Raw genomic sequence first — 71559 nt, forward strand, 5'->3', positions numbered from 1 at the left:
CAAAAGAATACGGAACATTACAAAATTTCAAAAGCATGTATTCTTTATGAAAAATTTTTGGGTGTCGGATGGATATGTCCCACGTGGTATTCACTTGACACATTTGGACCGTCCAATACATTTTTGGACGGTTCAGATTGAAACCCTCTCTCTTCTCTCACCCCAACACTTTCTCTCTCCAAATTCGAGCCGTCCAAAAACATAATGGACTGTCCAAAAACACAATGAACAGCTCAGATGCGCCAAGCAGGCACCACATGGTATCCACCTGGCATTGAAAAATTATTGCCTCTCTTGATCTCGGATCTTTTTTTTTCACCTTGATATCTAATTCATCTCCACTTTTTGCTTGCTTGTGTTCTTCCCCTCTCTTCCCGATTCGTCCAGGAAAAAGGAGAGGAAAATTTGGAAAACACGACTTTTATTAGGAATGAAAAAGAATATATGCACGACGGGGTGGGTGCTGTACAGGGGATGCACAAAACCATTTGAGCCGCCCGTTCAAAAATTCAATGATTCAGATTTTATCTCGGTAATAAATGGTTCGGATGGTACATGGTGAAAATGATATTTGAACCGTTGACTTGCTAAACGAACGACTCGAATGGTGCACAACACCATCCGCGGTTCCCCTCACTGATGCACCCACCACATCTTTTTCAAGCAATGGGCCGCCATTGATTTGGAGACTTGCATGATATTTATATATGCATACCTCTGATTTGGTTAGAAGTGGGGCATGCTGCCCTTAAGTTTAAAGTGGACAGTTTGGGTTTTAAATTTAGCCCCTTGTGTTGCTCTGCAAAAAAAAATAGAAAATTGTTGGACTTACATATTGGGTACAAAAAATAGTTTTTTTTTTTTTTCACAAAATGATAAAAGCTTCATTGATATAAGAAACACGAATACATAAGATGATCGCTAAAAGGTAGCATTCGTCTTTAATCGAAGGACTAAAAAGCCACAAAGGATGGTAGCCTTCCAGGTACAGATACCCAGACCACTACTACCTCTCATAGCCAAAGAATGGAGACCACCATAATCTTACTCCTACTCCTACACACGATAGAAGTGAGGCCGCCACACCAATCGATGTGATTCATCATTGGACCGCCACCTTCCTTCGTTAGAGAACCATAACCTTTACCACGGTCGAAATCTAAACCGGCACCACAATGATGAAGGGGAAATCGGAAGAAGGAAAAGAAGGAAAATCACAAAAAAAAAAACTCTCAAATCTGAGATCGAGAGAGAGAAAACCCTCACTAAAAAGGAGGAGTTGTTGAAACCGATAGAAGCCATAACTAAGAATGAAGGAAATTAAACAGGCCTTAATTTTTTACACATTTTTAGTTTTTTTATTTGGGATCTAAGACCATGGCCTCTGGGGACGTAGGGCCAGCCTTGGCAATCGATTACATAAAATGAGTAAGTTTAATTATAAGTATATAACATTATGTATTCATTGTTAAGTGCCATTTTAACACTCTGTATGCACGTGCCAAATTGCTAGCTAGGGAGCCACACCAATTTTGATTTCTATTGCAAAAATCCATAATTCCAAAAAATAATGAATCCAACACTTTTTAGATCATCTATTGTAGCAAAAGCTTTCCTTTTAATATTGAACCAACAAGTTTAAGATACAAATTTGCCCAACAAGGGAATATATACGGATCACGAGACTTTTTTTTGTTCTTGAGGTGTAAACAGACGATACAATGAAAATAAAATATTTTTAAAGTAAAAACACAAAACACCCATTAGTTGGCAAGATGCCCAAAACCATAACAGCCCCTTCTCCTAAGGTATCATCAGGTTTGAAACATTTGAAGTGTTATTAACGCCTATAGAATTAGTCCATACGGAGTATTTGCTCCACAGCTTTAAATGATGTACTGTTAGTGAAAGACAATTTTATGGTCCCTCAGAACTAGTCAAAGTGTGCGTAAGCCCCAAACATCTGGTTATCAAAAGCTAGTATAGAAGCCTATTTGTTTGTTGTATGGATTACTTAGCCGCATATATATTTTGCTCGGACTAGTTGAATTGGAGAGACAAAATGCTGGGCCGGTCCTATTTTTGTACGTAATTCACGGCTGGGGAGATCCTTCTCCTATAACTCCAATTGCTGAGAAGGTCCTGTGCATGTATTTTTACAATATTGCCCTGATGATGTTAGACGGCAGTCGCACACAACACACCAACTATTGATTATCCGTTCTCTCTCTTTTCAACACACCAAACTGTAGAGGTGTCAAACGTGCGTGTCGTGTCATGCCGTGCCATTCAATTTCCGTGCCAACCGTGCTTCATGTCGTGTCGTGCCGTGCCCGTTTACTTAAATCGTGTCGTGCCGTGCCGTGCTATTTTCAATCGTGTCGTGCCGTGCCGTGCCTATTTACTTAAATCGTGTCGTGTCGTGCCGTGCTGTTTTTCAATCGTGTCGTGCCGGGCCGAGCCCATTTACTTAATCGTGTCGTGCTGTGCTGACCCATTTTTTAATCGTGTCTTGTCGTGCCATTTTTCAATCATGTCGTGCCGGGCTGGGCCCATTTACATAAATCGTGTTGTGCCGTGCTGGCCCTTTTTTTAATCTTGTAGTGCCATTTTCAATCGTGTCGGCTGGGCCCATTTACTTAAATCGTGTCGTGCCATGTTGGCCCATTTTTTAATCGTGTCGTGCTTCGTGACGTGCCCGTTTTACTTGATTGCCGTTTTTAATCGTGTCGTGCCCATTTAAAGGTGTCAAACGGGCCGTGCTTCAAACCCAGGATCCATAGGACTTGGGTTTGAATCACATGGAGGTTTTTTTTCTTTAAAATTAGTTTTTTCCTTATTTATTTGTAGTTGTTCCAATTTAAAAGCTTATTTTTTATAAATTATGAAACTAAAATGCCTTGTTTTGTAATTAAAATTATTGTCATTTAATCACATTATATTCATGAGTCACAAGTCAAATTAATAACTTTTTTCCCGTGCCTTGCGTTTTGCCCGGCTAGAACCGTGTCATGTCGTGCCCAGTCAAAACCATGTCGTGTCGTGCCCATTCAACTACCGTGTCGGGCCCGTGCCCCGCTAGAACCGTGTCGTGCCGTGCCGTGCCCATTCAACTACCATGTCGTGCCATGCCGTGCCAGGCCAACTTCCGTGCCGTGCCCGTGCCGTGCTTGCCCACTTCCGTGCCCCATGCCAGTTCGCGTGCCCACTAAAACCGTGCTGTGTCATGCCATGCCAGGGCACGACCGTGCCCGTGCCCGTGCCGTGCCACATTTAACCGTGTCGTGCCCGTGTCGTGCCGTGTCGTGCCGACCCGTTTGACACCCCTACCAAACTCTGTACTTTTCTCTCTCTCTCTCTCTCTCTCTCTCTCTCTCTCTCTCTCTCTCTCTCTCTCTCTCTCTCTCTCTCTCTCTCTCTCTCTCTCTCTCTCTCTCTCTCTCTCTCTCTCCAGCTCATGTCACCTCTCTCTATCTCTTCTCGTCACTCTCTCTATCTCTTTCCTTTTTATTTTACTACTTCTTAAAATTTTCATAACTTTAAATTTCTATATTTGATTTTGAAAAAAAAAATTGAAATCTCTTCGAGAAAATCTATCAAACAAGTACTATATTGAATATGATATTATGTATGAACAAAATTTAATTTTTTGATGTAGGCTCCTATTTTTTGGCACTATAACTCTAAAATAGTATAACTGTTATTATACATGTCTATTTTTCATAACAGATATATTTTTAAAAATTTACTAGACGAGATCTATACAGAAGACACATAATGAATATAAAATATGGTGTAGGAAAAAAATAATTTGAAAAAAATTGTTAATTAACACAATTAATTTAAAGTTAGAAAAATAAAGAATGTTAATTAACACTGTTAAACGTAATTTAACACTATTAATTTAAATTCATACAAAATTTAACACTGCTAAATGTGATTTTACATTATTAATTGTAAAAAAACTATTAATTTAAATTTAGAAAAAAATGAAGAATGTTAATTAACATTGTTAAGTTGATTTTATACAAAATTTAACATGAAAGACACATGAACGGTTCAGATTCAGTTCAATTTGAATGTAGACCGTTCACGTATCTTTCGTAGACACTTTCATGCATATCTTTCATGTATCCTAACACTTTTGAAAAACGATCGCTGAGTTTTGGTTCCTCAACTAGCTCGATGAAACTCTAACTTAAGCGAATATTAGTTTATTAATTAGCAATAGGGGAGTGATTTTGTCATTCCTCAAATTATTAATGGCACTACCCTGGAGAGCAACAAAATCAACTCATATTGATTTTGCCACTCCCCAAAAGTTGACAATTTGGAGAGTGGCAAAATCACCTCCCTTAGCAATATTTCAAACATTTAGTGGATATTTTTTTGAGCTATGTATATACAACAACACCCGTCACATGGAATTCATAATTTATTGGGCAACCACATAAAAATCTTAGGCGTTGTCAGACTCTTCTATAAACGGACTAATTAAACACGTACAAATATATTTTGATTTAAGTAGTAATTTATAAGCCATCTAAAAACTTAAGCTGATGAAATTTAGTGGTAAGCTTAATTTATGATTTATATAATCAATATTTGCTGCATGCGAAAGACTTATTCAAAAAGTTGGTGGTGATTGTTGAACAAGAAAGTCAAAAAGCAAAAACACGAGATCGCACAACTAATTAATTTATTAAAATTCCTTAATTGCACGTTTCCTTCAAAAACACTTATTGCGATTTTGAAAGTAGTTTCATTTTCTGAAATCAGTTTGCCCCAAGATCTCACTCAACTTTGACAACAATGGGTCGTATTTTTATTTTATTTTTACATAATTCGATGTTCGGGTCAGCTTGAGCAGCTGGAACGCATCTTGGCTAATTCTGCAATTCTGAAGTTAACGACTGAATAAACCCTCTAGCGATCCCAAGGTCTGGAATGCTTGACTTTCGTAAAATTCGAACATGCGATCTCACATATTTTTTTTATGTCCACGTGGCCAAACCCGTTGATGTAAACAATTGTAATATTTTGTATTTGAAGTCAACAAACACGAATCCACGGCGTATTATTAACTTAAGAATACCAAATCATGATTTAGATTCACCCTTGTTGAAGTACCTAATACTACTTGGACTTCTAAATTCAACAAGGGAGCATCACGGCTATGGGTCAAAGTCAAGGATTGCAAATTATTTGTTGAATCAGTCGTATATTCCAGGTTTATTTTCAACCAAGAAAAAAGGTCATGGGGTTTATTAATTGTAGAGACTTTTATTTTTTTAAAACCAGATTCTTAAGTTGGGAAATGCTAGGTACAAAGAAAATTTACCTCGAAAGTACCCTGAAAACAGCAAACAATGGTTGAGAATCACTTTGATAATTGTGTCACACACATCAAAGTGAATCTCAACCACTAGTTGATCTTTTCGAGATAGTTTCGGGATAATTTTTCTTTGTCTCTAGCATTTCTGTTTTAAGTTTGGTGGAAAGTATTCCAACCGCCAATATGTGCGTAACAACAGCTAAAGCTTGAGTGAGAGCTTGAGAGAGAGAGAGAGAGAGAGAGAGAGAGAGAGAGAGAGAGAGAGCGAGTTGACAAGGTATTAATTAGTCGTGACATGGAAATATTATTTGACGCGCAACAAACTTTAACACCACGCATTATCGTGGAGTGCAGTGCAGACAAAAATGTAAATTTGTTTGACAAATGAAGAGAGAGATGATTTCATAAGGTATATGAACCCACTGTGGTTATAGCGATAAGTAATACAATACCCCCGTAGTACTATATGTCCAAACTTTGCGAGATTATATATTAGAGGTATGGTTATTATGCGTCGAAATATTTTAGTTCGAACTCTCATATATCTAGTCAAATAAGCGGACTATCATTGTATTAGTGTATCCTCTAGATGCCTATTATCTTTGATTCATTAAATTTGCATGCACCCAAAAACTCTCAACATGAAAAGAAAAGGCCAAAAAAAAATCTCGAGATTTTCGGATTGAATCCGTATCAAATCTGATCCATTAACAAGCATATCCTAGAAGAATTTCTGATGTCGAATTCAACAATCTCAGTGATCATTAAGGTGTTAAAGACCAATTCAACAATCTCCCCGACTTATAAAATCAAAGACTCGTCGACGCGTGGAGTTGACCTTTCTTCTATGACGTGTTAGCCGCATTTTGAAAAGAAAATTCTTAAAAAAGTGTATAATCTTTTTTTTTGATAAGTAAAAAAAAAAGAAAAAAAGAAGTAGTGTATAATCTTGTTATATATATACACTACTGTGTCTGTATGAGTGACAAGTATGGAAAAAAGTGTATCACAATTTTCAAAAAAAAGAAAAGGGAGAGTGATTTTGCCACCTTCCTTTTTGTTAATGTCACTTATTTTTGTGTCTTGATTAGATGATTTGTTTTGTGAGAAAAGTGGAGTGGCATTAACAAAAAGGGGAGTGATTTTGCTACTACCCTTTTTGTTAATGTTACTCATTTTTGTGTCTTGATTAGATGATTTATTTTGTAAAAGAAGGAGAGTGACATTAATAAAAAAAAGAGCGGCAAAATCAATTCCCAAATAATCTTGTTATTTATGTTAAGCCAATATATTCACACCTTTTTTTTTTTTTGTCAATCTATTATTATTTACACCTTAACCACATCATATATATTACGCTAATCTATTGACAGACCTATGTGACTTTACTATTTACTGTTAGGCTTGTACAAAAGCCTCATTCAATTTGGATCTGAGACGGTTTGGGCCGGGATTTGACCGCCTCGGTGAAGCGCGCATGACCTAAATTGATGTAAAATGGCAGGTTATAAATAATTGTTATACCGATGTAAGTTACATAGTGGACCTGGTGTGAGTCGTGAATGTCATCAACAAAACTATTGGGTAACTACATAAAAACCTTAGGCATCGTCAAACTCTTCTACAACCAATAAAAAAATTAAGTCATCTGTCTAAACCTTATGATTCGTTTATCATTTTTATTACTGGCATGCAACTTCCAATAGTGGTACGTACGTGTCTTAGTATGGCATTCTCTCATAGTTGTATTATGAGAGAATGATCTGTCTCGTAAAGTGAAAAACAAGTACTTAAAAAATAAGAACTTTAGCGGAACGGCGCCTAAATCTTAAAAAAAATGTTTTGGGGAAAAATGTGTTGGAGCACCATTCTCTATATCTCACAGAGAGAATTTTTATACTCGGTTATAATACAAACTTACATTGCATTTTATGATTATTTTAGTGCAAATTAAAAACAACTACTATCTTGGTGTGTTATAATATCCAAAAATGTCATATTATCATCTCTTTTATCACAGTTTTCTACTTTTCTTCACGAATGCTTTTGCATTGTGGGGATGCAAAACAGTCGCGGTCTATATTATCTTTGATTCTTAATTTATACCTGGATTAGAAAACTTGGCCGTTTTAATTTGCATGCACCCAAAGACTATCGACACGAAAAGAAGAAGGCCAAAAATAAATCTCGATATTTCTTTATATTACATCCATTTATAGAGATATATAGATCAATATAAAGAAAATCGAAGTACACATAAACCTCTCAAGCGCAGTCATCAGTATGAAAAAATAGTTTTTTTTTTTTAAAATCGAGTTTGGATCGGATTATTACCGCATTGGATCTACTATATATATTCGAATCCAACCTAATTAATATTCGGATTATCAAATTGGCCTCATCAAATTTTTGTGAATCGAATTCTGCTCGTTAAAAGGGTACCCCACATAAATTTCAGATGTTGAAAGGTATTAAAGCACCTCAGTGATCATTTGGGTGCAAAGATAAGGCGGAGATCAATTCAACAATCTCCCCAACTTATAAATCAAAGACTCGACGCGTGGAGTTGACCTTTTTTTTCTATGACGTGTTAACCGCATTTTGAAATAATTGGCTCGTCATGTGGACGACAGAGGTGCGGTCAAATGGAAAAATGAATGGCTGAGATTGGACTGCATGGACTCTCTACAGTTAGACTGCAGAGAATCCACCTCCTTTGGAAAAGAAAAATCTTAACCACCACACTGTAGTAGATACTCCGCGGTGAATAATTAATCTAGTTAATATTGTTTGCGGAGAAATTTTTGGGTACCGGGTGGGTACCACGTGATTGTTCCCAAGTTGTGCCCAAGCAGTCCATTCGGATCGTTCAAAAAAGTGTGTTGGACGGCCATGTGGTACCTACCCGGTACCCAAAAATTTATCTAATTTTTCAGTGCTAGGTGGGTACAACGTGGTGTCTACTTGGCGTAACCGGACCGTCCATTTAGATTTTGAACGGTTCGAATTAGGAGAGAGAAAGAGGAGAGAGAGTGGCGAGGTGAGAGGAGAGATAGAGGGTTTCTCCGGTATGAGTGACAAGTATGGGGAAAAAAATGGCCGATCAAAAGAGAAAGTATGGAAATGGAAAAAAGTGTGTGACGATTTTCAAAGTGTGTGACAATTTTCAGTGCCGAGTGGGTACCACGTGGTGCCTGCTCGCGCATCCGAGTTATTCATTGCGTGTTTGAACGACTCATATTTGGAGAGAGAAAAAAGATAGAGAAAGTGTGGGGATGAGAGGAGAGAGAGAGAGAGAGAGAGCTAACTTCAATCCGAGCCGTCCAAAAGTGTATCGGACGGCACGCTCGGCACTGAAAAATCACTCAGCGGTTACAGTGGTTGCCATGTCAACACCCTCGTCGATCTCACATCAAAATGACCTAACCCAGTTGTGCATTAATTTACTTACTTTCAAGTAACTAAAAGATTTTCAAATAATTACCATCTTTTTGTGGATGAAGTCTTCCTTCTTTATTTTCCCACAAGTAGAAACTGAATCAAAACCAACAGAGAGGAACACAAACAAGAAACAACTAGAAACAGTAAGTTTACTGGTACAGAAAATCGGTACAGATTTTCTGTACAGATTTGTTGTGGGGCCCACTACGGATCCCACACAAATGATCCGAGCCGTTCATTAAATATAAAACAGTTTTTCAAGGGCCCCCGCGAGAAATCAGTTCAATCCGATACTTATAGATGCTCGATCCAATCATATAATGTTTTATTATCCGGGAATCTAAATCAAAAGTTAGATGATTGGATCGAGCATCTATAAGTATTGGATTGAACTGATTTTTTGCGGATGCCCTTGAAAAATTGTTTTACATTTAATAAACGGCTCGGATCATTTGTATGGGCCCCGTAGTGGGCCCCACAACAAATCTGTACAGAAAATCTGTACCGATTTTCTGTACCAGTAGACTTAAAAAAAAAAAAAAAGAGCCCATGCACTAGATGGGCGAAGTAATATCCGATGCAACTGCAATTAACTTGAACCGATTGCGGGAGCTGATCGCATAATTAACAAAGTCCCCGAGAAATTCAGCCGAAAAGCCCATTGGGCCATCTCATGAGCCGTACTATTTGAAGATCTACCAGAAAACGAGGCTCGCCATCCAGGATTGGAAGATGTTAAAGTCTAACAAAAGATGTCAAACCGCGCGCTTTGACATCTTTTACCAACTGTGAGATCGACCAATGAGGATTTCATGCGATATAATAGATAAAATTTGCCACCACACTTGCGAGTCTCTCTCAATGATAGCCATGGACACACATAATAAGATGATCCCTCTTTGGAAAGGGCTGGTGGAGTAAATCTTGATAGTTGGGCTGGGCGCGTATCTAGCTATCTGTTATCTTCTTCTTCTTCTTCTTCTTCTTTTCTTTTTGGCATCAAAGAAGAACAATTCATAGATATAATTAACAGAGACGCACATTACAAGAAATTAAAACTGGATTGAAACATATGGTATTTCTATGGTAAACTACACTTGTGATTTTGTTACATGCTGTAGTAGTTTTTTTAAGGGAGGGCTCTTGTTAATTGGGGCATTAGGGGTGCACTTAATTAAGTGTTTGGAGAATAGAGGTTAGGAGTTCAATTCCTCTTGCAAGGTGTCAATTTAACTATCCTAACAATACGTACGGACATTCCTGAGTCCATTTTTCTTAAAAGAAATGTGCTCTAATCCAGCAAAAATGATTTTTTGTTAGGATTGAAGTCCGCGACAAGCTCTACAAGGCAAATAAGAATTTATTACTACTTCCGTCTCAAAATATTTGTTCGGTCTGCAAAATGAGGGCTAAAAAATAATTCACTTATTTCAAGAAAAAATTCAAACTTTTTTCATAAATTAAAAAAACTTATCGATATTTAGTGAATTGTTGAAAAAAATTTAAATTTTTCTTGCAAAAATTGTATTATTTTTACGTCATCGTTTTGTGGACCGAACAAACATTATAAGATAAAGATAGTACTATCAGGCTTTATTACTCTCCATCTCCTTTTTATTACAGTACTATCCTTTTTATTAAATTATATATTGCATGTGTCACTTTCACATTTCGTTTTGGTTCATATATACAGGCTTAACATTTAGTCAATAAAACAAATAAGAATTTATTGAGAAGAGAAAATGGACAAAGAACATGGTTGCAATTGTAAGTACAAAATAAGTCGACAGAGTTGGTGGATGACAGTAAAGCAAACAACTTAGTATTTGAGAGTTGTGGGGTGACATTAGTTAGAAGTTCGAACAACCTAAGATTCTACAAAACATGATTGACATAGATGAGACAACCCCAGCCCTTGCTCCACAGCTAGTTATTTTCACAAACATGTGAGTTAGAGTGGCTTATAAGCAAAGACATAAACATAACCCTACCCAATTGACTAGTGTTCGATTCTTGGGGTTAGGCTGCGGGAATGTAATTTCTTGTGAATTTTTTAGTTTTAGCTAGCGTGAATGGCCTGCCTTCGGCTGAATCAAGGAGGGGATTAGTTAACGTGCGCATAAACTAACTCGGACATCTCTGACTGTCGAAAAAACAAAACGTTGATATAAATGGTGTTCTCATTTTATAAGTTGTGGGCTGGCAAGTTACCAAGAGTTGGTTACACTAGTGACCTAAAAAGGAGGTTGTTAACCTAATGAATGTCTTTGTGACTTTAGGGGGATGATTAGAAGTTCATGTCCAATATCAAGGGTAAAAGTGGAATCCTAGGCTCTTGAACCATCCTTTTGTTTTCTTTGATCCCATTTTAGTGCTAGCCCGTTTGTTAGTGGTCGAAGGGACCCAGCTGCCAGATATGACATAGCTTCGGCTATGACAAGTTGGTCCATTCAATTTAGGATTCCCCTCTGCATACGGCACCTGTTGTACGGAAATACAATCAATTACTACGTCTACGTACTCATACTGTCATACATACGTAACATACCCATGTCTCCCTCATAGAAGACATCAAAAGGGTAGGTTTGGAGAACCATTTCTAGGGGAGTTGGTTGCCCGTCTCCCTCTCCCTCTCCCTCTCCCAATGGTTATCAGGGTTCGAATCTCTTGGGAGGCGGGGGTTTGGAAGCCACTATAGATAGTCTCTGGACCTCTGTGTTAACCCTAGCACCCGTTAATGTATATAATGTTGACCAAAAAAATGGTAGGTTTGAATTAAAAAGTCAAGTGGCTTATTTTTTTGTCTTTATTCAATTTTTTTTAATGTTTATTTGTTTTGCTTCCAAACTTTTGTAACTTATTGATTCATTCGTCGAGAGGAATCGGAGAAATAAAAAAATGTGATAGAAACTCATAATTTTTTGAATAAAGACAAAAATAAGTAAAAATGATAGTATTTTTTTACTTATATTTATCTTTATAAAAAAAATTATGAGTTTTGATAAAAAAAAAAATTTTATTTTTCGGATTCTTCTCGATGATACAAATCAATAAGTCCCAAAAGTTTGACGCAAAATTATCAAATATGAAAAAAAAAATTGAATAAAGACAAAAAAATTTACCATTTGACTTATTAAGCCAAATCCATCCGAAGCCTTGTAAAACTAATTTTCCTAAGAAAACCAAACTAGCAAAGTTGGTTTATCTCATCTCTCCCCGGTGGAGGCCGGAGTTTGAGCCCTATGAGAGGCGGATTTAGAGTTTAAGACTATGGATAGCCTCTGAATTCCCTGTTGACTAATATATTAACACCTTCCTAACCCTCGCTAATCTAAAACGTGTGACAAAAAAAGGGAAAAAAAAAAAACTAATTACCCGGACAAATTCAGCCTTCTCTATTTCAAGTTAAGAAAAGGGGACATTTTCAATTATCAGAGAAAAATGGTTAACTTGTTTGACAGCAATCCACTTCTCTCTCCACCAGCCCTTTGAGGGCAAGTTACCAGGCCTTGCTCTAGCTTTACTCTCCGGCCAGGCCCATAAATTGGTCGAGTAATTTTCAAACTTTGGGTCACCAATAACCCAAGCCCAAATATACCATAAAAAGTAGTAGTAGTACTAGTACATAGGACTGTAAACGAACCGAGCAGCTCGCGAGTTTGGCTCAGCTCGGCTCGTTGAGGCTCGGTTCGGCTCGGCTTGTTTAGTAAATGAGCCGAGCTTGAGCTGGAATTTTGGGCTCATTTACAGCCCTTGAGTAGTACATAGGTTTTTTCCTGAAAAAATGAACCAGGAGGATTAGGCGTTGGAGCTCAAGACAGAGCATTGGGGCTGTCTGTGAGTGTAATATATGGCTCACCTCGAGCCCAGAAAATTCTACTTGAACTGTTAAACTCCAATCAAACCGACTTTCAAAAAAAAAAAAAAAAAACTCCAATCAAACAATGAGCCCATAAAAATCTCATTGAAATGTTCCAGTCTAACTATGAGACCCGGACCGGCTCTTTTTTCACCACACATTGTGGCGATCCCACCATAATGTGCGGTGGAAAAAGAGGCAGGGGTACCAAATAACTTTTTCACTCGTAACAAGGTGTGGTGACAACACCAATGCCTGATCCGTTTAAGAACTATCACATGCTCTCAAAACATTTCGGCGACTAAAAACGGCATTTTGGCGACAAAATTTTTAGTCGCCGAAAGTGATTTTTCTTGTAGCGTAGCTTAAAGATGTCATGCCCTTCAGGAGTGGAAGTTATTGTTGAAAACATTCGAAGGATAGATCAACTGACTAGGTGAAAACTCTCGTTTTTGGCAAGGGTGTGAATGCGTTGAGCGCGGGTGTGCCAAGACTTGTAGCGCCTAACTTTTGATGAAGATTCCCGTGAATCTTGACTTCTAACGTAAGAATGATTGCGTGTGACCCAAAGGTTAAAGATCACAATGAGGTTCGTGGTTGCCACACGGTCGTGGACTTCAAATTTCCTAGTCGTATAGGAAATGGACGTAGAAACGTAAAAAAAAGTGAACTTTATTACTCCGGGATAATAAAGTTGATTACAAGAAAAGGAAAAGATCCAAACTACTTGATGAAGTGAGTTTGAATGAGATTTGAGCACGATGTACTCGATAATCTACTTTGCTAAAAGTAGTAAAGTATGCTTCGCTGGGAAGGCTTTAGTTGTAAGCGTTGAGCTTTGATTGGTGTTGGACCTGTTTTTCATCTTGTGAACTTGTATTTATAGGCACAGCAGTAAGTTGATTCAGGCCTGAATCCGAATTTTGCTTTGCTCCATAAGCTGACATGTGTCCCATGATGCTCCACTTTTCATGCATGTTTGATCATGGGCAGTTTTTCTGGTAGTTAAGGGTTCATGGGTGACATGGCAGTAACTTCCCACTACTCTCTTTGTGTGTTTGCTTGACACATGGCCAATTGACCAAGTCAATTGGCCTTTGATTTTGGAGGGAAATAACCACCTCGGCAGCAGCCAAACCCCTAAAAACGTGGGTCGCACCTCATAGGCCAGATCTGCTCCTTTCTTTATGGGCCCAACCGTGGGCTACCTTCCCGAAAAATCATGGGCCGTGCTCTTCATATGGGCTGCATGCTTCTTGGCCCAAACGTAATAGAAAAACTCATGGCCCAATACACTTAACCAATCGATTGCATAGCTTAGGCCCAATTTAATCAAAGAATTAATTAAATGGCCAATCATGGCTAGCCCGATCCGTGGTGCCAAAAATGGGCATAAACATTGCCCCCCCATGCCTTGATTCTTTACTTTTAGGATTATGGCTTGAATAGAAAGTAAAGCCATTTTTGGCATCCCAAATAGGTCTTACATAGCTTCGGCCCATTTTTGTAGTTGCTGATTCTTCTTTGGCAGCATAATTGAACCTTTGAACGACTAGGGTCCTACCGGGCGTGCCAATGAAAACTCTCGTTTTTGACAAAGGTGTGAATGCGTTGAGCGCGGGCGTGCCAAGACTTGTAGCGCCTAACTTTTGATGAAGATTTTCGTGAATCTTGACTTCTAACGTAAGAACGATTGCGTGTGACCCAAAGGTTAAAGATCACAATGAGGTTCGTGGTTGCCACACGGTCGTGGACTTCAAATTTCCTAGTCGTATAGGAAATGGACGTAGAAACGTAAAAAAACGTGAACTTTATTACTCTGAGATAATAAAGTTGATTACAAGAAAAGGAAAAGATCCAAACTACTTGATGAAGTGAGTTTGAATGAGATTTGAACACGATGTACTCGATAATCTACTTTGCTGAAAGTAGTAAAGTATGCTTCGCTGGGAAGGCTTTGGTTGTAAGCGTTGAGCTTTGATTGGTGTTGGACCTGTTTTTCATCTTGTGAACTTGTATTTATAGGCACAGCAGTAAGTTGATTCAGGCCTGAATCCGAATTTTGCTTTACTCCATAAGCTGACATGTGTCCCATGATGCTCCATTTTTCATTCCTGTTTGATCATGGGCAGTTTTTCTGGTAGTTAAGGGTTCATGGGTGACATGGCAGTAACTCTTCCCACTACTCTCTCTTTGTGTGCTTGCTTGACACATGGCCAATTGACCTACCACTAGTCAATTGGCCTTTGATTTTGGAGGGAAATAACCACCTCGGCAGCTACCAAACTCCTAAAAACGTGGGCCACACCTCATGGGCCAGATCTGCTCCTTTCTTTATGGGCCCAACCGTGGGCTACCTTCCCGAAAAATCATGGGCCGTGCTCTTCATATGGGCTGCGTGCTTCTTGGCCCAAACGTAATAGAAAAACCCATGGCCCAATACACTTAACCAATCGATTACATAGCTTCGGCTCAATTTAATCAAAGAATTAATTAAATGGCCAATCGCAATTAGCCCAATCCGTGGTGCCAAAAATGGGCATAAACACCAAGCAAAGCGAATTTCTTTTTGCTCGACGGTCAGCGAATGCGGTTGCCCATAAGCTTGCTAGCATTGGGTTGCGACTTGCGAGGTTATTATTTTCTTTAGGGAAAGATAAACATCTTTTTTTGATGTATTGCTCTGTTTGGTATCTAAAATTCTCTTACCATTTTGAGCGCCCCCCCCACCCAAAAAAAAGTGACACATGCAGTTTTGAATTTCCCAATTTCCCACAAATTCTTGAAAATTCAAATTCCACAAACGTTCTCTGCTAAGCCCAAGCTAAAACTATTAACTTCTCACATATTTGGTGCACTTGAATCCATGGAAAATCAGAGAAAAGAAAACCGCAATAGAAACCCAACAAAGAACAAGCCAAATTACAAGAGGAGGTGAAAGAAAAACTGGGAAAATCAATGAAAACTTTCCTCAGTCAAAAAAAAAAAAAAAAACTCATTCATTCCTCCTCTGCCAAAACCATTCTACTAAGTGGGCTTGGCCCAAGCCTTCTCCTCCTCATTGCAGCCCTTTTCCTAATGATCTCCATTTGATTCCTCCTCCTCGTTTGCATCATAGCCTCTTCCTCCACGACAAACCTCCTCATCAAAACGTCGTCGGTCAACGATTTCCCCCGGAAGATTTTCCTCCCTTCCACGCTAATCCTCGCGCTCGAAACTCTTTTTGGAACTCTCTCTTGTTGTTGGGTGGGGAACGCCTTTGACCGTGGGTAGCTGTTGCTCCTTCTGGGTGGATCCTCAGACTGGAAAACCTCGGTGTAGGAAGAGATCGGCGCGCATAAGCAAACGCGCGTGAAGGACGTCGCGACCCTCAGCGAGGTGCATTTTCTCAGCTTGTGTTTGGTGGAGTTCGAAGAGGGAACCTCTGTCGACCGGGAAATGTTTTTCCATATGGTTGGAGTTGTCGCGGGAACTTCAGGGGATTTGGACAAGGTTTTCCACAGAGTGGCCGTCGCCATTGCTCTTTGATACCAAGGTTTCCTATTGGAATAATGCATTGAATGTATTAGAGAAAGCACCATAGGAATATACATAGAGAAATTTTACGGAAGTAAATTCGGACCGTCCAAAAGTGTTTTGAATGATCCAGATTAACTCTTTTCCGGAAAAACTTGTTTAAAATTCGGACCGTTCAAAACACTCTTGAATAGTCCAAATTCACCCCGCTGTAAACAACTTATGAATAAGTATATCTTCTCATATGCATATTTGTGTCATGGAAAATTGTACTCATATTTGTATTTGTAGCTCATTCAGTATGACTGTACCAACGAAGGATTGGTTCAGTGGTGAAAACTCAGGAATTTTTTGGACAAAGTCCAGATTCAAGTCCCGGTAGCCCCATATTGAAGTTAAACATACCCCTAACATCACCTACTGATCTACACGGTCACGTGGTGTGACTTTAACAGTGCGAACTATGATAAAAGCTTGGTGCCGCTATGTTAACGGAGAATGGCTCGGGCCTGGGTGTGTAAATGAATCGGTCCTTCACAAAAGTTCTGAGATTTCAAAAGGTGAAAGGCTTAGGAATGGGACGAAAACTTGACACTCAATACGTAGAATTTCGTAAAGATATGCGGCTATATTGTATGCGGCTATATTGAAAACACAAAGATCTGTATCAATTTCCCAAGGACCAAAAAAAACAAAAACAAAGATGGGTATTGTTGAGAATGGGCCGAACCAACAAACACACAATATGCAAAGATAATTAAGAAACAAAAACAAGAACGCGAGATACAGAGATTTTTACGTTGGTTCCCCAATAGCTTGTTGAGTCTCACACCAGTTTTTATTATGCATCCAAATGAACAAATTAAGTGTATAAGTTTCATTGGATTGCTCCGTATCAAGTAATCTAAACTCATGTAGACAAATTTCGTCTCCCCAAACCGTCAACGAAACGCGACCCTGATTGTAATCAGGCTCCACTAGTCCAACAGGCTTCACAAGACCAAGAGGTATCAAGTAATCTAACCTCATGCACACAAATTCAACCTTCTATTCAAGTTAAGAAAAGGGGATCATTGACTTCAGTTATCGGAGGAAAATGGTTGACTTGTTTTACAGCATTCCACACCCCTCTCTCACTCAAAAAATAAAAAATAAAAAAATTTAGGTTTCAATCATAATTTTTTACTTTTTAGATTCATCTCGTCATGACGAAACAATAATGCACAAAAAATTGACGAAAAAATAACAAATGCGAAATTTTTTGAATAATGACGAAAGAATAAGCTATTTGACTTATTAGGCCGAATGGCCGAATGACCCCTAAGATTCCACTTACGACCATCAGCATGTTTAATATACTGTTTAATTCCTTGATGAACGTATTAAAAAAGTATTAATGTTTTTGGGAAAATGTACAAGGAGGATCATGGGTTGGAGCTCAAGACAGAGCATCGGCTCTGTGAGGGTAATATTAATACGGCTCGCCTCGAGCCCAGAAAAATCCGATTAGTTAATTTTTCGATAAAAAACCATGAGACTCGGCGAGCCCCGTTCTCCGCTCATAGGAGTGATTATTCAGTGTCCCTGGGGCTGGAGCACCTTCGCCTGGTGCCTCAGGCCCTCTTTCCACCACAAATTATAGAGGCTTCATACGTACAATGTGTCTAAGACCCACTACACAGTGTGGTAGAAAAGAGCCTCGGGCAGTGAAATTTTCCCATAAAAAGCCATGCGACCTGGTGAGCCCCGTTGTTGTCTACTCACAGGAGTGATCATTCAGTGCCCCCTGGGGTTGGAGTACCTTCACCCAATGCCCCACGCTCTCTTTCCACCACAAGTTATGAAGGCTTCATACGTACACAGTGCCTTTGACCCTACTATACAGTGTGGTAGAAAAGAGCCTCGGACATTGAATTATTTTCACTCATAGCAAGGTGTAGTGACAACACCACCAACTCCTGATCCGCTTAAGAATTGATGAAAATACTTGCATGAGCAAATTAAACGAGAATGTGTATTAGGGTAGTCATAATAATTAGGCCATTATGTTTCATTTGTTCTCATACTTTAACTCAAATATATATATATATATATATATATATATATATATATATATAGTGTCAACGGCATGAGATCCTAAACTTAGATAAATTAGACTACTTTGTGTTCTAGGATCGATATTAGTCATGAAATCCTTTCATTGCTTTCAACAACATATATGCGTGTGAATTTTTAGTTTTGGCGATATGCCCCACAAAATCTAACATGCTCTGGATTCTGAAATCCTGTAGTGCATGCACTACAACCCTGTAGGACAGCCCGCCTCACAAGATCACCGAATCCAACATGCCATAAGTACTTTAATCAGTAATGTTGAGGCACTTAAATCAAGAATTTTGTTACGATTATGAACTATGGCAATTCAAGAAAATTAACAAAAGCAAATTTCTTGAATTGGGTCCCTTCAACACCTCTAAATCAATGTCCATACAGTTCTAGGCTAAAGAAGACATTAGCATTGAAAAATCAAAATTACCAAACTCAAAACAGGAAGTGTAAGGCTGGGGGGCCGGACCGGCCCTTTGCAGGGTTTGACAAGATTGCATGTGTGGTGCTCAGTCATGTTAGCGAAGGATGCATGCCTGCTCTAAGTGGCAATATTGCGTGTCGCTCACAGTGGCGCCTCTGCTAAGGGTCGGCCTGGCCTTGGCTTAGAGCCGGCCCAGCTCTCAGCCTGGTTCGGTTCGAGTCTGGTTCGGTCATAGCTATTATACAAGGATAGACTATATGTTTAAACTATGATGATGATAGCAACAAGAAAATTGTAGAGAGAGAAGTAATGAGGATACCTTGTTTGTGACTTCTTTGGATCTTGCATGAACAAGTGAAGAAAATGCTGCAAGTATTTGGAAGCTGGAGAAAGAGAGAGAGGAGGGGTTTTCTCTTTCATTTGGGTAAGAGAGAGAGAGAGAGAGAGAGAGAGGGAGAAGAGAAGAGAAGAGAAGAGAAGAGAAGAGACTGATGAGCCTTTTGCTTCAGTTCTGTTACTGAAAGATGCGTTGGCAATGGGCTTCCCTTTTCTTTTTCTCCTCCTTTCTTTCTTTATTACATATCCCCACAGCCCACTCTTCCTTTTGCTTTGGCAGAAATAAGACTCGAGAGTGATTCCAACTGATCTTAGAGACAGAGCCATTCAAATCTCCAAGAATAAAGTAAAATTCACCCTTTTTGTGTAATTACCAAAAGGACCTCCACATGACATGGAAAGGCACCATCATAGTGAAATAGTAGTAGATGAAAAGGTGAATTACACCTTGTACCTTTAAAGTAGCACCTATTTTCCAATTTGGCCCTGCGTTTACTATCTTCCAAAAACTAAAAACCATGTGGAACCAACACACTTGTAATTGATCTGTCCTCTTTATTTTACACTAAAATTCTCTTTGTTTTTGGGTTAAATGCCACGATACATTTCCCTTGTTTTTATTTCTCGCTTTGGCCATTGGATCATGCTTTTGTCAGTTTTGTCCTTCAATTACCAATTCTATGTCAACATGGTCAAACTGCTTTTTATCACCTAGTTCACTAAAGCAAAATAAACACATGGGACAAAAAGATATGTAATAATTTCTCGCTTATTAACTATGGTTTTCATTATCAACTAACAACACATTTGAAAAAAATTCAAAAGCTTAATGACCCAATTTACGAAAGAGAAATGTTTCAATTGGAAAATTAACAATTGGGTAGCATTTGTGTGTTTTTCAAAATGAAATTCATCCAAAAGGAATGGAAACTAGCAATGCCCTTGTGACACCTACAAATGCTTGAGAGCATGTAGTAAGATCTGTTGCAACACTTACATGCGTTAGAAGTGTTGATTACATACATGTAACTCGGTCCCTTAAAAGTTATGCTTATTCACTTTGGTTTTCCATCTGGTGCCGCGTGGCCTTTTCCTTTCAAGAAAAAGGAAATACTATCATCAGCTAGGACACATCGAAAAAAGTCCGAAAGTTTAAGGACCCTACTCACAAAAATCAAAAGTTTTGAGTGCCAAACTAAGAATGGGATAGAATTTTATTGGTTAAGGTGTAATTGAACCAAAAGGAATGGAAACTAGCAATGCCCTTGCAATCATATCTCCTTATTTTTATACCCATGAATGATTGTGAGCATAAAAGATCAGTTGCAACACTTATATTTGTGACAAAAGCCTGGCCTCCCTCTGACTGGAGAAATCATAGTGGATCAAAATCTGCTTTATTTGGGGCTATTTCTCAAACTGACATATTTATTATTGTACTGATCAAGGCAACTTGGATCACATGATATTGTTCACTTTTTGCATTTGAAAATTTATAGTATGGAGTATTTTTCTACCCCTTAAAACTTTTGATTGGGGTAGATCAGCAGGCTTTGCAAAAATGAACAATCATTGCATGAACCAAAATCTGTACATATTTTTTGATTTTGCCCTTTTGAGAACAGAGGTGTAGTCCAAGTGGTAAGGTGCTTCCTTCGTCGGAACGAGGTTCTGGGTTTGATTCTCGTAGGGTCTCATCCCCTACCGATTAGATTAGACTAGTGTAGGTTACTAAAAAAAACCATTGTATGACTTTTTCTTTAATGCAATATTTACAAGTAAGAAAAAAAAAATCAAATGTAGAATGTTTTGAATTTACCAACTATACACGATGAATACGTGAGTAAAGACGTGAAGTTGCTAAATGTTAGATTGTGAGCATTATTTTACTCTCAAAAGAAAAAGTCATATTCAAGAAAAATAAAATATTACAACAGATCTGATTGCATGTCATAAAATCTAAATATCTATGATGGTTCAATATATAAATGCATACCTACTTATGATACATTTTTGGAAGATAATTTGTCAAAATTTGGAGAAATCACACTAAATTTTTGATATTTTTTGTTTCGGTATTTTTGTTCGTCTTTTCAAAATTTGAAGAAATCACACTAATTAATCATTATCATGACAAGAGGAGTCTAAAAAGTATAGATTACATGTGATCAAAAGCAAAAATAAAGTCCACTAAAGACAAATTTCCAAAAAGCTGGTATTTTTAGTTTGCATCGTTGTTTTACATTAACTTTTTTCAATTTTGGTCCACAATTTCATACATTTTCAATTCCAGACGAACAAGTAATCTCAAAAATTACGATAAAAAGATTAAAAAAAAATTAGGTAAAGTAAGTTTTAGTCAAAAAAGTGTAGCACGCAGTCTCTTCCCAAACATAAACAAAATAAAAACCATATTTAAGAGAGAATGACAAAATATGTTGGTGTCGAATTGCCACCCAAAAGCCATGGTTCAATCAATGCTCTTTTATGTTCAAAAGGCAAGAAGTGGAGATGAAAAACTAACACAAAAATGGGCTTTTGGTCATCATAATTCTTGTGCTTTGCCTGCCATTATAGACCATGGAAATAATGTTGTCCCCTTTAATTGAGGTCTAAGGAGTTTCCAATAAAGGATGGGGTGATAAAGTGACCAAGCATCTCATCATTTTTTTAGGAATTTTATAGGAGGGGGTCCAACTTACACTTTAAGGATAACATTCAATTTCTGAGATAAAAAGAAAAAGTAAGCAGTTCCTCTCAAAATTAATACTCCTGCTAGATATCAATGAGTTTAACTAATATACGAAAAACGTTTGAATTTTTGCAAACCAAACGCTTTTTCAGACTGACTAAAATAAGTATTTATTTATTTAATTTTGAATTAAAGGTAATGTATTGTAAGAGAATGAATTGTCTCGTAAAACAAAAAATAAGTACTTAAAAAATAAAAACTTTAGTGGAATGGAACCTAAGAGAGTATTAATTAGGTCATTGAGAAGCTTTAAATGAGGAAAATGCCGAGGATTTTCCAAAATTAATGAGCCATCAAAACGATGTTAAAGTGCGAAATTGACTGTGAACCTAGCTCGCAATCTTTAACTTGATGGATTACCTTTTGGTTGGACCTAAATAATAGGGCCAAATAATATATGAGAGAAACTTGTGAAGAAGTTATTCACGGTTCTGCGCGATCTCGGTTGTCCATAGGGAAGAGTGAAACATTTCCCCAAAAAAAATTTATCAACATCCGGACAGTCTAAAACACTTTTGGACGGTTGCGATTGACTCCATAAACAACTTTTCACATCCCAATAAGTCATCCCACGTAAGTATTCATCCCGCTCACTTTTAGCGGTTATGTTTTCATCCTTTCAATGAGTGAATTACCCTTCTTGCCCTTTTTAATGATATATATATATATATGTGTGTGTGTGTGTGTGTGTGTGTGTGTGTGTGGCTATATATTTGCTTCCTATCTTGGTGGGATTTGAATTTTAATGATACTTAATAGGTGATTTAAAAATGGAAGGAATGCACAATATTAGGGAATTCTAAAAAGGAATAATTGGGGAAGGAAAAAAGAGATAAACTTTCAAAAAAAAATATACAAATCGAAAAAAAGAGATAAGCCATGAATACACCATGATATAATCGAAAAAAAAAATCATGATTTCATGAATACACCCTGATTATAAAAATACAAATCTGAGCCATGATTTCATAAATCAAGGAATACACCATGATTTTCAAGATTACATCATGATCAAGCCATGAATACACCATGATTTAATTGGGAAAAATTCATGATTTAATCGGAAAATAAACAATCATGATTTCATGAATTAACCATGATTATAAAAATACAAATCTGAGCCATGATCTCATGAACCAAGAGGAATACACCATGAAAAAACATTTATGAATTCATGAATACACCATCATGATTATAAAAATACCGCTCCTTCGGAGTATTCCGCTCCTCCATCACCGCCACTGCAATCAGCCATGCCGGAATCGTAGAACAAGACGGTAATCCATCACTGACGTGCTTCAATCAGTGCTACTCAAAACCCAAACCCATGGCCACGATAAGAAAAATGGCCCTTGATCCATGCCTAGTGCTACTCCGCCCACGTTGCCGCCATATGGCCCATCCTCACCGTTTTATGATACGTCCCAAAATTCTGTCCCCATCCCTGCTGCCGTCCTCCATCCCCAAGCTATGGCAGCGGAAAATCATGATGCGGCCACCAGCGCTGGAGATGGGGTGATTTTGACGACATGCTGGGTTTGGGGCCTTCTTGGTTTCATGCAGCCATGTGTATTTTCTTTTTTGGAGAATGGTGTGACTGCCTTTCGCTCCTTTTGATCTGGAGCTAGATCAGACCGAGAATTTCGGGATGTGAAATCTATAAATACGGAAATGGTTTTCAAATTGGTCAAAGGATCATTATCTTCTTACTTAGAACTTGCGAAGTTAAAATTTGGTCTTAAAATTCTTTGCTATATATAGAGTAATCAGATTAGTATAAATAGGGGTAAAATTGGGTTTATTTAAATGTCGGGATGAAAATGTAATCGTTCAAAATGACCAAGATGAATACTTACATGGGATGGGATCTAAAGATGAATATTTAAGTATCCCATTTATAGAAACTCCAACCCAGCCAACTCCTATTGGAGTGTAGGGGTGATGCTATCACCTCTGTATCAAAATTTGCATGTACCGGTGTTCCGGTGCATTTTCAACCATTGATCACTTGGGAATCTTGAGAAATGAGAAATTCTCACGTGATCCAATGATCAAAAATGCAGCGAAACACTAGTACATGCACATCTAAAGTACAGAGGATTGGGCCTTTTCAGATTTTCTCATTCACTTCATCAGCACAGCCAAGCAACAATTATGATAAAACCTTTGGAGCTTCTGAATGCTCATTGCAGTTTTTGCCCCATCACACTTCCATTTTCATGTCCATACTTGTTGCAGAATTGGAACGTAATTGCTTCAAATACTCAACTGAAGCTCAGAGCAATGGATAGGGATCATTTGTTCCCAAAATCTATACCTGCTTCTTCTTCACCACAAGACGATGCCAGCTTTTACCCAACACTCGAAAACAAGTCATTGTCTAGAAAAAGTTTTCTGTGGAAAAAGGTTCTATAGGAAACGTATTCTGCCTGAACAAACAGAGCGTAATTTGATAAATCACACTTGCAGTGGAAAAGAGCACGATGATAGGGATTTCGAAGACAGATGATCTCATGCCCAAATCAACGAATTTAGTTAGGCGCATGAAAACAAAAATGGAACAGTGCAACCGGAATCTGTTTAACACGAACTGACCTTCTTTCACAATGGGAAAAAAAGAAAGTTCCATTAAACCAGTGAAAATGTACACAACCTGCTTATCCCCATGAACTGTTAACACAAGCTCTCAGCCTCACAGCTACTTTATCTGGACCCGAAACTACTTGCATCACATTTCACAAGTGTTTTGATACTAAATGTATTGAAGCTAAATTGTGACAAGAAAGGTGATCCAACAGATGGGGTAAATAGCCAACTGCATCTGAAACACCATTTTGTCGCAAGTTATCATTTCTATGATTTTGTCATAGAGGCAATTCTCCGATTAGATTAGCAGATACCTGTTGAATTTCCAAATCACCGGCTCCAATTGCCCGAACCAGCTTTACGCTCCCCTCGCTTTCTTTTAGACTTGGGGAAATGGATTTCTGATCCTAAACATGATGTCAGTCTTGATTGTTCATTAAGTGTGGACGTTATCGGTGGAAGGTCAGGTTCTGAAGCCGGAAATGGAGAAGGATCGCTGCTTTCTTCTTGTCCGCTTCCTTCTGGTTCCCGGTGCTTCTCTGTGGTTTGCTTAATCTCTAGTTCCGCTTGTTGATAATGTATGACATTATCCATAATCTGCTGAGCACCATTATTGGAAAATGAAAAAGAGAACACAGTTCTAACAGATCTCAAATGGTTACAGTTTTCTCAAGAAACAAAGCACCGCCGTCAAGAAGCCAAATCATTAAAAAGTCAATTTACTTTCTTTCGTTTCCAATTACATTCAAGTGAAAGACCATTTGCATTCTGTAATTCTTTGTGGATCATTGCCCTATAGTATATATACTACATACTTTTGTAACATTTTCAGTATAATATGCATGTTGCGAGCTTTATAGCCAGTTTCTGTAAAAAATATGGATTTCTTTGACAGTTATCACTAGATCGAATCTTCTCCAACTCAAAGAAGAATGAAAACTACATTACAAAGAATAACTTACATCTTCACACGAATCTCCAATCTGCGACTGATGGATGGTGACGTCAGCCGAGGATAACACACTAACTGTGCTTTCAATAATATCTGGAACAAAAATACCCTCTCCGTAGCTCGAGAACATGCTTTCAGGCAGCATGAAATCTCCGATGTCGTATTCTGATAAATTTTGATTTGGAATATTCAGAGCTCCCAATGATGTTGTGTCCCCATTGCATGCAGAGAAAGTAGGACTATGAGCAGAGCTATTCTGTCCATCACAGGGCACAAGAAGGCTCAAATTCTCTGAGGAGGACAACTTCATTCCATTTTCACCAATTACCACGACAAGTTGAGACTTAAGCTTGTGAACGCGAGAGTGTACTGTTTCAATCCTATGAAGAATTTCCTCCAAGGATTCATTACCATCTTTAGATTCATAAAATGAACTATCATTGCAGGTGCCACCTTCATCACGACTGGTGTTATTTTTTTCTGCAAACACTATCCCACAACAACAAACGCAAAAAGTTAGCAGCTGAAATCATTGCTTCAAAGTATATCCAAGATTTAAGAACGACACATTTACAATAGCACAAAGAGAGATACATAATAAGGACAAATGGACAATCACTTCTTTTCACTTTTTCCTTTTCCGTTTTGTTGACATATAAGTAGTTAGCTCCTTGGGAGCATTTATAAGCAATTGTGCCATATGGTGGCACCCGCCACCTGCAGTAGGAGGGGCAGTGGTTGGAAGTGACAGCTTGACCATTCTTTGGTGGCGGCATTAATGGTGGTTGCAGTGTAGGCTAGCAGAAGTGTGGTTTAAGTACATATTGTTACAGCAATTACTTGTCTAATTTTTGTAATAATGCCAAAAAATATACAGGACCGAGACATAAAAGAATATCGGTTTGACTTTTAACAACTAGAAACAACAGATTTGCAAAACGAGACAGATAAAGGACTCTTTACTGTTATGAGTATTCTTTAAAGGAGACCAAATGTATTCCTTGCGCCCAAGGGGCATTTTGGTGGATCAAAAAAAAAAATTGTATTCCTTGTAGAAAATTGTAATTGACAGAGGAGACGATATACCCCTCAGATGCTTTCTGTTTTTCTGAGGTAACTAAAGTCAGACAAGACTTCCAATGGGCAACTGAAGAAACTTTTACCTGGATTACTGAATTCTTCAGCCACAAAAGTGCTATCTGGGTCAGACGTATTATTTTCTGTAATATACATGTGCTAGAGTCACAACAAAATAATCCAAGACGAGTGACAAAAACCGCATAATCTTAAGATAGTATTGCATAGAAGAAAATGGTACCATTGTAGGAGAAAAGTTTATGCTGTGACATATATAAAGTGACATCAGTTGTATCTTCAACTCTCTTTCTTTTCCTTCTCTTCATGGTCTTGTTCCCATGGCTTTGAACAGTAAATGGCAATGGCTTTGAAGCGAAATTTTCTGACGTTAAATGATCTAATTCCAACTGTTTCTGATCATATGCTGCAAGCTCTGTGGAATACTTAGATGCCTGAGATTGAAATTGCTTAATTTTCAATTCTGTCCATTTGCAGCGCCACATCAGCGGACGTACAAATCTCCTCCAGTGAGTGGTCAACTTCTTTTTCCTGAAAATTGTGAACCGCAAATATTTGGATGAGCAGGTGCCCTTACTCCAATTGAACTCTTATCTGTTCCGGCTAAAATTAAATAATATGCTCCACTTAACTATTTGGCCTTCCTTGAGTCGGGCTGCGCTGTAGAATGATGTAAATGATGGAGGTTTTCCACTATGTTTGCAAATTTTATGATACATTTCCTTAAGCATCTGCCATACTAGATGAGGCCATACAATCAAATCATTGAAAAAGGTTCTCAGCCACTATACAGAACTGCCAGAGCTATAATGCTTGAGGCTTCAACTGTTCGACAAGGCCAAACTTCCCACTTAATGTGATCAATTTCGTTTTTTCCGGAAAGAATAAATGTGTTCATTTTCTGTTTCACTTCCTACTATTCTGTACTTAATAGGTTGATGATTCATCTAGTCACCATATGAGGAGATGAAATGAACTAGAAGACGTTTTTGTAGTAACATTATGTTAAAATCTAATCTAATGCATTCAATATGTCGTAAAATTGAGATTACTTATGTGAAGATGCAGTAAGCAAGAAGATTTCATGCAGTGCATGTGAATTCACATTCAAAACTCATAAAGAACCTAAAAACATTTTATAGAAGTCCAATATAAACTTATATGATTCTATCAGCTCCTATTTTTGGAAATGCAACTACCAGTGGATGGCATTCTAACCGTAAATGATTCTTAATGTCAAATCCCCCTTTGTAAAAACCTAAAACAAACAAAACTAAACATGTGAAGGAAAAAATAACAGAACAAACCTCATTGGAAACACACTACTAAAACCATCAAATGGGAAACCATTGTCGCCACCAAAGCATGATTCAACTTCCACATCACTCATTTCAGCACAATTCTCTGTCCCAGATACTGTGCCATCAAAAGAGCTTGAATAGTCAGTTGCCTCTGGGTCTTCAGCTATCTTGATGTCACTGGCATCCGCTTGAGCCGTAATTTGTTCATCACATGGATCTTCCACTTTGATGATAGCATCAAGAGAATTACTTATGCCCATTGTATCCTTCCCAGATGATTTGGCCAACAAAATCCTGTTCACAATGTGGGCTGCCACTTTTGGAGAGGAATGCATATTACTATCCCGATCAATATCTGTCAATGGTTTAGCTGGAGTCATGATGCAGTCCTTTCTGAGTTTGGCTCACTTTTTCAACGCATTAGACAGAGTACATGATAACGGAGATGTTTTGAGAAATGAAAATCGGGTTGCTCAGAGATCTTGAAAAAATCAGGTATCAAATAAGGCATGCCCCTTGCCGATCAAAAAACGAAAAAAATAAGGCATGCCCCTTTATAGAATTAACACTGGGAGTAGAATCACTACCTGTCACAAGAAAAAAGCACAAAATTATTCATATCATTTATAGATTCAATTGCTAAGTTCACACATACAGAAAATGAGTATCAATCTTCATTATCCTTTTTGCAAAAGTTTATGCGCTTGGACTTATGGCAGTCATTTTTGGAGAGGAATGCAGATTACTCTCCCAATCAAACTCTGCCAATGGTTGTTCTGGATTCATGCTGCGATTCTTATCGGACTAAGCTTAACTTCTCAATGCCTTGCAATCATGCATGTGATAATGAGATGTTTTCAAATAAAAAATGTGGCTTCTCGAAGGTCTTGAAAAATCGAGTCCTTAATGAGGCATCCCATCCCCTCTTTCAAATTTGCACAAGCAACTAATCAAAAAAAGGATTATCACAAGCAGCAGAACTACAAACTGTTGGATGATCAAAAGCAGGAAGTTAACACTTGGTTTCCAAATTTATTTGCTTAGTTCGCAACTTAAAATCTTCAAGTTTCTATAATACCTTCTGCAAAATTTATGCATTCGACTTTATGGCCGTTATAGATTTGCTAGCAACAAAATTGAAGGAAAAACAAAGCAACAGAGCAATTAAAGTCCCTAGAAGGCATTTTGATTCACTCTTAGATGATAATGATATGGCAACCAAGCTCCATCTATTACAACAAACTCTAATCGAACAAATATTGAGGGAAAAACTTTACCCACATCACGTGTTTGTATCTATTACACATACTAGACATACAGTAGAACTATTTCCCGATGGGCCCAGAGAAGAAAATCCAAACATATACGACAGGAATTACCAACACAATCCATCAGAAATAGTAAGCGTGTGCAATCACATCTAAATGACATGCTTGGAATACCACATTTGATCCGAATGATGTCCAGGATGGACATAAAAGATGGCGCATGACACTTCCATTTTAGAGGTGCCTTTTTGGTTGAGAGCTCAGAGGGACAAACTGTGAGGTCTTCCATAAGGTTGGGCCAATGCAGACAATACTTCCAAGTGGGGTTGGGTCGCACTAGGCGAAACATTACCCACATCGCATAATGGTATCGATTACAATTTACACAGAAGAAACGGAATTGTGCCTCTATCAATTTTTAGATGGCAATCCAACCGCCAAAAACAAAAAGTGATTTTTCACATGACCTAGTACAAGCAAATTACAGGAAGGTGAATTTGCATGTGCATCCATTAGGAGACACATACTAAGGTTAGTTCAACCCGAGGCGTTGGCGTAGTGGTAGAAAACCATGGCCCTCTTGATGCCTATCACTCCCACTCGCGTGTTATCAATTTCTATGTTGGGCCAATCATATGTTCCGTCCCGAGTTTATTTCGAACCTTCCCCTAGTGGCCGGTTAGATTGCTTCCTTGAATTAGTCCACCTATTGGGAAACAAAATCGGTGAGGTTGCCGGTCCGTGTCAAAAAGTACATATGCAATCACAGATTTCGCAGAAATTACAACAAACATCCAACCTACATGCACACAGAACAACAAGAAAGTTTTTTTATTACATTAAAACAAAAACCAGCAATGAAGTTCATGAAAAATAACCAAGATTCAAGAAGCATTTGTCTACGTATGTACGGACAAAACATATGCACTAAATAACAAAGTCACCATCTGAACAAAATCTTGCAACAGTAATAACTCCAAAATCTAAGGAAAGCAAATCCCATAATTGACAAGAGAGTTTCAGTGAGCTAACCATAAAAGAACAAAAAAAAAAAATTTATGTGATACCCAGATGGGAATAGCAAGAGATGGAGCTAGTTAAAGTGTTTAGAGAGAGAGAGAGAGTACTTGTGCGGAGCGGAGTGGAGTGAGGAGGGGTGGCGGCGAGAGGCGAGGAGGGTGGAGGCGGAGAGAGCATGTGTAAAGAAGTGAACGTGGTTTTTGTGTTTTAGTATAAACCTAGAGGTTATAGAATGCTTATGTGGGGACTTTGACGTGGTATTCCCGGTTCTTTAATGCTAACTTATTGACATTTGGAATTTTGTGATTGGTTTATCATTTAGAGGGCCCCATCACCTGATAATCCACTCTTCACCTGCACCTGCAGTGCCCCTCCGCACAATAGCGTGCAGTGCAACCGATTTGATCGTTCATTTTCGCAACAGAGGGCTCGAATTTTAATTTGAATAATGGACGGTTCAAATCCGTAGAAGCTTGGACTAAATCAAAATTATATGTGTTGAACTGAAAAGTCAAATCGACCGCACTACACGCTGTAGTGCAGCGGTGCAACAAAGCATCCCCAAATCCCTTTTCACCATTAGTTATGTTCTTTAACAAAACTTTTGGACACAACTTTTGTTGGAGCCGTTCGATATATGCAGGCTCACATGTATCGGACAACTCTGAATACAATTACTTTTTTCGTTCCATAATATTTGTCCGGCCCGCAAAACAAGGACGTAAAAATAATACAATTTTTGCAAGAAAAATTAAAAGTTTTTTTAACAATTTACTAGATATCGATGAGTTCTTTTAATTTATGAAAAAAATTTGAATTTTTTCTTGAGAGAAATGCATTATTTTTTAGTCCCTGTTTTGCGGACCGAACAAATAATTTGAGACGGAGGGAGTATGTCTGTTTTAATTAATTTTGTGTTCTGTTTTTTTTAACGGCTATTAATTATGTGCTCCTACTTCCTAGCATTGCTCTTTCTTTTCTTTTCTTTTCTTTTTTGTTCAAAACAGAAATACTAGCATTGCTCTTTCACCATCCCTTCTACCTCCTCTCAAATCCTCTTTACCCAAAATCCTCCCTACCGTCGTTCTCGTGCGTTTTTGCTGTTGAATAACATAAAAAATTTGGAGAGGGCAAAAGATTTTCAAGATCCAACAACAACAAAATGCACTGGAATATATAGGAGTACATGAAATGGCCAGTGGTGCTGCTGCAACTACACCATGTAGGTGTAGTTGATTCAGCCGTCCGTCTTGGCACTAACGGCTCGAATTTAATTCGAGTTCCTACAAATCTTAACCATGGAATGCGAGGTGCACTGCGGCACCCTTAAGTCTAGGAGTACATTTGGTGAGAATTTGAACTCGTTCTTGACGTGGGGATGTACTAGACACAACACGTTAAAATGATTCAAACTCAACATGGAGCTAAAGAGTTCGGCTTGACTATTTTTTGACATGAATAAAACAACATAACTTGACAACATGTAACCGTTTACACACCCAAGGGTCACTCCAGAGGTAAGAGCGAATGACTGACTTTGGGAGTACTATCCTTAGTCAGGAGTTCGATTCCCCACTGGATGAGTATCCTAATAGTAAGTGGGGAGCCGTGACTGGTGTGGCCGTACTAGTTCTCCCGAGGTTTGAATTGCGTAATTGGGTCCAATTATGACTCGGCTGTAAGGTTGTTCCTCGATTATAAAAAAAAAAACCATGTAACCGTTTAGTTTTTTGTATGGGGCTATTCATGAACCATATTGTGGACGATTAACTTGTGTGTGACACAAACCCGATTTCAACCTAATGCCAATGAAATTTATTAGTACGATTTATAGAAAGTATAGATTTTACTACTAAGATCCCTCGTTCATAATTCCATAAAAACAATAACTCTACATTTTAATTGGACCCTCATAACTAAATCACGTTATGATTTCATTTATGTGAGTTACTCATATTAGGTGGAGTCCGATTTTTTAATCACTTTTAAAGGTTTGTGGACATTCTTAAACTCGTGTAATTGATAAGCCTCTTAAAACGATAATTAGGGGTTGTTTGCATAAGTCAAATGGTTTATTTTTTGTTCTTATTCAAATTTTTTTGTGTCAAATGGTTTATTTTTAGTTCTTATTCAAATTTTTTGTTCATTTATTAGTTTTTGTCAAATTTTTATGGATTATTACTTAGTCATGTTGAGAGGAATCTAAAAAGTAAAAAATCACAATCGAAACGCAATAATCTACATGACGAGACAATAATCCACAAAATAAATTAACGAAAAACAAACAAATGCGCAAAAAAATTGAATAAGGACAAAATAAGCCAAATAGCTTATAAAGGCCAAACAACCCCTTAATCATTGGAGAACGATACTTGATATTATATAAGAATCTAAGATGTCACGTATGCATGGATGAGAGCAAGCGAAAGCAGGAGCTTGAAAGTGAGACAACGCCTTCTGAAAACATCTCAAATTATTAAAATTTGTGAGAGCAAGAATTGAAAAAAGAATCTTAGAACGAGAGTTGATCAAACCCCAGAGCATAAGGTCCTACTAAAGGATTATGTAACTCAGCTATAAATAAATAAAAACAAAGAGTACTGCTGTCAAAATTGGAAATTTAAAATCACTTGAAATGCTAATTAATCCATATGCTATCACATCGTTATATACTGACACTGTCTTCCCATTTTACTCCAATACTAAACTTTACAACTTAAATATTTTTAAAAAATACTTCAATGGAAATATACTCACTTAGTCAATTGTAAGAGGAATTCCCCGAACTCAAAAGCTTTGGACCAATGCCAAAATACGCTTATGGTGAGTTCACGCTATATTTTTTGTTTTCAGACTAATGTCAAAATACCACTTGTTCATGCTATATTTTTTTTTATTCCAGAATTGAATTGCGGAATCAATTCCCCTATTGATTGTATAGGCTCTTCCATGAATATTTGAATACATTGTCGTATTGATGGCAAAGGCTCCTCCTTCAACTATAAAAGGGGACCTCTACCTTTGGTTTAAACACACCGAAAACGATCCAAAGCATCTCTACTACTTCTTCAGCAATACAATTGTTCTTTTCGAGAGAGAGAGTACAGACATAAGTTAGTTCGACGGGCAGTCTACGGCGGTGCTCCGGCGGTTAAGTGGTAACCGAGTCAACCTTAGGAGACGAATACTGACACAACCTCCAACACCGGTGAGGCGGCGAATTTGTCTTCAGAGCACTATTGTACAAAACGGGTCTCGGTTTGATCCTTTATAGTTCATGTTCTATTTACTGTAATTTTATGCTTAAGTTGTAAATCCCTAAATTTGTAATTTCCAGAAATTAGTGAATTTCATTATTGTTTTCCATACTATTTTCCTGCCGTTCTCACTAAAATACCATGTGGTTCATTTAGTTAAGAAAAACTAGCGTCTTACCCGTTCGATAAACGGTCGGGAAAAAACATCAGTGGGAACTTTTTTCATGTTGTCATGTGCATCACTAGGTTAACATGTATAGCTCTTGAAAATTACTCTTTGTTCTCGCTAAGAGTTTAGAAAAATTCCACAACTATATATTTATCTTCCGTTCTCCAAAAACATATATTCGTCTTTTTTGTTTTCTTTTTTGTAGCTAGAACACTCATCACTGTTAAAAGTGATGACACAAAATTAAAGACCAATGAAACTGTAAATTATAAGCTTGGCGAGGAACCAAATAATCCACATCTCTAGATTATAAGCTTTGATCTACAGCTTTTTCTAGTCAAAAGTCACAAAAGCCAAATTAACTAAAAAAGCAAAGCCATACAAGGAGCACAACTCTAAATACAAATTGCGTCTAAAGTCGTTCGATTCACATGAATCGACATGCATCGAACAGTTTCGTGTACAATTGTGTTCGGAGTTGCATGTATCCTAAAATTGTACTCCTTCGTAGATAGTACAGAGTATTTTGAAACGTTGATCTGTCAAATCAAGCTCATCATCTGACCATAAAATTTGCTCTCATTAATTTTCACGAATGTCATTTAAAGGCCATATGATCAGTTGGTGAACACCTAAAAGAATAAAAGAGGTATAGTAGTAAATTCGTTGCCAAACACCTACGAACCCTATAAGCCGGGGGCCCAAATAGACATATCCCCAATCCCACTAGTCGAATTGAGCTCCCTTGGAGATGTTAACACAACCGTTAAGCCAAGTACCCCGATTTCTGTGTTCTGTTGAACTCAACTTAAATCTAAAAGTTTTGTTCTTATTTAAATTTTTTTTGCATTTGTTAGTTTTGCATCAAAACTTTTGTGGGTTATTGATTTGACTCGATGAGAGGAATCAGAAAAGTAAAAAAAAAATTACTTTTACCAAAGTATTTTGAAAAATAACCATTTTTTAAAAAGAAAAAAAAAGTGGCGGTTATTTCTCAAAATACTTGAGTAAAAGTAAAAAAATTACTTTTCCGATTCCTCTCATCAAGACGAATTAATAACCTACAAAAGTTTGGCGCAAAAAACAACTGCGGAAAAAATTCAAACAAAAACAAAATTCGCAGATTTAAGTTAAGTTTAAGTTAAATTCAAGAGAACGGAACTTAAAAAATGTCGAAAATTGGAACCCCTCTACTTAATTATGTTATCTGGCCCACACTTGGCCCTAACATAGGTTGCCAAACTTAACTCCCCCAACCCATGTGTTTTACAGATGGGCTACGCCCGCGCTACTTTTTTTAAAGTTTTCCTATAGTGTACTTCATATACTAGGTTATCCAATCTAAAACAAGCTTAAATGGAGCTGATTGCAAACCAATAGCTTGAATATTTAAAAGTCATAGGCTTATCAAGCCTTTTTTTCATGTACTTATTTCAAGCGAAATTGTACATTGTAAGTAATACAAGGTAATCGTTATAACGCAGCTAAAAAATGTATTTGATTTAGTACGTATATTAAGCCAATTTGAAACAAGCTTAAATCGAGCTGATCAAAAACCAATAACCTGAATATTAACGAGCTTATCGAGCCATGTAATAGCTTGTTCAAATTAATTAGTTTGAAAAATTAATGAGCTTCAAAAAAATATTTAAGCTCAATTTCAAAACAATACTATCAAATAAGCCTTAAGGATCCGAACACAAATTTCAAATTAATAAACTAGCTTGTTTTAAGGTTAAAATTGGATGGTTCAAGGTTAACTCATGAAGTTCACAAAGGTACGTTGAAATCATACTTGCCCAACTAAGGGGATCCCCAACTAAGGGTACACTAGGTCTTTTTTATTTTGTGTTGCAAATATATAATTCTCTGTATTGTACATGAGGTAAATGACTGAGATAACCACAGGGGCACACAACTAGACTATTAGGGTGAGTTCACGTTATAGTTTTCGTCATGAGACGTCAAAATACCACTTGTTTTCATTAAAAATATCAAAATATCATTTGGTCAATTTAGTTAACGGTGTCTTGCATAGTGTGTGTTTTTGCACTAAAATACCGCAAAAACTGTTTAGTCAATAGTGTGAATTCCTTAAACTCACTCTCAATTGTATGAAACTAGCTAGGTGCGGGCCTTCTTCCTCATGTTTATACGAGTGCATGTGTGTTTTGAGATGATCTACAATTTAGGAGATATATGTACTTAGGCCGGGCTGCAAATGAACCAAGCAGCTCGCAAGCTCGGCTCAACTCCACTCATTTACGCTCGACTGGGCTCATTTAGTAAACGAGCCGAACTCAAGCTCGAGTTATACTAAACGAGTCAAGTGGAGCTCGGCCTCGGCTCGTTAAAGCTTGAACCGAGCTCGAGCTCAAGTTTTTGGCTCGTTTACTGTCTTAATGTGAAGTGTGATTGATCATACTTGGATTGAAATTAAAATTAAAATTCCTCCATTTGAAGTATGGAGTGTTTTTTAGTGACAAAAAAGAGGGCTAATGATTCCTGGCACATGATTGAATGTTCAAAAAGCAAGGGAATCCTGTTACAAAGGGACCGCATGCAAAAGTTTAATCAGATTCCGATCCCATGCCCATTGCCCATAATCTTTCTGCTACTAATTATTAACATTTCTTCTTGCTCTTTTGATTTCTTTTTGAAAGAAACCTCACCTTCCACTTTATTCCCGGGGCAATTTCAGTTCATAGGCATGTAGGAATAATATTTTCAATTCTATGGAGTCTAGGATTTGTCTCTCAAAGACAAGAACATAATAAAATAATGTCACATGGATAGATAATACTATGACTAGTCTACCCATGAAAGTGTATTCTAGCCTTGTGGCTAATTATAGTGAGTGCAGCTCCATATATGATTGAGTATAATTGGCTTTTCGGTTTTAGTATGTCAAACATTTTTAGGCTTCTCAATATTACCTGTTACATCATATACATGTGTCGAGTTGCATTGAAAACGTAATCCACCTGATCCACTAATTATATTAGGGCCTGCACCTATTGAAGAGTTTGATTTTGGATATCTTACTATTAGTAAGAGAGGTATAAGTGTTGGGACGAAGGAGGTTGTGGAGTGGCCATGGACAATGAAAACTAGTTGCCATGTATAGAGAGAAAGGAAAGAGATAAAAGAAGAGGATAGAGATGTGGAGCAGGGATGGATGACAATGGAGGAAGGAAGATGGAAAGAGATATATAGAAGAACAAAAAAGAGGAAATAGTGAAGCATTGGCCTATGGTTGAAGGTGGTGGGTATCAACTAAGGTTGTAGACTAGAACTTGATTGAACTAGATTAGAACTTGTCTTTCACCTAGAATGTTTTGACTCAGATAGTGCACATAAAAGATAAGCTTGGAGCCTTGGATCTTGTGTATTCACATGAAATTTGCGAAGGGTGAGATTGGGAGTATTAGACCCTTTTTGGGGTGAGAAATGTTAGGGTTTCAACTAATAAGTAAGTTGTGGGGTGGATAGCAGAGGGAATGAGATTAATGAGAAAAGTGAATTTACAAAAAAAGGGTTCTTAGTGGTTCACCCATTCCAAAATGTTAGTCCACTGCGAAAAAAGTAGAAATTTTTTTTAAAAAAAAAAGTATCGCACCAAATTAAAGAACTAATAGAGACTTTTACTTTAGTGCGATGAAATTTTCAAAAATTATATAGAGACGTAGGTTTTTTTTCCAAAAAGGTCTAGAATCACAAATTCATCAAACGGCTCCACATAGAGTTGTATTTTAAAGTTGTGTAGATAGTATTGCTTTATTTTTTATCCGATTTTTCGCGTCTCTTTTCATGTTGAACTAGGATGGAGGGAGGATTTGAAAATGAAAAAGGAAGAAGATTGTCCGGGGGCATGGAGAGATCGTTGGATTCGAAGTACTCCTATAGATTTGGTTACACAATATCATTCTCTGGCCTCTGTAACCGCTCTAAAAACAGACTTGTGCGACGTCGAATGTCATAAAGACTTAATTGAAGCCTTTTCAACACCAATTAATTTCAAAAGGAATGATTAAAAAGCAGTCTGACAATAAGTCTCATGATGGCAAAAGAGTCCATGTCTTAGCTAACTTCATGCCAACAATAATCATCCATAATCTTATCATGACATTGATAATAGTTTTCCCATAAGCCACTCCAACAAAGTTGTCATTTGGAAAACGATTCATCACTCTCTCTCTCCTCATGCTTAAAATATTTACCGCATTTATTTCTCCTTCGGCGCCCAACATCACCATTACTTTCTCTCTCTCTCTCTCTACAATGCTTGTATATCACTCCTCTTTACAGCACTCAATGCCACCTCCCAAAGCTCTGCACTCCTCCTACCGGCTTCCTCCCAATACAACAAACAAACCCCCCATTACTAAAAAAGAATGTGCCAATTCGCCAACAATTCAGAAAAAATGATATTGGAGGCGGCTTTGGACGTCCTGGTGCCGTCGCTGTGGGAGGTCCAAGTCTCCGTCGCCGCCGCGGCCTTCGTCATCGCCGCCTACTACTGGTTCTTCACTGGCGACGGAGGAGATGACACCAATGCCAACGATAAAGACAAGGTCATTTTCTTGTTAACTTAATTTTGTTTCTTTTTTTCTTTTTGGCGGTGCTTGATAAAATCAAAATTTTCCTTTCTATTTTTCTTTTCCTCTTGATATTGTGATTGTTTTATATTAGTAATCTATGAGTCTGTGTTGGAATTGTTCACGATATGGGTGTATCCGAGCCGAGCTTTGCAGGGTTCGAGCTCGAGAACGAGCCGAGCTCAATTCATCTACTAAACAAACATCTGTAAACAAGCCGAGCCTATACAAATGAGCTTGGCTTGTTTACTACATGATCCTAAAGCTCGAGCTCAAGCTCGGCTCAATAACCAAACGAGCTGAACTGAGCTTTAGAGCGTTGAGCTCGACTTGTTTACTACACGAGCCTAAAACTTGAGCTTAAGCTCGGCTCAATTAGTAAATGAGCAGAGCCCTGAGCTGCTCGCGAGCTAAAATTTCCTAATACCCTTTCTGCTTTCAAAAATAGTGCAGCAGAGACAGTGCACAGTGCATACTGATTTAATTTGAAAGCAAATAGGGCATTCTTGAAAACTCAAAATCTTTGAGAGTAATCATTGTGTTTCCTTAATAAGTTGCAGTTCAAGGATTGGATAAACAATTGGGAGGAGGAGTGAAAAATGTTTGGTTGGGAATTCTCTTCAATTGCTCATTTTGACTTTTAGTTTGCTAAGAAGTTATCAAAATTGGACTAGAAACAGAGTAATCGGATAGCAATGTAGGCGAATGGACATTCCATTGGGACTTGGGAGGACGGGGAATGATCATTCAATCCTTTTCCATAATCATTAAGTAGACCAATTCTTTTTTGGGCTTGTTCGTACGGAGATTTGTCTTGGTTTTAATCGGGCCCCGCTAATAGATGGTGAGATTGATCCATGTGAATAGTTGAGGTGCAGTAAGTTAGTCAACAAACTTGAGTTATATAAAAAAGCACTACCTTAAGGTGACCGGGAAAAAAAAATAGAAAAACTACCATAAGGCATTAATTGGTTTGTGATTGCATTGAAGTTTTGAGTAAATTCATTCGATAGATGTTAAAGCATCCAATTCAATGCCAATTGGCAATGACTAGAGAGACTGCCTAGGCTCATATACTAATTTTGAAGGAGATAATTAACCGATGTGGGACACACCCTCGCACGTGCAACCCCCGACTCGCATGTGGAGAGGTAACAAACAATCCATCACATGGATCACAACATACAATGGCGCACTTATGGCACAAACAAGGGGGAACAAACTAAAATCAATAACGAAATACGGAGCCTTACCCAAGATTCTCAAAAACCCTAGCTTTGATAATATGTTAAAGCATCCAACTCAACACCAATTGACCAATGAGTGGAGAGGCCACCCAGGCTCATATACCTGTTTTGAAGGAGATAATTAACAGATGTGGGACAAACTCCAACATTTCAATAAGAAAAGTGGGAGATAAGAAAGTATTCGGTATCAAAGATTTGCTTTCCAGAGCTTATATGTTGTCCAACATGATACCATGAATTTTGCTTGAAAAGTTATATAATTCTGAGTTGGACTGGTATTTGGTAATTTAAAATTCTCTAGCTGTGAACTTATTCTGATTACCTAGGTATTTGTCTTTGAATTCCAGATTTGTTTACATAGTAGTAGTACCTTCAGATTGTTTCGTTTATATTCTTCTCTTCTGATTCCACCGGGTAATTTTCCACTTGTCTGACATGCAGTTCTGGACTCATTTTGTAGATGGGCCAGCTGAACGGAGACCATCAGACAACTTCTACTTATACAATCAAGGTACTTCTGGATCGGTGAACACACAACTTTCTGTTATTTAAGAATGGCGATGAAGTGAGAAGCCTGTTGAGTTTTGTTGGTTTTATAAAAAAAAGGTGTACTACTGGTATGGGAGGTTGCTATTTTAGTGGTAAAACTTCTTGATAGCAGCCACTCTGTGCATATATTGCCAAAGGCTAGGTTTGTCTACAATCTTCCCCGCCCATGCCCCCATTGGTTGGGGATTACACGAGTATTGTTGTTGTTGTAGTATTGTTATGCGAAGGGGCACGTTGCATCTAATTTCTTTGATTCTGTATTGGGCTGTCCTCGGAAATACACATGACAACTAATAGTCCACGCTTTGTGTTTCAGTTGCAGCTGTTGGCAGCAAAAAAACTTACTGGTGCTAACTTGAATGGTACTTCGAATCCTTATGCGATCATCACATGTGGCACGGAAAAGAGATACAGGTGATTAGATCTAATTTCCATTGGTATATTCTTCTTTATTTCGTGCGTGTTGGTACTTTCCTATTTTTTATTAAGTCTGCTCTAATAGAGTTGAAGCATTTGATATGAATCCTCTTAAAAGAAAGGGCTAAGATCTAGCCATGAACCTATATTCCTGACTTTGTATCTTTAGGAATTTGAGCTATGGTATCTTAAAGTTGAGATTTTAAACATATCATCGACTGGGAAATTTTAAACGCATCTTGCTATCAGGTGCTTGAATGTCTCACTTTCTATAGTCAGAGCTTGTCCCACACTGAGTAATAATAACCTTCAAAACTGGTATATGAGCCTGGGCGGCCTCTCCATTCATTCTTGGCTGCTGTGCTTGGGGGCACAACAGCCCCCCCGCCTCCTTATGTAATGGATCATCTGTTTACCTCCCCACGTGCATGTCAGGGGTCTCACATGCAGGGGAGCTGTAGAGCTTGTCCCACATTGAGTAATTATAACCTCCAAAACTAGTATATGAGCATGAGCGCCCTCTCCACTCATTTCGAATTGGTTTTGAGTTTGATGCTTTAACACTTTGTTTCTGCTCGCTCACCTTCCTCTGATTTTTTGCGTACCGCCCTGCTTGTTTTCATACAAGAAAGCTGAAGGCCCTTTATGTAGCTGTCTTCTACATATAAACATACCATATAGATAGCTTTGAAGGAGGGTGTAATTTGATACCTTACTTAATATGTCTTCTCTTTGCTCTGGATGATATCTGGGATGTCTTTTATGATACATGGCATTAGATTTATACTCCTTGTCGATCAATTTGATGGCTTTGTTTGCCAGATTTTGACAAGGGACTTTAACTGCTGTATTTTGTTTTTTTTTTGTGTGTTTTTGCCCTTCTGCTGCAGTTCAATCATTTCTAGCACAAGGAATCCTACCTGGGGAGAGGAGTTTAATTTTTCTGTTGACGAGCTTCCTGTGGAGGTAGTTACTTTGTTACAGTCTTCATTGATAATCTGATATATCATTTTCGTGGGCTGAAGTCTGAAGTAGGATTTCTTCGTCCAAACACAAAGAAGAAAATGAGTTTGTACTAAGCATTTATGTTAATCATGCACTGATATCTTGAAGTATGTTTGGCTTATCAATTTTTTAATGAAAGGCTGTCGGTCATATGTAATAAGGTTGACACAAATGAAACCAGTGAACTTCTCTTACACACCCTGTGGTTTAGTCCAAGTGTGGACGGACCCCCTGACCTTCATTTATCAGCTCATAAACCCTTGTGGTTTGTGGACCAATGTGCACTGTTACATTTTCCTTCCAAAAAATAAGAAAGGTGTGTGTGCGTGTGTTTTTTGTATGTGGTTTGTGGATCATCTTGTTTTGGTCTCAGTACGAGTCTTAAAAATAGAGAAGTGTTGAGGTTTGAATGAGGGAGGCCAAAACAATGTTGTTTTACAAGTACTGTCAATGGTTGTTAGCAGTGCACAATGCGCATTAGTCCCCACTATCTTGAATTCCTGGGTCTGCCTCTGTAATCAAGCACGGAGTCATGCCCAAAAACTTCCCATTGGCAATGACCAAAGAGGCTGCCCATATTCATATGTTAGTTTTGGAGGTGGTAATTAAGTGATGGGTACAAGCACTAATAATGATATTTGGATATACTGAATATTACTATTAAACTTGACTCATTGATTTAACCAATTGACTAAAGAAGTTGAGGGGAGGGCACCACTTTAAAGCTCTCTCAGTCTGTGGGACATTATTTACACATACAGATTTTTGGAAACCAGGGGTTGCCAAGGCCCCCAGTGGTGACTTGGTGTTTCTGCTTCATGCAACCATCCTAAATTCTTGTCTCCTCATGAAGACCAAGCCCATACTTACGTGTATGTAAATGAGATTGTAAATGCCAAGTTTAGTTTGGATCATTGAACTCACTCCAAATTGTTTTGGCAGATTAATGTGACAATATATGACTGGGACATAATAACGAAAAGTGCAGTTCTTGGTTCAGTGACTGTCCCTGTCGGACATGAAGTTCAAAGTGGTGTTGTGTGGTATATGTTGGATAGGTCATCGGGGAAGGTGATTGTTCCTTCAACCATGTCTTCTATTTTTTGTCGGTGTCGATGTTATAGAGCCAATGACCTCTTTTTCCATGTTCTTTCCTGTGTAACTGAACTACCTTGTTGTTTGTCAGGTTTGTCTCCACGTTAGAACAATTGAACACCCACTAAATTCTTGCAGGTAGCCTTTGTTTGTTTCTGTTTGTTGTTTAGACTCTATTTCTCTTCTACTATCTTCTTGAATATCATACACTGTTACCTGTAGTCGGGTACTTGTCTTAGTATGGGGTCAATCTCATTCTTGTGAGGATACTTCACAGTTTTCGAACAGGGAACATCGACCATCAAATAGATTCCAAGACATTAAATAGGTAGATAATTTGTTCAATTTATTTCAGTTGCCAACAAAACATGCTGGAGAGTTTAGCATATGTAAATTGCATCTTTTCCTTCTTTTTTTTAACAACAAAGGAGGATTTTATTATCTTTGGAAACAAATTACAAAGATTAAAAGGATTTTCTTAATCTTTTATGTAAATTGCATCTTGACTGGTATATACAACATCTACCCATCAATTTCCTTAATATTTGTATAGTTCTTTGTTTGACTGATCATTTCAGAGATCGTTGTATCTTTTAGTGTGGGAGGGTGCCCTTGCAAGGGTTATTAAGGCATCCATTTAGGTCAAGATCACCAAATAAGTAGTTACAGCGAGTGTCTCATGTACCACAGATTCATCTAGTTTCAGTGGACCAGTGTAGTGCTTTGTTGTACAATTGTTGGAATTGGTGCAATCTTGTCAAAGATCAGGTGCATATAAATGTCTATATGTTTTATACACATTTAGTTGGTGCTTATGTAAACAGTTCTGTGATATCTGTGTATTGACGTAATATCCACTTTGTGTGTGAGTACATACTTTTTCATCTTTCTGCAACACTATATACTTTAGCATACTAAACGGAGTTATCTTCTTTTTTTCTGCTTAGCCTTCATGGAATAAAAGGGGTTATTGGAAATCTACTATATGCGTGATGTTTGTGGAAAGTGTTTTATCTTGATTGTACCATTTTTTCCCCTTCAGAATTGAGAATTACTATGACTTGGCTATTCCGTAGAAGTATAAAACTTTCCTGTTGACAGCATTGTACTTTTATCCTTCATTGTATTGAGTTAGCATAAATACATGTCCTTTTAGAGTTTTGAATGGATATGCTGGAGCTAAGGCTGGAAGAATGATTTCAGATAAACAAGGGCAGATGGTTGTTCATCGAAAACCTGGGCCTCTACAAACCATATTTAATCTCCTTCTAGATGAGGTAAGTTTTGTTTACTCTGATCTTTTAAAAACATTTTGTTTGTTGATTTTCTAAGAAGCACAAAGAAAAAACACATTATACAGAGATGTCGCAATATGGACACAGCAGCAACAATTTCCCAAAGTAAAGGCACCTACAGGCACATAAATAGTTTGGTACAATATGAGAACTATTATTTAATATAAAATTAGTAACACACTAATATCCAATTCTGTTGAAACAGTATAAAAGCATTTCACATTCTAGATATTGGAAGAGTGGCGTGAACCAAATTTCCGAAGGATCAAATATTTTGGTCTACTTATAAACAAGTTGGAGCTTTTGACCTGCCAAATTCCTAAAATTATATTAAACAATGGAGGGTAGATTAATAGGTTTTAATCCACAAGATTTTAAGTGTGTTTCGACACAAGGAAATCGTGAAATTATACGACATGTTTTCAAGGTTCTGAAACGTGTCGGGGAATGTATCTAGCTACTGTGGTCAATACTTGTGCGACCCAGACAGAACGACTTCCTAGAAGTGCTCATGCTTGTTAGATGAGTTCCACTCATATGTATGTTGTTTGGATTTTACATCTTTAACTTGGAGGTAGCTATGAATATTGAAGCTTTGCGAAATTTAAATCCCTCAAGTGCTTGACCATTTCAGTATCTCCAGCTGCTGACCGTGTTACTAATATGTCATGTTTTAGGTTGTGGAACATAGTTATTCATGTGCACTTGAGATGTCCTTTTTGTATCATGGCCGTATGTTCGTCTCTGCATGGCACGTCTGCTTCCATTCTAATGTGTTTTCGAAGCGAATAAAGGTGAGCAGGCATCTACATTGAAAATATCTCCTTTATCTTTCCATCTTGATTAAATTTATTTTCAAGAACATGATGCAGAGGAACGAAAATCTAAGATGCAATTGTTTTGGGTTAAAAATCAACTTCTTCAAAACATGACAGTAAGGCAGTTAAGGCTTTTCAAACGAGTGATGCTGTAGGTTAGTTTTCTAGTTGTTCGAGATCTACAGTAGACTGGTGTTATCATGATACCAGGAAGATATAATGGCTTTGGGAAATTATAATTATTGGCTTGTTAGATAACATTTGAGGGCTTACCTAATGAGCATTGGGACTTTCTTGTGCAGAAAATACCCGTTGGGCAGTTGGTGGGGGGGGGGGGGGGGGGGGGGGGGGGTGTTGGGTGTTTTGCAAATGGAGGATATCATATTGTTTGTATGATTTTATCCAAATTATAAGTGGTATTTGAGTTACTAAACATCAGTTAGTTTATTCTTTTGGCAATTAGAGGGCTTTCTTTAAGGGCCCTCCCATTTGTTTATTTATGTGATGGAAGATCTTACAGTTGTTTGTGGTAACCTGTGGGGATATGATGAGTTGTAGTTCTTTGGACTCCTTGGGAGCAGCCGTGTGTATCACATTTTTTCTGCTATAAGATAAAGTGGCTATCTTTTCTATGGGTGGAGCAATGGCATTATCTGCATTTTCTGTTGATCTATGAGGCAGCACCAATCTAAAGGCATTAATTCGACTTTGGAGTTAGTGAATTGATTCCCGTGTTACAAAGCTATTTCCTATAGCTGTACACAAAGTTGAGAAGATACAAAGGGAACTGCTTATTATTATCAGGATTTTCTCAGTAGAAGGGAGCTGATTTTAATGCAGTTGTAATTAGGGGATCGGACATCTAAACTGTTTAGGAGCTATCCTGGTATTGGATTTTAGAAATACAATAAGGAAATGATTGGGGACGGGAGGGGGAGGGGATTTAAGCTTGAATTGATTTCTGTAGCTTCTTTTGATCTAGTAGCGATTTTAGTTACAAGGTTGCAGCAGTTACAAATTGTATGAGCTTCACTAAGAAGATTTTTTGTTCATAGTATATTTGCATGGGTGATGCGAGATTGAAGTGGAGATGGTGGCCGTATAGAGCATGTATAATGGTGACTGGTGAGTGTGAAGATACAGTTAGGTAGAATGCTAGTACAGATTCGGTATAATGTGATGAGCTGAAGGCCTATCATAACATGTTGATGGAGAGTGCAATGAAGGTGTTGTCTGGAGCTGCATTTGACGTTTGGTGGCTTTTTGGTAATGGTTGTGCTTATTACATGGTCTTGGCCTCTTGGGTAGAACTCAACCCCAAAAACTGTTGAAGTGAGGGGGGTGCCCTCACACTTACATACTTCATATTAAAGTGGTACCCAGGCAATATGGGACTTCACTTCACACCCTCCCTCACGTGCAATGTGCTCACTCCGCAGCACCTGCCACGTGCAGGCCAAAGACACGCACCCTACCCATCTCTGGTACCTAGCTCTAATACCATATTACATGGTCTTTGGTAGAACTCAACCCCAAAACCTAGCTATTGAATTGAGGTTGCCCTCACGCTTATATGCTTCATATCACTTTGGTACCCGGGCAATATGGGACTTCACTTCATAGTGGTCCTCCTTTTTCTGGGTTTGGGGGCTCATTCAAGGGAGGACGCTTGAAAATGAAGTTTGGAGTGAAGGAACAGATTGCTTCCTATTAGGCATTCCCTTCCACAACGGGACTTGTTTATTTACCCAAGTGGTGATCCTACAATATTAGCAAGTTGATGCATGGAGTGGCTCCACTTCCATTGTTTGTTGGTCAAGCTGTTCTGCCGTTTGGAATAATTTTGGTTTGTAATCCTGTGGTTCATTGTCCTTGTGAGTTCCTTAGTTAGGCTACTGTGCTGGAGGACATGTAAAACTTTGGACAGATCAAAATTTAGTTTTTTATTTGATCATCAATCCTTTGTATAAATCTAACTGTATGTCTCTATCTCTAGTTTAGTATGCTAGAATTGGCTACTATGGTCTTCAACTCTTCGATTGAACTGCAATCTATTTTCTTAGAACTCTGGTATGCATAGTGTGTAAGTTATTGGATTATGTTGCCTCTACCTGTGATATCTCATGAAGATTTTTCAATGAATTTTCATTAACTTTTGCTGGAAGATCTTTATTTTGAAGCTGCTCTTTCTCAGTCTTTCCTTTGATGATAGCTTCTTTACCTCCTGCACCTTCTCTAATTATGGGAAGGAGGAAAAACATATTAGTGATTAGTTATCTGCGCTTTGTTATAGCCTATGTTAACTGCCTATATGGTGCAGGAAATTTAGGACTTAGTGTGTGCATTTTCCATTTGGCAGGTGGTTATTCCATTTGAAGATATAGATGAGGTGTGTAGCTTCTTCTGTTTTGAATTGTGATTATTCCCTCCTTGTGTGGTTGGGTGAATCGAATGTCTTCAAGTCATATAAGTTTCTGAGGATTGCAACTCTTTTGTCATATCTACGAATACTTATCAAAAAAGATTTCTTTCGTAAATTGAACAGATAAAAAGGAGCCAGCATGCACTTATTAATCCAGCCATTACAATTATTCTTCGCATGGGTACAGGAGGGCATGGTGCGCCTCCCTTGGGAAGTCGTGATGGTTAGTCATCAGTGTCTAAGTGTTGTTAAGGTTCTTATGAAATTTTGCTTCAGTACCGGAAAACATTTGTTTCATGAACTACTTTATAAGAATTTGTTGACCTTATCCCAGTCTCATAATGAATTTGGATTAGGAAAGTTATTTTGTTGTGATATAATTAATGTGAGAGTACATATTACTCAAACTAAGAAAGTGAAACAATATTTCATCCTCGTGTGCAACAAGAACGATAAAAAAGCCGTGTGCCTACAAAATTTACCATGTATGGTTTCAAAAGGTACGTTTTAGCTTCCAAATGCGGGTGCATGTACTTAGATTTTCCTATTTAGTTGTCTATGTTGCCATGTTATAATTGCCTTGGAATTGGAGTCAATGTGTCATGTGTGAGCATCAGGTACCGAGTTCACACTGAAATCTTCATGGTGTCGGAGTCCATTGGCCAGACTGTTGGGGAAGATGGATGGAATAAGTTCACAGTCAAATGAAGGCAGATATAAGTTTAAAAAAAATCAATTGTGGAATTCTTGCAGTCAGGACCGATCCCCTTCGTAAAAAGACACATAACTTCTACCAAAGAACTTGAGATAGCATGCCGTTGTTTTGTTTGAAACCTGAAGTTATGAATGATTTGAATGCTTTCGAATTCCCGTAGAGTGGATTCAGCTTAACTTGGAAAATGCGTCAAATATTGTTGACCGGAAATTCATTTCCCACTTTCTTAAATTTGCATGTAATTTGATCTCATCTTTGTCAACGCACTTGTGTGACTTGTATTTCCAGATGAATTAGGGCTTTATAATTAGAGTCAAGTACGCAATCCATCGTTTAAATTCTAGGAGGCCTAAATTTGTTCTTTTGGTAAATTTTGGTAAAAAAGGGATATACATGTTTTTTTTCATTTTTCAGGTAGACTCAGATACAAATTTGCATCATTCTGGAACAGAAATCAAGCGGATAGAGCTGTACAGCGTGCATTGAAGAATTTCTGTGCAACAGTACAAGCTGATAAGGTCTGCCCCTTGTGCGTTATGATCAATTTTTAATATGTAGAGCTGAGTATTGGTCTTAAAGCCCAAAATGCAGTATGGGCTGAATATTGGTCTTTTGACAGTTAAGGCTAAGCGCATTGGGACAAGAGAGCTTAACGCATGCTTTTTGGCGCCTCTTTTTAGAAGCTTAAAACTCTCTCTCTCTCTCTCTCTCTCTCTCTCTCTCTCTCTCTCTCTCTCTCTCTCTCTCTCTCTCTCTCTCTCTCCCCCTCCGTGTGTGTGTGTGTGTGGTTTTTTTCTTTTCTCAGTCTTTGTTTGTTTTTCATTTCTTTTGGTTTAAAAATTCAAACTCCTTTGTGTGGTTTTATTTCTATTTTCTAACAGGAAAGGGAACGGTCTGCACTTCATGCACACAGCAGCCCTGCTAATATTCCTCAAGAAAACATACCGAAGACTGTGCAGTTTCAACCCTTCATCAAAGATGACGTTCTAGTTGTTATACACAATGTCTGTATGTTGCTTTCACTGTCATTGATTATTTTATCTCATTTTGCCTTATGATATTTTTTCTGTGTTGATTCTCTTCAGGGTGATTTCCCAAGCACAGCTGAGCAATTCTTTGACTTATTGTTTAGTGATGGTTCAAATTTTACAAATGAGTTTCATTCAGTCCGAAAGGACACTAATGTTAAGGTGAGTAAAAACATATCTTACCGATAAAATTTGCATACTCAAATTCCAACCTTTTCATTCATCGAATTTCTTTCGAGATGATGATTATGAGAAGTTGTCAATCTTTGAGCTAGTTGTTTTCATGACAAGATATCTGGTCTCTTCTTGCTAGTCAAGAAGAATGCAGAAGTTTACATTTTTTAGATCAAAATTTAGTCACTGGTCGGAATGCTAGTGTTGTCCTGATCTATGTTGTTTCTTTCTGGTTGCACTGGTTGTAACTCTGGGGAAGACACTAATTTTTCTTCTAAATACTAAGCGTATGGGATTTAAAACTCTTTTTTCTTCGCTACTTCAGATTGGTCAGTGGCATGATGATGTTGAGTATGGTGGTCAAGTCAGAGAGATCACATTTAGAGCCCTATGTGAAGGTTTTGTAGGACCTCCAGACACTGCAATAACAGATCGGCAGCATGCTGTTTTATCACCAGATAAGAAACAGCTGGTATGACTGCTTATTTCATGTAATAATTTGATTAGTTTTTTCTGAGACATACTTTTGACATTGATTTTATAGTATTATGGCTTTTGGCTCTAGCATGATGTAATAGTGTCACAAAAATTAACATCTAAATTTTCCTCCATTAGGTACTTGAGTTCCTACAACGCGTGCATGATGTACCATTTGGTTCGTACTTTGAGGTATCGATTCCTTCGACATCTTGTAGCTTTTTTTTTTTTAACTGGACCCCTTTGTAGCTTAATAGCTCATCTTTTTGGCTTAACGTATTCTCTCTCCACTGCATGATGATTGATGGTGGATCGCTGGTTATATTCACGGAATGTGATATGTGTATGTGCGCATGCGCGCACATGTGCATGCATGCGTGTGTGTGTTCGTGATAATTTCCTATGCATAAAAATTAAGCTGCATCGCGAATACCAGTCTCGATTATAGATTGGAGTTTATATGTTAATTTGAAGCAGATAATAGAACATTATACTGCTCCTTATAGAAAAGGCAATATATATATATATATATATAGGGGCGGTTCCGGGGACACTTAAAAAAACCCTTAAAACCCCCCCCCCAAGTTCCCGATCGAATTTTGATGATCCGAGCCGCTCAATATAATTAGAACATGATTTTAAGGGTGCCCTTGAGAAATCAGCAAAAAAAAAAAGACCGGGAAGGGCTTCATCCGAACAGTTTTTTTTTTGAACTTTATTGAACGGTCCAATAAAAAACTGCTCAAATCAAGCCCTTCCCGGTTAGTTTTTTTGCCAGTTTCTCGCGGCACCCTTAAAATCACGTTCTGAACACATTAAGCGGCTCGGATCATCAAAATTTAATCGGGAACTATGAGATTAAGATTTGGAGGGTTTTTTTAAGTGTCCCCGGAACCGCCCCATATATATATATATAATAGGTAGTGATTATCTTGACATGCGAAATCATTGTTTTGTTTATTTAACTTCTGTGTTGATATTTTACATGATTAAAAAGATCCCCATCCAGCATCAGCATTGTTTTGAATTCTTCTTAAGAATATGCCCTCCCAGGCTTCACCATAGTTGTATTTATTCAGTTAATTTACTTGACTTGCATTTGAGTTTGCATGTTAGAATTTGCATAAGAAATTTTCAAGTTTGTCCAGTAATTTTGCTAGAGTATATGTTACAAGAAAGGTGTTTGTGAGTTGTACTCGCTCACTCTCTCTTATATACATACAATGTGTGTGTTAGAGTTAATTAACTTTTGGTGAAACCTAAACACCTAAACAGAAAATTTCAATCTTGAGAAGCTTCTAATGCGGATTGAAACTTCCTAGTATAAGTTAATGGTATGGATGCATGCATCTTGTTATTATGTCTATGGCTTCGTAGAAATCTTTAAGTGCGATAGTGTGAATGCTTGTGCAGGTTGCCAAGTATAATTTGTTGTGGTGCCTTCGCATCATCACTCATCAGATAGAGCCTTTTCAGTCTTGATAATCTAGACAACTTCCACTTGTGTCGGCTCTAGAAACTTTTATTCAGGTGTAAGAAAACTTAATTTTCTAACGTCTGAATTAAGAAATTGCCAATAAAATCTCCCACATGTGTGTGTGTGTATACATATATAACTTTTTTTTTTAATTCTTACAAAAGACATGCTAATGCATAATATACTATACTTTCAGGGTTTTTTTTTTTTTAATGTTTTTTGTTTGTTTCATAATGGTACCATTGTCAGAACTATTAAATACACTGTCCAATGTGTATTCATCCATTGAGCATCTGTTTGGTTATGCAACTTACTCTGTCTAAATCATTTCCGGAATTCTTATTTCCATTGTTGCAGTCACGACAAAAAAATAACCTAAAAGATTGAGATGAAAACACAGAGAGGGAAACAAGCTGAGCTAAAAGCTATTATACAGTGGGTTGGGCTATAAAGATAATTAATATGTAATTCGTGGTTGAATTTAATTGATGTTTGGGATAATGGGGTAAGTAAACTATTATGCGTAATTTCTTTATCTAAATAGAAAAACCTGAAGACGGTGGAGTGCTTGTTATTCGTACATAAGGGTAGTCAAAAAGTATGCTAAAACCAAAAAATCTTATGTAGGTTAGTTTTGATCATCTTTTGCACTTGGTACTTCAGTCTCATAAATGACATTTGACATTAATTGTTATACCTAACCCCAGAAATCCAACTCGGCCAGCACCTAATTCTACTTCTTTTGCTCTGGTTGTTGAATCCCATCTGGGATGCCACTTTCGGCATTGTCTTACTGCAGGTTTAGGCGGAGACAGTGGAATTTCATTTTTTTTTCTGCTCTTTTCATGTATCAATTTCCTTGGGAACAGAAACATTTAATCTGTTTTGTCAAGATAAAGCAAAACAAAATTTCCTTGTCTGTTTGGATTGAGTTCAATAGTAAATGCTACAAGACTATATTATTGGTAAAATAGAATGCACTATACATTATGTACATGTTTTGGGGGTTTTGTCAAGACCCCAACTGTATGGATTCTATGGAAGCTGATCATGGAATCAACATTGACTTCCAGCTGCCGTTGCTGGACAGTCTAATTTTTTTAGACGTATAATATAGTAAGAAAGACAACGTATTGTTTTTTCTTTTAGTTGTTATCATCTATTTGTTGTCAATTTAGCAGATCAGGGAGATGGTCTTTTGTGTTTATTTTCTTCCTTACTAGTTATTTTCTGACATCAGGTTCATTTTAGATGGTCTTTGGAGACAATCTCTGAATCCACATGCAAGGTTGATATCAGATTAGGTAAGCTCTATTGGTTTTCGTCATTTGATACATGCTTTAATTATCATATATTGAATCCATTATATCATTTACCCATCGGCGGCCATCGATAAATTGCAGTAAAAATGGTTACCACTGGGCTGCCTACTAAATTTGTGCTGTAAGATGTTGTTTTGACACTAATTCATTTTGAACCTGGGAGATACTTTGGCCATGCTTTTTGTACACAAGTCCTTGATAGGATTGGGGATTTTAGAAAGGAGATATTTATACATTATACATTTGTTCCACTTGTTTTAGGTCCACATATTAAGAAATGGTGTGTGGTTCAATCTAGAATTAAATCAGATCTACAGCGTGCGGTATGTATTTCTTCCATTTAAAGGATTGTATTTTTCCTCATCTCTTTCCATTTTCTCTTTGAGGTTGAAGCTTTTTAGTTTACTTTCTCTTTTTTGGTAATACCAGCTTACCTTCATAACAATGAGAAAAAACATGGTGAAATGCATCCTAACTTTTATGGTCAATTAACACAGTATAAGGAAGATTTGGAGTTGATGCTAAAAACAGCCCGTGCATATGTTTTATCAAAGACTTCTGGAGGTTCAATTAACAACATTGCTTCTCCTTCCAATAACCATATCCAAGAGAGTGCATAAAACAGTTGGAAGATTTTCGCCTTTGTATTGCTCATCGTGACTTTTTCCCACTCCATTCATATTGTATATCTAGAGCATACAGAGATTAATTGTAACTAATAATCAAATCAAGGAAGAGTTCTTGATCGCAAATGCAATTTCACCCTTTCTCCTTGCAAGCGGTGTCTTGCTACATTTATTTGCCGTTGATGGTGTAGTTTCTCGATCGATATTGCTTCATCTTCATGGAATGGAGTTCCTTCTGATCTATGTTACATGGATCCGTGTTTTTTTTGGCAAAGTACCCATGTCGACACTTCATAATTGGGTGCCAATACGAGATACATATGTTATTCGGCTGCTAAAACTGGATACTGCTAGTTTGTTTTCTAAGTTATTCCTCTATCTTTTACTTTCAAAACATGAAAGTGGGTTGAGATTGATCATATGGAGACATTTGTGGTAGTAATAGATTTCTACTCCAAGGCTACTGGATATGCCTTATGTCATACCATTGTATACACTTTACTTTGAATAATCGATAACTGGACTTTATCACATTCCCTGTGGTGGAATTAGAGTTTCATCTGCAGGGTATGCAGCTTTCCGTTACAGTTTCCCAAAAGAGCGAGGATAAGGGCAGTATATGTTTTGGTTATGCCACTTCGAACACGAGGCAAAACTTGGCAATGCACCAGAGTAATAGAAATGGAACAAAATTGTTGCCGCTGAATTAACACAACCCTTTTGTGATTGCCTACACTTTTCAACTTAGCCTCGACAGGATACTCTTCACGGAGAGTATGGAAGAGAGTATGGAAAGGAGCGATGTTTTCGATGTTACAGATGTTTGAGTGAGGTCAAATGGCTTCCTTTCTGTTCCAGACTTGTAGTGGTCGGTGAGTTACTAACAGATTAATCGATAAGATTAGCGCCATTTAGGGTTTCTGATCAGTTTCATGCTATCCAATTTAAGTTACTTGCTAAAACATGAAAAATTTGCGGCGTAATTTTCGTTGAACAATGGAGAGAAGGCTGGAGAATCATGAAAGGGATATTAGAATTTCCATTTAAGCATGGTGTTTCCAAACATTTCCAAAATACACAAGCGTGAGTTTGAGATGCGTCGAAGTTTTAGGGATGTGTACTTAAAAATACTATCCATGCCCGACAAGAATTCGTTCTTGCGATCACAAGCATATTTGTATGTACGTATATATAGAAGCACCTTTTGTCATGCAAGGTGATCTCCAAATGCAGAGTGGTATGTTGGGTTTTTAAGTACCAAAGGACATTTTATTAGTTCCAGCAATTTGTTCATAATACATGTGCACCAAGTATACACCCAATACATTCTTTTGATAGCTTGTGTGGGCAGACTCATAAAGGACAACAACAATTATGGAACACCATAAACTCCTTCGGTGTTCTTATGCTCACACTACTCAAGCTCACTTGCACAAACTCATTCGACTTAGCCATGTGGCCTCTTTTTTTTGTCATTATTCAATTTTTTTTTTCGCATTTGTTAGTTTTTCATCGATTTTTCAAAGATTATTGCTTTGTCATGAAGAAAGGAATTTAAAAAGTAAAAAATTACAATCAAAATCCAATTGCTTATTTTAGTCTTTATTCAAAAAAAAAATGAATTTTAATCGTAATTTTTTACTTTTTAAATTTCTCTCGTCATGACAAAGCAATAATTCTCGAAAAATCGACGAAAAACTAACAAATGCGAAAAAAAATTTAAATAAGAACAAAAATAAGCCAAATGGCTTATTGAGCCAAGGTCATTTAGCTAAAAAAGCAATTTGGCTTATTTTTTCGTCTTAATTCAAAAAAAAATTCAAATTTTTTAGTTTTTCATCAATTTTTTTGAGAATTATTGATTTTTCATGACGAGAGAAATCTAAAAAGTAAAAAATTACAATTGAAATTCAATTTTTTTTAATAAAGACGAAAAAATTGGCTTATTAGCTTATTTTCATTTTTATTTAAAAAAAAAAAAGGATTTTGATTGTAAAGAAAATGGACAAACATTGGTAATAGCTTCATCACCTAGAATCCAACTACAAGCTTAAGCATTACTATTATCCATGCCACATACCCGGGAAAAAAGAGAGCGCAAAATAGGATGCAACAGACTAAGATGTTACTATGCAGTACTAGAAGCATGGATCAATAATGGAGGAACTAGGAAGATTATGCTCCAAAACAACCAACAGCTCTCTCCCCTTGCTTGCCGCCGCCTCATCCATGGCTCCATTTCCTAGCCTAGTAGCTGCTTCCACAAGTTGTCCCCTTAGCCTTTGCGACAACAAGCAGCATCCGCACGCCTTGGCACACTCCCTATACAGGGGCAAATATGCTATTGCCACCCTTAACGGGCGAGGTGGATCCCTTAAGCAAATAGGAGATCCACCCCACCTTTTAATCCTCACCATGTTCAGGTAATGTTCTTCTCCTTTTCCTTCAATCCTTGAGCAAAAGCAGCCTCGGACCAGTGCTCCCGAAGAAAAGCCCTAAGCTCAGGAGCAACAGCCTTGTCGTCAGACCTAGCAATGCTGTCAGCAACGGCATAAGTAGCAGCTGGATCGCCCAAGAAGTCTGAATGGAGGAGAAATGCTACCCCATCAAAGCATCCACCACAGCGTTCACCAGCGGCCTTGAGGATTTCAATGCTGAGGGCCGCAAGGACACGTTGAGGGACACGAGGGAGCAAATAGGAAGCAATCTCAACTTGGCTGTTGGAAGTGGCAGCCGTAAGGGCTAGACACAGTTCCATGTCTCGGCAGCCTCTTTTCACAAACCATTGGACAACTTGCATGCAACCCCTCTCCGCTGCTCTCATCAAAGGACCCAAAAATGCCATTGAATGACCCTCCTCCACTAAACATTCCATGGTGTCAATCTTGCCATAGTGGGAAGCAAAACACAAAGCCAGGTCAACATCGATGTCCAAACTATTCCTCTGGGAAATCTGCAAAACCACATTTCAAGCCCGAACAAAAATGAGAAACAGAAGCCTCTATAGCTAATGTAAATAATTTATACACCACAAAGAACCTCAGTAACATCTACTTCCCGACATTATATGGCTCGATGATTCCTAGACTCGTGTAATAGAAGAGACTATGACCACACAGTTGATAATTTGCTGATAGCATGCCTGAGGTTTTAAAAATAGCAGAGTCAATACAAAAACAACAAAGCAATATACTTGTGGATATATCCTGAGAAAACCTACAGCTCCTAATACTTACCTTTGCAAACTATCGCTTCCCTTAGTCTGTAGACTCTTTACTCCTACCCTCCTGTACGTACAAGAGGATGGAGGGAACAGGAGCTTACCTCAAGGGAGATTTTAGATTAGAAAAGACAAAAATCGTAGTTAGTCTCCAGACACCATACATGAGGATTCCTAAATTGCATATTCAGAACATTGTAAACTATATAGCATAACCAAAACTAGTGTATGAAACCCAACTGTAGAGAAAACGATCCCCATTTATTTAAAGTAAAAAGCCTAACTGACTTTAGAGTTATGTCCTTGAAAAAAACCAAAACTACCTTTACCTGCAACAATATGCGAACAAGTTCCGTGCAGCCAAAACGTGAGGCTTCAAGAAAACACTGGTTCACATTGTCTGCACCACCTTCTACCAGCATACCTAGCAAGCCGTGAATGGCAGTTGCGGATATCCCCGATGCCCAACCAGGGTCAAATGAACTAGAGAAGAGAGCAAGGGGAAAGCAAGCCGCATCAAAGGCCTCCATGAAGTCCTTCCTGGTAAGTTGGTTGCCTGCCAGATCTAGGAATGTTTTGAATGCAGATAATTGGAGTTGCATCACAACAGCAGAACTTTGAACCACTTTATCCCTATTCCCCTGCCTTCGAGAATGGAAGCCTATACATTTCAGAGCCCATTCAGTAAACTTCTTTACCTTGGCACCAGCTTCTGCCTTTAGAAGCTCATCGCCGTTGCATTCCTGGAGACGCTCATGCAATCTGCCAATAAGGCAATTGTAAAATAAGTTACACGTTTTCATCATGCTACCATAAACAAACATCACTCGAACAATTGTAACCAACAGTCGAAAGTCAAGAATCAACAAAAATGAGGACAGAAGAAAAAATCATCCAAATTGCTTCAATAAACATGAAGGTGGAATACAAAAGCTTGAGAACTCCAAATAACCAATATTGCATGCACACGAAGAAATTAGTAGAATAAGCAGCAGTGTCGTCCTAGCAAAAGTCGTAACGGAAGAGCACTAAACTTGCAATTAACCTTAATAGAGGCACACTTGTCCATGAACTATAAGAAAAAGTGTTAACGTCCCGTCGTCGTCATTTACCGGAAAAGATTAACTATATGTTATAGATTCACCAGGGGAATACGTTAAGAAAGATGTCCACTATTTACTAAGCCTACCTATTACTAAGCAGAAGGGCAAGCTAGGAGTATCTATTCCTGATGAAATAGAAGTTAATTGGGCGAAAAGATGCAGAACGCGCAGATATTGCCACAAGAGAATGAAGGGATCAAGAAAAAATAGAACTTGCTGAAAAGCATTAATTTGAAATTGAATATGACCAGAAAACATAGCCAAATCCGAAAATTGAGGAAAGCAGATTCAGTTACTGCAATTTCGTTTCTAAAAGCAACAATAAATAACCGATGAACTTCATCCATAAGAGTTACTCATCAGATTTTCCATACATTACGCCTCTTACTCTTAAAAATCCCCCTTTTCAAAATTAATTTCGGACATATCAACCACAGAATCTTAAGCAAATGCATGATCTTTACCTTTGGGTCATTAAAGCCCCTGTATCAGCCAAATTCATTGTTCTGCTCTGACAGGCGTAAACACACGATGCAAGGAAAGAAGTCCTAAGAGCAGCTCTTGTTAAGTCATAAGCACCGCTGTCAACAATCTTCTTCATTAATCCAGTAATTCCAAGCAGCTCCAGTTGCGTCCTCAGGAACCAGATCGAATCTAAGGAAATGCACAAGGCATCATTGAGTGTTTGCGGATCTGCCAACGAAACCAGACTTCCTGCAAGTTCCCAGTCATGGGAACTCACAGCGCCCTGAAACAAACGCCCCAGCTCGATCCTGTCCTGCCTACGGAGTTTTTTCGCATGCCCAATCTCCTCGTTCTGACTTAGCTCAGATTCTGCACTGACCATTCTAGATTTGAGTTTCTTCGCCCCACAAGGACAAGCCCCACAAGTACAAGCCACATCGCTGGCCTCACCTTTTTCTGGCGTAAAAACTACAATTTCATTCTTCGGAGATGCCGATCCACTCTCATCCGTTTCCACAGCAGTACAGGATGGCTCTTCGGAATTACACCCCATCTCCAAACCCAAGCCATCAATTCCCATGACCAAAAAATTGTCATCTTCCATTTTTTTACCCCCTAATTGAATGCCCTCCCAAACAGAACTGCCCCCCCTTAAAACTGAGCAATAGTACTCAATCCATCCAAGTACCACAAGGTATTCATATCAATTCTAAAACTCAAACTCAAAACTCCTCGTGCACAGTAAAACTCACTTCAGAAATTCCCCATGCAAATTCATGATAAACCTACTTGGCTATTTCTTTCAGCTTTTCCAGAAACTCCAAATTGTTTGAGCAAAATCGCACTACGAGCGTTTGATCGTCTGTAAAACCAAAAGGCTAAAACCAACAAGAAGCTCGATAACTACAGCAATACATACCAAATCCGTCAAAAGCCCTCTTCTCAGACCAAAAACTACATCAGTAGAAACCCAAAAAACGAACCCATGAGTTCGATCACAATCCACAAGCAAAGGACATCAAGGATCCAGTCGCGACCCTAGCATGCAAAAATTTATTATCATCTCACCGTCATAAGAAAACAACAAAATCAAAAATCAAGAGCCATAGCAAAAAGAAAAGAAGGTAATATATAACAGGTGCAGAGGAATCAGCCAGCGAGAATCAGACGGGAACAGAAATGAAAGGTGAAGAAAAGAGGATCATAGACTGAGGGGAAAAAATCAAAATAAAAATTATAGAAACCAACGTAGAAAATTTATGAGAGAGAGAGAGTGATGCACCTGATACTGTGGAGAGAGACAACAAACCAAATTGGTGTTCGACTGTCCGGTGCGGTCTAACGTTGAATTTAAAGAAAATAAACACCACAATGTATCATTTTTTTCGAAAAGACAAACCCATAACTGGTGCATTGAAAGAGAACAGGGGGGGTTTTTCCTCTTCCCAACAAAGTACAAAACCCATGTCTTCTCTTCTTTTTTTAATCGAAAACTACTCCATGCCCATATTCCTATTCCCAAACGGTGTGCTCTAAAATCACTGGTTTTGTACGCATATAAGATTTTTTATTTTTTTTAAGGGGAATTTAGAGGCCAGCCTTAAGAAATAGGTTCGGAATTAATTTAGTCCTGACAAAAATATTCCTTCTTTATTTTAGTCATTTTTCTTGATTTTTCATACATTTTTACTATTTTTCCCATTCTTTTTCACTTTTTGCGTACATGTTCATTTTCAGTAAAATTTATATTTTTAAAATCAACTCCTGACCCATATTATTTCGGACAAAAATACCCTTGACTATGTGAACTGATTATGAGAACTGTCAATTCTCATAGCCAGTTAACATAATATTTTGGACAAAAATATTCCCACCAGTTCACATAACCCGAGTTAACATATTATTTTGGACAAAAATATCCCTGAACTATGGCTATGAGAACTGAGGTTATGAGAACCATATTTTTAGAATCAATTCCTGAATTATATTATTTTGGACAAAAATACCCTTAGCTATGTGAACTGGTTATGAAAACTGCCAAGTCTCATAGTCGGTTCTATGAGAACTGCTGGCTATGTGAACTGAGTTATGAGAACTGTCAATTCTCATAATTAGTTTTATGAGAACTACCAAGTTTCATAATCAGTTCTATAAGAATTGGCTATGAGAAGTGACTATTCTCATGGAAAACTAGTTTTGTGAACTGGTTATGAGTACTGAACTATGTAAACTGAAAAATACACAGTTTACATAGTTTTACCACACACTAAAATAAACAGTTCTCATAAAAATGTATAATCTCATAGAAATTACACAGTTCTAATAGATGATTTTTATGGACAATACACAGTTCTCATAAAAAAATATATAGTTCTCATAGATTGTTCTCATGAACAACACACAGTTCTCATAGAAAAATACATAATTTTCATAGAAAAATAAACGCACGAATAAAAATTGAATAAAAACATAAAGGTAATCAAAATCATATATATTTATAAATGTTCTCACCGCTATGTCTTAAAAAGGTAATCAGAGTAAAAAAAATAATAATTCACATAGAAAATAAATTGATTTAGAATTGAATTTTTAACTGCAAGTCTCATAGTCAGTTCTATGAGAATTGCTAATTTTCATAGTTAATTCTATGAGAATTTGCTATGAGAACTAGTTTTGTAAACTGCTTATGAGAACTGGACTATGTGAACTGAAAAATACAAAGTTCACACAGTCTTACCATATACTAATTAAAATACACAGTTCTCATAAAAAATATATAGTTCTCATAGAAAATACACGGTTCTAATAGACAGTTCTCATGGAGAATATATAGTTCTCATAGAAAAATACGCAGTTCTCATAGATAGTTCTCATAAACAATACAGAGTTCTCATAGAAAAATACACAGTTCTCGTAAAAAATACACACACAAATGAAATTTTTTTTTTAAAAGCAATCAAAATCCATCCATATTACAGCTTATTTTTTTCTTAAGTGCCCAATATTTGATCAAACAAGGGAGATCACACTCTCGCACACGAAATCAATCTCTACACATACAAACAAACAAAAATTTTAAACCGAAATGTTGATTTTGAAGAAAGTCCGTCGGCCTCTGTCTCCTCGTGAATTCTATGCAAAATGGAGTATTTTGGGTTTTCTTCATGTACCTTTTAAAGCAGATGGAGTCCACCTAATATTCTATGAAATCCCCAAGGGATTTAACCTGTACGATCAAAAACATCTGGAGCTATGTGAAAACTTGGATCTCAATGGGAGACGACTAGATTTTAATGGGAGACGACCAGAACGAGGGAAGATCGTGGAGATACCGACGGCAGCAACAACACAACGGCGGTAAGAACACGAATTCTCGTCGGAGACGGCGACAGCGGCGGTGGTCGGCGCTGATCCATCGGTGGAGGGAGAGAGAGGTGTTTGGTGTGTCGAGATGTCGTGGCAGTAGTTCAGAGAGAGAGAGGGGAGAGGGCGTTCTCAGCTTTTACGTCTGTTCATGGAGTTGATCTTGGCGGGCAAAAAAGTCAATAAGTAACATAACTGAGCCATCCAGCTTCGGGAAAAAAAATCAGGGTTGGAATCAAACCAAACCTAAAAAACAGAGTTGGTTTCTAATTTTCTATTTTTTAGGCCCATCGAGCCATAGATGGGCATTCATCACTATATACGGTAAAACACATGCGTTCCATCACCATCCCCTTGGGTCATAGGATGTCGCATTGATAATCTGACCGAGTAAGACCAAGACCTAGTTGACCGAACCAAGTCTTTCTGTCGAGTTTTAGCGAGTCACTCATGCACGTCGTTGGGTACGCAGAGGTATCCGAGTGAAGTATGGATCACAATATGAACAGAGTACCAAGCAAAGTTCAGAACACAGTTGCAAACAAAGTCACGAAATAAATTTTAGAACAAACCGGCTGCCAACTAAAGTCTGAAAGTGCGACACGTTTATTAAATGAAAGCACAAAGGCTACCAATTTTTTTGACCGTTATTTTTTTTGGTTGGTGACATGCCATCTTAATTGAATTATTCATAGTGAAATGCTAAAGGAAATTAATTTTAGCACCCTAAAAATTGATGGAGAGGCTTCCAAAACGACGTTGTTTTGTGTATTAACACAGTTCAATTTTGAAGCTCCTCCATCAATTTTTAAAGTGTCAAAATCACAATCCCAAATGCTAAAAGGACATTGTGGTGCTTAAGTTGTTTTGACTAACTACATTTAGAAGGGCTCTATAACTTATGCTAGCCATTACTCGGTATCTGTATACAACCATCGGAACTTACATTTGCGGGTAAGAGAGTAATTGAACAAACGTTAATGAGGCGAAAAAAGGTAAGAGAGGAATGGATTGAGTAATGTAGATTCTAGTGGAATATTCCATTGGACGTACTCCCCTGGTTCCGGGATTAGCGACACGTATTATTAAATTGAGTGGTAGATTTTTACACCCTCAGCTTTTTGTAATCGCACTCCATTTTTTTTTTTTTTTGGTCCTCTTGCAAGCGAATTTATAACATAGGCTTTCATTTTGTAAAAATGTAAAAATGTTTCGCACATGAAAGGCAGTTTTATGTAAATTTCACATGCAATAGAACGAAAAAGGGAGTTCGAATATAAAAATAAACTTGGTCTCTACCCTTTTAATTTTGTTAGTCCTTGTTATGTTGTAAAAATGATTAGGACATGTACTTGTGTCCGGAATTATGTTCTAAAATTTTATTCACGATATTGCTCATAAGAATTTGGCGGAATTGAGAGCATCCACTATGTAGATACTAACTCTCTACACATTAAAGTGTCCACGCAGGCAAATTAAACTCATAAAAAGTTTAATTAGTACATAGTAAACTCATAAAAAGTTTTATGGGGTAGCTAAATTGTACATTAGATCCATGTTTCACTGGCTAGAACTGATGTACATTATAAAAAATAATTACCTCCACTCTTCACTGGCTAGAAGGATAGCCAGAATTAAACAAAAATTTATCATTTGTTAAAATTAACTAATATACTGTACATAGAACCAAGGACTACAAATGAGCCGAGCCGAGCTTTGTCGAGCTCGAACTCGGATCGTTTACTAAATGAGTCAAAAATTTGAACTTGGATTGAGCCTAAACGAACTGAGTTTAGTCATTTACTAAACAAGTCTTTTTAATCGAGCTGAGGCTCCCTTAAAGAGCAGAGCTTTATTCGAACGAGTTGAGCTTCACTCTGCTCAAACTTGAGCTCAAACTCAACTCTTTCAATACCAAGCCAAATATTAACGAGCCGAGCCAAGCCGAACTAGCCAAGTGCTTGGTTTATTTGCAGCCCTAGACTAGTTTTAACATCCTGTACCCATACTTTCCACAAAGTGAAATTTTTACCCCCAAAAGATTTGCAAACTACATTCTGCACCACAATTTCTGTTAGATTCGTTTCTCTCCTCGTCTCATTCTCGCGTTTTAGAGAGAGAGAGAGAGAGAGGGAGAGGGAGAGAGAGATGGGATCGCTATTGGTGTATGCGATAGTACTGCTTGCGATACCTTTGGGCTCAAGAGCAGAACAATTGAGCTCCAAAGAGTGCGAAAGCTTAGGCTTCACGGGTCTTGCCCTGTGCTCGGATTGCAACACCTTCGCCGAGTATGTCAAAAATCAAGGTATTATTATTAGCCTAATAATAATGCAGTCTGAATCAGTTTTTTTTTTAATATTTTGCAAGAAAATTTCAACGAGGGTTTGGGTTTTGGGTGGTGTTTTGTTAATCAGTTTATTTATTTATTTATTTAAAGAATTGCAAGAAAATTTCAGTGAGGATTTGGGTTTTGGGTGGTGTTCCGTGTGATTTGATTGAGTTTGACGCGGTGAATTTGATAGAAATAGGGAATAATTAGAAATGGGTTAGACCCAAAGTCGTGAGATTGTAGCTATGAGTATGTCAAAAACCCCAATCGTGTATTATGGATTAGTTTTTTTTTTTTTGCTTTTTTCGCAAGTGAATTGAGGGGGAGGTTTGGGGTTTTGTTGATTGATCGAGTTTGATGCGATGATTTTTTATAGAAGTAGGGATTAATATGAAACGGGTTTGGCTTAAGATAGGGTGAATTTAGCTATGAATGGTAACACGTTTTGTTTGTCGAAAAGGTGACAAAAATCCAGATATTATTATCCTAATCATGTAGTCTGGATTAGTTTCTTTTTTTTTTGGTGAGTAAATTGAAGTGGAAGTTTGGGTTTTGGGTCGTGTTTGCTTATTTGACCGAGTTTGATGTGGTGATTTTGATGGAAATAGGGAATACTTTGGATTGGGTTAGGCCTAAAATAAGTGTGATTGAGGCTATGAATACCAATACCGTAGATACGTTTTGTTTGTCAAAAATGTGTCAAAAATTATGGTAATTGGTATAGCCTTGATTGTATAATACAGTGAGTGGTTGATTTTTGGGTGGGTTTGTTGATTTGAGTTTAATGAGGGTAATTTGACAGAAACAAGGGATAATTTCAGATTGGTAATACAGAATCACAGATAACAGTGTGAAATTAGGTATGGCTTCTTATATTCTGGGATAAATTTTGAAAAGTAGTTTAATTTTAACTATAACTGTCTATGCCTTTTGGTTAGGGAGAATATGCTGAAAAAGAAAGAGATTTAGCAGTTTTTTCCAGTTTATTACGGTGAGTGGTGGATTTTTGGGGGTGTGTGTGGATTTGATTGGGTTTGATGAGGGTAATTTGACAGAAATAAGGCATAATTTAAGATGGGGTTGATAGATAATAGTGTGGCATTACGTATGGCTTCTTATATTCTGGTATAATTTGATTATTGGTTAGAGGCAAAATAGGTGAATTCTACTATTGGCTGTTTCTACTGTTAGGGTTTGGGAGAACATGTTGAAAAATAAGAGATTTGACTATTTAAGGTAAAAGGTTTCACTGTTTTTGCATTGTGGCCACGCTTATGCTTGGCTCATTTTGCCTGACTCTCTGTTTCTGAATGAAATGCTCTTGTTTTGGATCAAAGATCCATAAAGAGATTTGTTGAGGGAAGAGCAAGGACAAGGGAAACACACTTTAAGTTTGTGAAAGGAAATCCTTTACACTTTTATTTCCCTTCACCCTCCTAAAATGCTTTGTAATTTTTGACGACCGAAAATTCTGACAGCTAGATATTGCAACTGAAAGCATCATGTTTTGGCTTTAATCTTCTTTGCACATCCTTGATTTTTTTATTGGGATATATGTAAAACTATACTAGTTAAATATTTGCATGCTGCTTGTTTCATTCACTTAGCTTACTAGCCTAGCTCTTTCATTCTTGCCCACTTAAGAACTACGTGAAGCTGATGTTGGTTTGTATTTACTATTCTCTAGTTGAGCCAAACTTTGTGGTTTCTGTTTTCAGTTTCGATAGATCTTTCTCTGTTTCCTCAATCTCTCAATCACACAACAAACATCTTATCTTGGCTTATAGAAAGGTAATTAGTCGGAAGTTAGCTAACTCAAGTCATCCCTTGGATCCTTCTGAAAATCTGGGGACAACATATGCTAATCGAAGGGATTACGTTGAAGATTTTATAGAGATGCAGGGAAAGATCATGTGTAGGGAGTCTAGAGACCCATTGTAGGATGACCCATTCTAGGATGGGGAAGAACTACCCCAAGTGTTGCTTCTATGAACCTTGTTAAGATATTGGTCCACATCAGTTAAATAATAACTCCAAAACTGATGCATGGATGTTTTTGAGTTAGATGCTCTAACCATCAAAATGTGGTATTTAGAGGCTTTTGGCCAACAATGTTTTTTTTTGTGTGTGTTAATTGATCCCTCTTTATTTGTGCCAAATGCATCTTGTTTCCCTCCATAATGTATCATCTATTTATGTCTGAATTTCCGTCCCAATTGCAGGAGAGTGTTGAAGACCTTGTCCCACATCTGTTAAATAATACCTCAAAAATTAGCACATGACCCTAGACAGTCTCCACTCACCAAGTGGTATTGAATTGGATCTTAAACAAACTAATTACTGAATTAACTAAGATGTATTGGGAAAAGAGAAGGGTAGTTGGGAGACTTTATTTGAGCAAGTCTTCATGTTCGATAGCTGATTTGGTGGTGGTGTCTCAAATTTGCCGATATTTGGTTGCTTGTTTTCAGCTCTTGAGTCAGTTCATCAGAGTGTTCTGATTATTTGCATTCCACTCATTAATGATGACAACTTTTAGGTTTCCATCCAACACCAAATTGGCACCGTAAACTATGATGATATGTTTCTGTATTAGGACTCAATTTTTTCTGGTTCACCAATAAGTTCTATGGAAATGTAGCTAAAGTATATTTTTTAAGCGACTGTTTTACCGTGGGAAGGGAAGTTTCATTTCCAATCAGTGCTTTGGTCCAGGCAATTAATGGTTTGGGAGGGACAAACTAAATAGGTTAAAAATTTATGAAGGCACTTGAAATTATGGCGGAAGTGATGATAGCTGTCTACAAAGAGAAAGGTGTCAGTACGAGATTTTTTTGGAGGCACGGACACCTACCGAACTCTTGGCCCTATTCCAGCTCCACCATTTGATGACATCATGTTAGATTTTGTTTGAGGGTTTGAGTTTATAGAACACAACAGGAATGTGCTTATTGTGCTAGAATTTGACTTTAAACAAAAAGATACCCTATAGTGTATGTAATAATCCACATAATCTTTGTACTTTTCATGATTGTATTAATTGAATTATACTCCATTTGATTGGTTGCAGAGTTGGTATCTGATTGTTTGAAGTGTTGCTCAGAGGATTCTGATGATTCCATGAGCAAGGTATGGGTAGTTGTGGATTGGATCTGTGCTGATCCGTTGAAGCCGACATATTTCCTTTAAATTCATTTCCTTATGTTGGTTGTTGAAACTGAGACGTCTCTGAATAGCATTTCATATTGTTTTCTTTGCACTGATAGTCTGTGTCCTCTTTCTTTTTTTTGGGAAGCAAAGTTTACTGTGGGCATGGAAGCATACATTTGGATACAGCTAAAATATAACTCTACTTAGTTTCAAGATATTGTAGTTGTGGAGATGCTCTGAGCTACACAAGAGCCAATTAATTTGATACTCCAGTACAAGGTTTCATGACTGAAGATTCTTGTGCTCCCTTTCCCTCTGAGTGATGAGTTGTGGCAGCCCGAGCAAGTAAATAAATGTAATTGTCAAAGGTCTCCTTTCTGCAATGTTGAATCACCCAGTTCGACTGAAAATTCGAATGATGAGACCATTCCATAATCTGATATTTCCTAACACATGAGACCAAATAACACTCCAAATTGCACTAATAAATAGAAGGAGAAATACTCATGATATTCTTGCAGCTAATGACACAGTGCCCAAATCGGGTCCATCCCCATCCCCAAGCCCAATTCAATCAATCTATCCTTAGTAGCTAGCCTCTGCCAAAAGCAGAAACAAAAGCCCATCTTGGAGCGTTATGTGTGAACTGTGAACCAAACAACCAAAGACCAAGAGGCTTTATGCTTAGAAGCTCTCGTAGCAGCCCGGGCAGATTCAACTTAGTAAACACCATTTGATGCTGGAAGCCAGTTTATCAGTATTATTCACATTAGGCAGCAGGGTCATAGGAAAATGAACCATGATGTATTGCATAGGTACAGGTGACGGCGATTGGAGAGCCTACCTCTTAACAAGTTCTGCCGTAAATTCTTGAAATATCTGCACAAACACACATGCACATGCATGGACGTACAAGGATTTATTTGACTGACTTGAAGATGCTATCTGAGGCTTTAAGGACATCATTATTTTCTATGTGTGTAGAATGTGGCTTTGATCACTGGTTCAGTGGTCCATTTTATCTATATTTGTTTTCTTTTGTGTAAATTTTTCGATTACCTATGTCTTCTAATTTACAGCAATGGAGCTCTTGCATTTAACTGAAGTACATTTGCAGATTACCTATTCTGGTGCAGTTCTGGAGGTGTGCATGAGGAAACTAGTATTCTATCCAGAAATTGTTGGTTTCATTGAAGAAGAGAAGGAAAAGTTCCCTTCTGTAAAAGTTCAATATGCGTTCAATTCTCCTCCAAAGTTGATCATGTTAGATGATGATGGGCAACATAAAGAAACCATAAGGTCAGCTATACTTAATCATCTTTTTTTTTTTCTTTTTCTTTTTTTTCCGGGAAATGAGCTGTATGTAATTATCAAGTTGCTGGTTTTGTGATGCTTAGAAACATAGTTCCAATAGCTGGATATGTAATGGGGATCATGAAAACTTTCCACCAACAAAAACTTCGAGTTACTCGGGTAGCAAATCCGCATGGCCCGCTTGCCGATCCTTACATGTCATGTTTTGTGGTTGACCTATAGGTGGATCTGTATCCATTATTCGGTTCTGGTTTGTGTGAGATTACAAATTGTTTCCAGAACTTAAGCTGTTTGGAAATGGGTCCCCATTAAACTTGGCAGTTTGCGCCATAACATCTGGAATTCCAATTACCGTCTTTTTCCTGATAATTGAAAAACATTACTCATAATGTCTGTAACAACTGTTAAGTATAATAGAGCAATGCATCCATGCATACCATGCTGAAAAGAACAATAGTTTCGAGGATCAAATCTCGGAGCAGAGATGAGATTGGGTACATATAGTCTGCATTTCATGAAAGAGAGGCCCTAGAATGGCTTTCCTAAAGAGAACCATTGCATTGAGGCCTTAGGTGAGATTGTTTTGGAACTGAGGCTTTCTGTCATTTATATGTTATGATGCCTTTATAAATTATATTTTAGGCTTATCTTGCTTTTGAGTCCCAGTAGTTAAGGGTAGGTTTCAATTTGGTCCTTATATTTTGAATGTTTCCATTTCGTTCTCAAGGTTTTTCCTGTTTGTTTCAATCTCATTTTTTTCTAATTATAACGTTGTCCTTCAAGTTTATATAATTATATATTACAACCTCTAAAGTTTATAAGGTTGTATTTATTTCCCTTAGGTTTTTAAACACTTTAAAGTTTATTTTTATGGGTTATTGTGGGTTTCTCCTAACCAGTAAACATTTCTTTGAGTTCTAAACACTAGATAAGCCTATATTTTATGTTTTTCTTTTAGGTTTAATATCTCTCGTTTTTAAGATTCAAATTTACTGAGTTCTTATAAGAAGTTCCCTTCATGTAATGTTTGTCTCACAACATATTCGATCTTAAGTAGGATTTTGGGTCGCTAGAATATTGTACGACATTTGCGTTAACCAATTAAGAGGAAAAATCTCAAAAAATCTTCTCCTTTTCTAGTCATTCCATCTGGAAATCTCAAAATGACCACAATCCTAAGTTTTTTGTTTTGCAAAAACAATCCTAGAATTATAACATTGCACTTTGAGGTCAACCCAACAAGTAATGTGTCCACGAGTCTGGCCACTCAGCAGTGTACCTTGCCCCAGCCAGTAGGAGTTGGAGAAACTAAAGTACCATTGTGTGGACCAAAGTTAGGATACTTAGGAAAGCCGAAAGTGGTCATTGTTAGTTGTCCAAATGTAAGTGGCCTGATTTCTGAAGTTTTATTTATCGGGAACACCACATCAGCTTGACACACTACATTTGAATGCAATGTGGTGTTCTGAACCTGCTAGATATGGCTCAGCAAAAGGCCTTTTTATGGTGTTGACCACAAAAAATCAGAGCGGCCTGTGATTAGCATGTTGTGGTTTTGCTTTTGATTGATCTGATACAAGTTACTACAAATTAAGAGATCAGGCCTATCTTTTCGGGCTGAAGAAACCATAAATTTATGGGTTTTCGCATTGTGAGGACAATGAAGAGTATACATTAGGTCGTAAAATCGTGGGGACTTCGAATTTTTGGGCTTTGGACAGGGGCCTAATAGGCGTAACATGTCGCCGTTCTGGACAGCATGTGCATATCAGTTCCTATGTGCTAGAATCACTAAATATTTTTATTTTATCATCCTCATTTTTTCCTTTGCAGAGTCGACAACTGGAAACGTGAACACATACTGCAGTTCCTCAGAGAGAAGCTTAAGCCAACTTCAGCAGCAATCTGACAGATTGGTTAGGGATTTCTGGGTTACGGCTGAGCCTGTGTTAGAATTGTCTTGCTTAACTTGTACCGAACTTCCGAATTCAAATCTATAGATTACGACAGTACTTGTAATGGAAATTGGAATTTTAGAACTAGGTTCTTGATTCTGTTACATCATTTTAGACCAATCTGTTTTGAAGGATGATTTGTGCTTGTTTCACAGGTAGGAATGGAATTAGCAACGATCCATTTGGTGTATGGTGTCTACATGTTATAGATAGAGATTTGTTGTGGTACGTTTGGATGTTGGATCTGGCAGATCCACCCGAAGAACACAAATATTTAGGAGCTGATGTTGGGTGCAAAATATTTAGCTGGATTTTTGGGGAATGACAAGGTGAATTTTCGTGGGATAGAACCAGTGTTCTAAAACAAGAAATTAATCGGCAATTAATTACTAGCGGGGTCTATCCGATTAGATCCGACTAACGATTGATCACCGATTATGCACTGATTAATCGCCCATTAATCTTATTAATTGCTCGAAGGTGGCCGACCGTTCGATTAATGCCTAATGACTTTTAGAACATTGGATAGAACTTATGCTGATAGATATGAGTCCAAAGGAAGCAAAGTAGTAGGAGAGAGAGAGAGAAATGCTACATACAGACCTTATATATACCATTGTCTACAATAAAGGCCCAATAAATGAGAGCCATGCTCCATCAGTTATTACACATCATATCCATGGACCAAGATCACTTATCCAAGTTAATCCTGATGCTACATTATTATTTCACTTAGATTGAGGAAACACATTCAATATTTTTATTATTACAAACTTATTTATTCTAATAATACTAGTAGTTGTTTGGAACTAACACTCCGATATAACCAAATCCTGCGATAGAGAAAGCAAATGACTGGAGGAAGAGGCAGAGGTAGAGGAAGTAGTACTGGCTCTTTCCAAAGGCAACACCATAGCATCCACAGATGAAGAGATAGATCCCAACAATTAGCTCTAACAGATGGACTCTGCTCAATTACAACCAATACACCAAAATGTCAGATGAATGCAAACACTTTTTACAAATTTCAGAAAAATTGTTTCGTAAATTCACCCGCTAAAAGACAAAAAAAGAGAGGAGTGTGTGCATCAATTAATTAGGGGAGTGTAAAAATCAATTTCCTTCTCTTTTTCCTTCCCAAATCCGAAGTCCAAACAAACCCTGAGCATTATCAATTATAGGCATGCAAACAAGCTGAGCTTTGACATGTTCGAGCTAGCTCGGCTCATTTATTATCGAGGTGTTCGAGCTCAGTTCGTTTACTTCACGAGCCTCTGCAAACGAGCCGAACTTTTATAATCAAGCCCAGTTACAACTAATTCGAGCTCGGTTTGTTTTGACGAGAAAAAAATACTCGAACCGAGCCGAGCTCATAATGAGCCGAGCCTAGACCTGCTAGCTAGCAAACAGTTGTCAGCTCAGCTTGGTTCATTTGCAAGCCCACCTATTGAACGATGACAAGGTTAAATGGGAACATACCTCTTTCTGATCCTCATTCGAGATTCTTTGGATGCTTTGGAAGCCGTTTTCATTTTGAGAGCATCCCCCAATTTTTCAGTGACGACTCATTCGTTAACTCTCCCTGTCTCAAGCAGGCCTTCGAATGTTGCCTTGGTCCGATGCAAAGACATGGCAGTTTCAAAAACAAAAATGCTAGGGGTAAAACCAACTGTGCTGACAAACGACACACTGATCATCCACATACTTTTTTGTGGGGTCCTCTTTGGATCTCGTGAAAATTATCTGAACCGCACATTTTTCTTAAAACATTATTCTATGGAGTCTTGTAAAAAATCATCTCAAGCGGATATCGGTAGGGACATTTTCTAGATTCGTCGGGCAAACGATTCAGTTTCACCCTACCAATTTCGAAAAAGCCTCTATTGATATCCGCTTCAGATGATATTTTACAGGACTCCAAAAAATAATGTATGATTCCGATCATCAATGTGAGATACGAGGTGGGCCTCGCAAAAAA

At 37.7% G+C, this 71559-nt stretch overlaps 4 protein-coding genes, 1 long non-coding RNA gene and 1 pseudogene across 10 annotated transcripts; 2 read left to right on the plus strand and 4 right to left on the minus strand.

Moving 5' to 3' along the window:
* Window positions 1-15387: 15387 nt before the first annotated feature.
* On the minus strand, window positions 15388-19375 carry LOC131300700 (uncharacterized). The gene is made up of 2 exons (XM_058326657.1): window positions 19001-19375; window positions 15388-16175 (listed from the first exon to the last, which is right to left on the minus strand). The coding sequence occupies exons 1-2, from the start codon at window positions 19342-19344 to the stop codon at window positions 15635-15637; spliced, it is 885 nt and encodes a 294-aa protein (XP_058182640.1). The 5' UTR covers window positions 19345-19375; the 3' UTR covers window positions 15388-15634.
* Window positions 19376-24368: 4993 nt separating this feature from the next.
* On the minus strand, window positions 24369-30016 carry LOC131300701 (uncharacterized). Of its 3 annotated transcripts, none has more exons than XM_058326660.1 (6): window positions 29499-30016; window positions 27710-28290; window positions 26626-26933; window positions 26471-26527; window positions 25318-25796; window positions 24369-24952 (listed from the first exon to the last, which is right to left on the minus strand). In XM_058326660.1, exons 2-6 carry the CDS (start codon window positions 28081-28083, stop codon window positions 24686-24688), a joined length of 1485 nt encoding a protein of 494 aa, XP_058182643.1. In that variant the 5' UTR covers window positions 28084-28290; window positions 29499-30016; the 3' UTR covers window positions 24369-24685. The 3 variants fall into 3 exon arrangements, with proteins under 3 accessions (XP_058182643.1, XP_058182641.1, XP_058182642.1); XM_058326658.1 differs by having other exon boundaries at window positions 24369-24955; XM_058326659.1 differs by having other exon boundaries at window positions 24369-24955; window positions 27710-30016.
* A 7624-nt stretch (window positions 30017-37640) lies between these two features.
* LOC131300702 (BAG-associated GRAM protein 1) lies at window positions 37641-52921 on the plus strand. 4 transcript variants are annotated; one of them, XM_058326662.1, is made up of 18 exons: window positions 37641-37991; window positions 39723-39773; window positions 40128-40225; window positions 41119-41194; window positions 42176-42304; window positions 42420-42466; window positions 43485-43605; window positions 44301-44417; window positions 46801-46830; window positions 46987-47086; window positions 47993-48096; window positions 48460-48531; window positions 48664-48768; window positions 49106-49252; window positions 49396-49449; window positions 51975-52038; window positions 52318-52379; window positions 52554-52921. In XM_058326662.1, the coding sequence occupies exons 1-18, from the start codon at window positions 37812-37814 to the stop codon at window positions 52674-52676; spliced, it is 1680 nt and encodes a 559-aa protein (XP_058182645.1). In that variant the 5' UTR covers window positions 37641-37811; the 3' UTR covers window positions 52677-52921. The 4 variants fall into 4 exon arrangements, with proteins under 4 accessions (XP_058182645.1, XP_058182646.1, XP_058182647.1 ...); XM_058326664.1 differs by having other exon boundaries at window positions 37642-37991; window positions 39704-39773; window positions 48460-48582; XM_058326661.1 differs by having other exon boundaries at window positions 37642-37991; window positions 48460-48582.
* A 1763-nt stretch (window positions 52922-54684) lies between these two features.
* On the minus strand, window positions 54685-58741 carry LOC131300704 (ankyrin repeat protein SKIP35-like; annotated as a pseudogene).
* Window positions 58742-62837: 4096 nt separating this feature from the next.
* LOC131300705 (uncharacterized) lies at window positions 62838-69771 on the plus strand. Its single transcript, XM_058326665.1, has 4 exons — window positions 62838-63138; window positions 66233-66291; window positions 67430-67611; window positions 69460-69771. Exons 1-4 carry the CDS (start codon window positions 62982-62984, stop codon window positions 69533-69535), a joined length of 474 nt encoding a protein of 157 aa, XP_058182648.1. The 5' UTR covers window positions 62838-62981; the 3' UTR covers window positions 69536-69771.
* Window positions 69772-70170: 399 nt separating this feature from the next.
* Window positions 70171-71214, minus strand: LOC131300706 (uncharacterized). Its single transcript, XR_009191031.1, has 2 exons — window positions 71061-71214; window positions 70171-70548 (listed from the first exon to the last, which is right to left on the minus strand). It is a non-coding gene; the product is annotated as an uncharacterized LOC131300706 (long non-coding RNA).
* Between the last annotated feature and the right edge of the window lie 345 nt (window positions 71215-71559).

Source organism: Rhododendron vialii, chromosome 9a (genome assembly GCF_030253575.1).
Source record: "Rhododendron vialii isolate Sample 1 chromosome 9a, ASM3025357v1".
In the NCBI taxonomy this organism is placed as follows: Eukaryota; Viridiplantae; Streptophyta; class Magnoliopsida; order Ericales; family Ericaceae; genus Rhododendron; species Rhododendron vialii.

Coding starts and splice junctions, on each gene's coding strand:
- LOC131300705 (XM_058326665.1), top strand. CDS start 62,982: ATGGGATCGCTATTGGTGTATGCGATAGTACTGCTTGCGATACCTTTG. Junction 63,139..66,232: donor CGAGTATGTCAAAAATCAAG/GTATTATTATTA, acceptor GATTGGTTGCAG/AGTTGGTATCTGATTGTTTG. Junction 66,292..67,429: donor CTGATGATTCCATGAGCAAG/GTATGGGTAGTT, acceptor GTACATTTGCAG/ATTACCTATTCTGGTGCAGT.
- LOC131300702 (XM_058326661.1), top strand. CDS start 37,812: ATGTGCCAATTCGCCAACAATTCAGAAAAAATGATATTGGAGGCGGCT. Junction 40,226..41,118: donor GGCACGGAAAAGAGATACAG/GTGATTAGATCT, acceptor CTTCTGCTGCAG/TTCAATCATTTCTAGCACAA. Junction 49,253..49,395: donor CACCAGATAAGAAACAGCTG/GTATGACTGCTT, acceptor TTCCTCCATTAG/GTACTTGAGTTCCTACAACG.
- LOC131300701 (XM_058326658.1), bottom strand. CDS start 28,083: ATGACTCCAGCTAAACCATTGACAGATATTGATCGGGATAGTAATATG. Junction 26,934..27,709: donor AGTAGTGTGTTTCCAATGAG/GTTTGTTCTGTT, acceptor CACAATTTTCAG/GAAAAAGAAGTTGACCACTC. Junction 24,956..25,317: donor TTGGAGATTCGTGTGAAGAT/GTAAGTTATTCT, acceptor AATGGTGCTCAG/CAGATTATGGATAATGTCAT.
- LOC131300700 (XM_058326657.1), bottom strand. CDS start 19,344: ATGGCTCTGTCTCTAAGATCAGTTGGAATCACTCTCGAGTCTTATTTC. Junction 16,176..19,000: donor CCAAAGAAGTCACAAACAAG/GTATCCTCATTA, acceptor TTATTCCAATAG/GAAACCTTGGTATCAAAGAG.